The 60,948-nt window shown below is 40.7% G+C and overlaps 2 protein-coding genes across 6 annotated transcripts; both read left to right on the top strand.

The window, feature by feature from the left end:
- Positions 1-279: 279 nt before the first annotated feature.
- nod2 (nucleotide-binding oligomerization domain containing 2) lies at positions 280-5,231 on the top strand. 3 transcript variants are annotated; one of them, XM_073464535.1, is made up of 11 exons: positions 280-339; positions 574-1,109; positions 1,470-1,596; positions 1,897-3,664; positions 3,760-3,843; positions 3,926-4,009; positions 4,120-4,203; positions 4,288-4,371; positions 4,492-4,575; positions 4,713-4,796; positions 5,075-5,231. In XM_073464535.1, exons 2-11 carry the CDS (start codon positions 624-626, stop codon positions 5,145-5,147), a joined length of 2,958 nt encoding a protein of 985 aa, XP_073320636.1. In that variant the 5' UTR covers positions 280-339; positions 574-623; the 3' UTR covers positions 5,148-5,231. The 3 variants fall into 3 exon arrangements, with proteins under 3 accessions (XP_073320636.1, XP_073320638.1, XP_073320637.1); XM_073464537.1 differs by lacking the exon at positions 280-339 and having other exon boundaries at positions 547-770; positions 873-1,109; positions 5,075-5,177; XM_073464536.1 differs by lacking the exon at positions 280-339 and having other exon boundaries at positions 547-1,109; positions 5,075-5,177.
- Positions 5,232-6,154: 923 nt separating this feature from the next.
- Positions 6,155-27,898, top strand: cyld (cylindromatosis (turban tumor syndrome)). Of its 3 annotated transcripts, XM_073464721.1 has the most exons (17): positions 6,155-6,537; positions 7,496-8,033; positions 10,112-10,423; positions 12,326-12,431; positions 14,362-14,463; positions 14,926-15,042; positions 19,046-19,434; positions 19,575-19,740; positions 19,841-19,982; positions 20,524-20,646; positions 21,209-21,300; positions 21,656-21,722; positions 22,632-22,764; positions 23,700-23,808; positions 24,052-24,170; positions 24,555-24,771; positions 25,592-27,898. In XM_073464721.1, the coding sequence occupies exons 2-17, from the start codon at positions 7,542-7,544 to the stop codon at positions 25,774-25,776; spliced, it is 2,871 nt and encodes a 956-aa protein (XP_073320822.1). In that variant the 5' UTR covers positions 6,155-6,537; positions 7,496-7,541; the 3' UTR covers positions 25,777-27,898. The 3 variants fall into 3 exon arrangements, with proteins under 3 accessions (XP_073320822.1, XP_073320823.1, XP_073320824.1); XM_073464722.1 differs by lacking the exon at positions 14,926-15,042; XM_073464723.1 differs by lacking the exons at positions 14,362-14,463; positions 14,926-15,042.
- The last annotated feature ends 33,050 nt before the right edge of the window (positions 27,899-60,948 follow it).

Below are 60,948 nucleotides of genomic sequence, written 5' to 3'. Positions count from 1 at the left end.
TGGAAATGTCCTTGCATCTCTGTGACCAATGGACATTAGCATGTGGCAAACTATGAACCCCATTTGATAATTGTGGAAAAAACCTAGAAGTTTCATTAACTGTTGCTTTGTGATGCAAGCAGACACATCTGTCCTCTGGGTGTTGGAGTTTCACTTCATTTGCTGGCAAGGAACAGGCAATGCTTGGTTTTCCTTTTACAGGAGGGACTTGGTAGCAGAGCGTCTTTCGGTTTCAGTTGTGGAATGAGGAAGAAGCAAGTCCACAGCAATGCTGCGTCTCCCCAAATGACAGATGGAGGGAAGAGAACTCTCAACAACTCAACTGTTGTGGAGACTAATGTGAGTGATTATATTACAGTGCTGTTACTGTGCGTTACATGACTTTGTGTTAATCTTGTGTATTTGTATATTTGTTACGTGTTATTATATATTATTATTAGGGTGGTTACTGTGTATGAACACAAAAATGGTGTCTGATGTAATTTAAAAGAATCAGAGTGAAAGTTTGTCATTAGTAGTCACATAATGACATGTGGGTGTGTTTTCTGTGCCCGGTTGTCATACTGCAAGCAGCATTCGTACACGCTGGATGTCCCTGGTATAGACGGTGACATGCCAAAAGCATGTCTGTCCAGGAGCTTGTGCTGAAACAACGGACAGAGATACTACATGCACTGTGCAGCAGCGGCTCAGCTGAACATCTGGAACAAGTCCTGGACATACTGCTGGCCCAGGGGGAGCTCTCATGGGAGGAATACCAGAACATACAGGTACCAGGGAGGGCACTGTACACTAATGCCAGAGAGTTGCTCGACCTGGTTTATACAAAGGGTGTGGATACTTGTGGGCTCTTCCTCGCTGCTCTCAAACAGGTCCTTCCTGAAGCGAAGGGAGTTGGCCTCTCTTTGTCAGGATGCCTTTCAAACCTTGAAGGAAGAGAAGAATACCAGAGCACATCTAGTCAGACTCTTCTGACCCAAAGACCCAGCCTAGTCAGCGAGCTACAAGGCTGCACTGATGGCGCTCTGAAAGCTCTCCTCGCATCAGGACTCTTCACTACAGCAGACTGCGATGATGTGTGCCTACCAATACACACCCCCTCTCAGCAGGTAAAAAGGCCTGCATTTTATACACATCAATAAAATGTGGCTTGACAACTTCCTGTTATTAAAATTAGGTATATTATATTATATATTATCTAGCCTTTTCTCCCCAAGAGCTAGATAAGAAAATTTATACCACTCTCATATCTGTACAGCTAAAGGGTAACTCCACCAATTTTACACATTAAAGTGTATTTAGAGGTCTTGGAGAGCACGACTGCATATCTGAAAGGAGAAGTGTAAAGCAGGCCTAACTCTGTGCAAAGGTCAGCATTAAACTGGAGACTTTTTCTTTTCAGAAAGTTACAGCACTCCCAAAATAGTGAACTACACTAATGAATCTGTTTCCATTCATATATCAAACAGGCGAGGCGTTTGCTCGACCACGTCAGGTCAAAAGGAGAATCGGCAGCGAAGATTGTGCTGCAGTACATTCAGCAAAAACAGGAATCTGGATCCCTACTGACCCAGGAGACACCAACTCCTCCCAAAGGTACCGCAGGATTATAATCGTGTTAAAAACTACTACAGTATGTAATTTTAATATTTTAATAGGAGATTCTATGTGTAAGCTAAGCCTGCAGCAGACGCGTGTCCTTGTATGATCTTGTGGGATATCTGAAATATACAAATTGTATCCACTTCTGCGGTGGAGCAGCAAAAATAGCATGTGGTTAAAAAAATGACTCATTCAAAAGTGTGAACAGACCAACTGTCTGCACACCACATTATTAATATACTGAACATATACAGTGCTTTGATAAATTGTATTTTATCTCATATTCTATCACAGAGTTCGTAAAGTATCAGAAGAAGCTCAGCAGTTCTGTGTCCGCCCAGTCCTGCTTCCTCAGTACTTATGGAGGGACCAGCCACATGCGTCTGGATGACATCTACACTGAAGGTCAGCTGGAACTAGATCATTACAGTGCTGATGCTCATGAATCTTTGGGCCTGGAGGACATAGTCGGTACGGCAGGTACAGTGAACGAGGAGGCCGACACGGTGCTGGTGTCCGGGGAGGCAGGCAGTGGGAAGAGCACCTTGCTCCAGAGGCTGCACTTGCTTTGGGCTCGGGGGACAGCCCTGCAGGACTTCCTCCTTCTGTTTCCGTTCAGCTGTCGCAGGTTGAACTCAGAGCAGAGGGAGGTGTCTGTCCAAGAACTGCTGTTTCAGCACTGCTGCTGGCCAGACAGGGAGCAGGAAGAGATTTTCCAGTTCATCCTGGACCACCCGCATCTCATCCTCTTCACTTTCGATGGCTTGGATGAGCTCAAGCAGAGCTTTTCAGATGAACACAGGCTCTGCTGCCCCACCCAGCGTGCACCTGTTCACGTACTATTGTTCAACTTAATCCAGGGTTCCCTCATGAAGGGAGTGCTGAAAGTGGTGGCTAGTCGCCCAGAGGCAGTGGGTCCTCTGTTGAAGAAACACCTTCGCAAAGAGGTCTTCCTGAAAGGCTTTTCCCCGAGTGGCATTGACTGCTTTGTGAAGAAGCATCACAGTGACCCCACTGTGGCTGCTAAGGTTTTGGGGTCCCTACAGACAAACACTGCTTTACTTGGACTGTGTCACAGTCCAGTCCTCTGCTGGATTGTGTCACAGTGCCATAAGGAGCTGCTCGGCTTTGGAGAGGGCAGCCCCCAAACAATCACAGACGTGTACCTGATGATCTTACAGCACTTTCTCCGGCGCCAAAGCTCCCCGACGAGCACTGTGGGGTTAGGTTGGCTTCACGAGCACCTACAAACAGTCTTGCATCTCGGGCAGCTTGCCTTTGAGGGGATAGGAACCACCTGTTACATCTTCTCAGGTACAGACTTGGAGACATGTGGTGTAACTGAAAAGGATATCTGCATGGGCTTCCTCATTCAAAGCAAAGATATGTCCTCCACTCACAGTAAACACTATGAATTCCTTCATCTGACTATGCAATGTTTCTTTGCTGCTCTGTATATTGTTCTGTCAAACAACACTGACCGTTCAACTATCCCCAAGCTCTTTGAGCTGAAGGACATGAGGGAGACGGGTCTGAGCAGCACATGCTTCAGGTCCTGCTTGCCTTCCACTTACCAACAAGAGGGGGAAGCTACAGCAGCTGAAACACATAATCTGCAAATCACAGCCACCTTTGTGTCAGGGCTGCTGTCTCAGCGCCATCAAAGCCTGTGGCTCCACTGCTGCCCCAGTGCTGTGACGGAGAAGAGGGTCAGACAGGTGGTGAGATGCCTGTCAAAAGGCATGCAGAAACACTTCAAGTCCATCCCTCAACCTGTAGAGGGGGAGAAGAAGAGCATGCATGCAATGCCAGGCTTTGTCTGGCTTATCAAGTGCATCTACGAGATGCAAAATAGCCGGATTGCAAAAGATGCCATGAGTAAGCTGGAGGTGGACCACTTGAAACTGACCTACTGTAACATTGGACCTGTGGAGTGCACTGCAATAGCCTATGTGCTCCAGCATCTGAAGAATCCTGTAGGCCTGCAGCTGGACAACAACTCTGTGGGCGATGTTGGAGTGGAGCAGCTTCTTCCCTGCATGCACATTTGTAATTCCCTGCAGTGAGTATGAAAGGTTGCATTATTCCTCTCATCTATTCATTATCTTGAACTAAGCTTCCACATCCTTAAGTGCCTTGTATCTTTCTTTTTATCAGTCTTAGGAATAATAACATTACAGATGAGGGGATCCGCAAACTGATTGCTAAAGGAATCCAGTGTGACAACTTCCAGAAAATTGCGTAAGTATTGTCTAGACAATTAATCATTAACACTACCATTAAGGTACAAATGACGTTGAATAATCATTTTGTTTCCCTCTAGGCTCTTCAACAACAGGCTAACTGATGCATGCACACAGCACTTTTCTCATCTTCTGAAGACCAAGCAGAATTTCATTGCTCTAAGGTCAACAGTATTTCAGGCGCTCGACGGATGTGACACCAATAAGGAACTATAGAAATAATACTTTGTAGTGTACAATGCATGTCAAATGAACTTCTCGTTTTTTCTTTCAGGCTGGGCAATAATAATATAACAGCGGAAGGAGCAAAGCAGCTGGCAGAGGGCCTGAAATTCAACCATTCACTGCAGTATTTAGGGTAAAAGTCTTTGAGAAAATTGAAGAAGTCTTCTGCCAAATCTCACGCATCTTATTAATATTACTCCTTTTGTTGTATTCACAGGCTTTGGGGCAATAAGATAGGTGATGCAGGAGCAGAGGCTCTTGCCAGAGTCCTAGAGAGCAGCAATACTCTGGTGTGGCTCAGGTAATATTTGCTTCAAATATTGACTTAAGACAGCGTGGAAAATGTTCAGAAATGAAATTCCACTTATGTGAGGTTCCACAATGACCACAATTGTATGCGTATGTCGTTATGTAATGGCAGCCTGGTGGGCAACGGCGTAGGGAGCACAGGAGCATGCGCCCTCGCCAACATCATCAAGAACAGTACGTCACTGGAAGATATTTGGTAAGTGTTGGAGATCAGTCATACTCGTATTGAAAATGCACAAGACATTTGAATGCGCCGAAATGGCTGATTTGACATTTGAGCAGTCACTGTACAGTAGTGCTTAAATTACTCCACCCTCTCATTTCCTGTAAAAGGTTGACAGAGAACTGCATAACCAGAGCAGGGGTGGAATGTCTGATTCAAGCCCTCGAACACAACACTCATGTGAAATCAATATGGTATGTGATGAGCACTGAGCCATACATTCACAAATACAAAAGTTACCACTGTTTGTTTCTTATGTGGTTGGTGCATGTGATTGGTTGCGTGCATTCTGGATTTGGGTCAAGGCGCATGGCTGCACTTCTAGTTTCAGTGCCAAGAAAAACTGTGGTTGTTGAAGCCCGCATCCTACTTTAGCCAAACAAGAATGTTTTTATGGCTTTAAACTCGGTTTGTATTTCCAAACTGGCTGTGCACTGTCAGTGATAGATTTTGCCTTTCTCCATCACTACAGGTTGAAAAACAATGACCTCAGCCCAGAGGAAGTAGCGGAGATGACACAACGTGAATCCAGGCTGATCTTCTGAGTCTGTATTGCGTTGGCAGAGGAATGTATTGCTTTAGAAGTGTTTCTATTTATTATGAAAATATTTTTTATTAAAACTTGAAATTTAAAACGTGTCTGCTGAAGTGGTTCTTGGTTTTCTGCTTAACGGATGAACAAAATGCTATTTTTCAGCGTTTATTCAAATACACAAAATCGCCACCTTTTTTATCTCGGGTTTCTTTTTTAGTGTAGGTGGTGATAGGATCACATAACACCATACCACAAACACTATTACTACTACTATCGCTACTAATAAAGATCATACCAAGTGTTAAAAGAAACAGTCTTGACTGAAAACAGGTTGTCTATGTTTAATGGACAAAGTAAACTAAACATATTCTCTTTACTGATATACAGAGCTACTTTTACTGTTCTTGTATATTTAAATGCGTATGCTACTTTATAAATATTATATGCTTTATTGTTATACCTTTTATTTGATAGCTATAGTATTATTATATATATGACAATTTTAGAAGTGATTACATATTGATACTGTAAGTATATATTATATCCAACACTATTTTTCAGTGATAAACAGCTCTGACTCAGCTGATAAAACATTGGAATTTTTCATACAGTAGACTGCATAGTTAATAACAATCTAAAAATGCAATATCACACATTGACATGTGTAATATTCAATGTTATATTGTGTTATTTAACGATTAAATACTATATTGCACTGTAAACTGGCCCATTCTGCATGCAGCCTCACTTTTTCCATGATGTTTACAATAATCAAATTCTTGCTTTTAAATTTTGAATGCTTATCTGTTATCATAATTTAGTATTGCATCTCATATTATGAAAATACTGTGCAGTAAACACTCCTAACACCAGTGCTCGCAGTTTACCAGAGACAGCGTCGTCTGCCCTGAAAGCTACGCTTCAACCTAACTACGTGCTCTATGGGAAAACCCCATAGAGTGGGACTTGGTTACAAACGCGACGATGAGCCAATCAGCGCTCGAGAAGGAAACGAACGACCAATGCCTGTTGAGGAGAGCGATGGCGTCACACATTAAGTTTCGTCAGGTCGTCTCCTGTAAATAATATATCTAATAGCTGTAGCGGTGCCCTGTGTTATTTCACGTCTTTTCCCACTGAGAACAGATGTATATAGATGCTGATAACATACCGTAGAGGGTGGCAGTCCTCTGCCAGCCCGCTTGCTGTCGAGCAGCTCGCTAGGCTAACTTTAGCGCGATACTTAGCTCGTTAGGACGCTAGCATTAGCTAGCCATTTAGCTAATCAGAGGTTATAACGGCAGGATTGTAGCTTGTTTTCGGAGGCCTGTGTGTGATTTAAATGGACACGTGAAATGACAGTCGTCTGGAGCCTCTAACTGAACTGACGCGCATCAAAGGTAAGGCGTCAATATCGTTAGCACTGAACGTAAATGGCTATTTAGTGCATTTTAGCTGACGGTATGTTAGCCACTTCCCTCTCTCAAAGGGCCTTTGACTGACAGCGTTTTGCTTGGAGATGACACACAGCCGCCGTGGTTGTCAGGGACAGTGTTAATGAAAGCGAGTCATGATTTTGCTGTCAGTGATGCTGAACCTAGAATAAACAAAACTGTGATTAACGTTGTGGTTGTCACGCTAAATACATGTCAGATCAGGTCAGGGCACGTCAGGTTGATATCACTTTCAGTCTTCTACCTGTGTTGTTTCATGAGCCCCGTGCTAATATCAAGCCTTAATGTCTATATTATTATTACACTATTCACTGAAATCAACAATATACCGACCCAGCTCATGGTGTACGAAACATGCTTGAAACAAATGACGGATGTAGTGTGAATGTGTGAATGTGCTCATGACTGTATCCTGTGGTTGATCACCACATCTGAGGTCATCAGGGGAAATCCATTTGTCTGCTGTCTTACCCTGGGTGTCAGAATAAGTCAACTGTCTGCTCACCTCCTGTTTTTAGTGTATTCAATTCAGTAGATGAGTAATGCTACACGAGGTCCTGCTAAAAACAAGGGTACCTCATTGCACAGGAATGACTGAGCAGTTGAGAGAGAGAGAGAGAATACACAGCAGAGACCACGATGAGCTATTAGATTTCTCACAACAAACCACAACCAGCAAAAAAGGTCAGAGATCTGTCACTTATGGATCAGTGATCAGCAGATGAAGACTTAAAGTTACCCTGCAGATTGGAATCATTTTTTGTCTATTGGAAAATTGTGTTTGTGTTTTAATTTGTCAAATAATATATTTCAAACTAGCTTTCAATCATAATTTTAATGGTACGTGTCTCTTCCTCCTTTAATCCATTTGTTAACGGTGCTCATTTGTCACTTGTTCCTACAGAGGTCAAGCTCGCCTTGATGTTGGACCTCCTGCCTAGCATGCAGCCATGAGCTCTGCCCTCTGGAGCCAGGAGAAGCCCAGTGGGGGCTTCAGGGAGGACTGGCGCTTCTACATGGTGATAAAGGAGTGTACGGTGGAGAAGCCTCCCCAGAAGACCCTGAGGATCCCTCGTGGCAGTCTAGGCCAGGCCTGCCAAGAGCGCAACAGCCTGGGACGAACACTGCCCCCATGCAAGGGCAAGAAGAGTCTCCGCATCCTGGACCAGACCAACGTGGTTCTGAGCCTGGACGAGCGGGATGTCCTGGAGCTGGATGAGAAGCTGGCTGAGCTGCTGTTCCCCATTACCAACTGTGAGGAGCGTTACGCCCTGCTCTGCAACAAGTCACGGCTAGAGCGGGTCCGTGATATTGACTGTGGTTCGAAGGTGCGCGTCCAGCTGCGCTCAGGGGATGAACCTCTGCCTGGTGTGGTCCGCTTCAAGGGCTCGCTGCTCCCTGACAGAGCCCTCTCTGGAATCTGGTTTGGAGTGGAGCTGCTGGTGAGAACTGTTGTTGTCGTTTTTTGTTTTTTTATTTCTTTTTTATAAGAGGGTGTATGGAATCAGATGAGTCTCGATATGAATTGATGCGCACAGAAAGATTCACAAATGTGTTTTGTGATTTATAAACAAATTAATCTCATCACAAACATATTTTTCAATGCACACAAATATTAAGCGTCTATGTAAATGTAAAGTAATCCACACATAAAAACGAAGACAAGCAAACACATATTTGGATGCTGTTACATTCATCTCCAGACTGTTGAACCCAGACTTGTAATCTGCGTGTCATTTGTGAACTTTACAGCATTTGTGTGTGGGTGTTGTGAGACTCCCTGCTGCGGCTTGGTTCACATATGATATTTTCAAACGCGAATCATCTTTAGATTTGCAGATGTCTCTTTCCTTTTCAGACAATCGTATGAGTGTAAATTTGAGGGTGTTATTTCATGTGATCAGTCGGCGTTACATCTGCACTATGAGGAGGAGAGAACGGACATGAAACAGCTGCCAGGCGGCTGGTAGTGACGTGATTAAATATGCTTGACTTATGAATGCTTGTCAAGTAAGTGATGTGGCTTTTATCACCAGGGTTGGTGAACAGGTTTGCTATATAATGCTAATAGGCAACCTAGGATCATTAGCCTACTTTACACATATTTAATCATGCATAGGTTGGCCCCCAGGCAGCTGTGTGTTTTGGATTACATCTGTGTCTGTGTGGTTTGTGCAACTTCCTTTTGGTCATATCTTGAACAAAACAAGCAGCCAGGATGTTCTTCTTAAGAGCAGTCTGATACCAGGTGATTATGCTTGACCAAACAAACCCATAGTCCAGCAAACAAAAACAAACACTCCTTGCTTGTCTTTATTTATTAGGAACAGAAGTACAACCACTTCCACTACGCTTAGCTTTCATTAGTGAAAGTGCTCATGGCAGTTGCAGTGCAATGAAGCGTTTGTACTCTTGTTCCAAATAAATAAGACACAAAGAAGTATGGCATTTTGTGAACACCACCGCTCATTTGCTGGAGTGTGGGTTTTGCTATTTTAAGCTCAATGGACTTAAGAACTTACATACACAACAGAGAGGGAAAAATGTCATCAGTACCACAAGATTCATTCAACCAGATCCTCTCTGCACATCTAAATGTTGCTGGTTTAAGCTGTTTGTACAGAGCGGAAGGCTGTGTTTTGCCAAGCCAGAATGAAAAGCTAAATATTCACATTTGTGTGATATTTGCAATGAGAATGTTGCAAATATCTTGTTAATTGTGCAAAATGCAGGATTAACTGAAGTACTTGTTTACTTTCAGACTTTGTTGTTTGGCTTCAAGATTGTTGGGCCATATTTCACAAATTCTAGGTTTATGGTCATTTTTCTCAAACTTTCAAGATAGAGGCTGCCTTTATGTTGTTTTTAAAGTGGGCTGAAACAAAGCTGCAGTGTTTTTGACTGACGTGAGGGCGAGCAGATAATGACAGCATTTACATATTGTGTTAACTGTTCCTTTAATCGCCACACTAAATCTGTAATTTCATTTCATGCCACTCATTCTGTATTGTGTGTACAGCTCTGTAAGTAACAAAATACAAAGGGTTGCTTATGGCAGCACAATGTTGTTTTTATTCTGAATCTTCTTGAGTGGGCTGATGGAGCTCAAGCATTCAGACTGCAGCTCAATATAAAGGCTTCACAGTTTGCACATATGCTTCAGATAAAATTCTGATGTTATAACCTTCACCAAATACTGTGTCACTTTTGCGAATATATGCCAGCAAAATAGAAATTCAGCACTTTTTTAATATCTAAAAAAAGAAGCAAAAAGTGTCACACTGTTGTTTGTGAGAGCGTACAGTATCTGTACTAGACATTTTATGATGTAGTCATCATCGCAGAAAGTCAAGTCATATTCCTACTGCAGTAATCGATCATATACTCTCACAGCTCTGTAATGTTGACTTGCATTCACTGAAGAATGCTGAGCAAGCAGCCTCGCTACCTGCCCTACTTATTATGAAGATAAGTTGCTCATCCTTCTTGCTCCTGTTCTGTCTCGCTCTCCATCTCCCAGGAGGAGGGCCGGGGCCAGGGCTTCACAGAGGGCTCCTACCAGGGCCGCCAACTTTTCCGCTGCGAGGATGAGTGCGGTGTGTTCGTGGCACTGGACAAGCTTGAACTCTGGGAAGACGATGATGATGAGGCATTGGGTGAGCTGGAGGTGGACCATGTCAATTTGGTGGATGATGACCAGGACTTCCCTCCACTGGAGATCAACTCCAGGGTCCTGGTGCAGACCAGGGACGGACCAGAGAGAGGCACCATCATCTTTTGTGACCTGCTGCCGGGAAATGAGAGTCTGGGCTATTATGTGGGAGTTGACATGGTAAGTAAGGCTCTCTCTAAATGAGTATGTCTTGACAGGTGCAGGAACAAATAGTAATCATGATGCCCAAAATGGTGCCAATAATAAGATAAAGTTAACCTGGCTCTGTCCGAAGTTAAAAAAATCCGCCTACCAGCTCCTTTAAAGCTCAGTAACTAACCCATTTTTGTGTAAGCTGTACAAAAACCTTAAGTGTTTAATAGGAGTTACATATCGGACTATTTCTTATTACGGGTCAGTAACTTTCAGAAGTTTCTGGTGATTGCCTGGCAATTGCCTGCGATTTAATGTTTTTTACACATAGTTTTTGGGTTTTGTTCACTGATTAAACAAAAGAACTTTTCATTGAAATACAGGTCAATACTGGCCTGGAAAATTCAAGACACGTATGTATCATTTTATAACTTGATCATCCTAAATTTATTACATTTGCATCATACAGACCTGAACATTTATTGCGGTTTGACTAAGAGTACGTTTTGCTGAGATCAAAACAATGACACAAGCCTGACCAGTCAGGGTCAGTAGTTTATTACATCTATATTTATTTATGTTGTCAGCTTTTTATAAAATAAGGTGTCAAATGGCATATCAAATAAATTATTTTATCACTGCAGCATATGAGCTTGGGAATGACCGCTGGCTAACATGCTATGTTTATGGTTCGTTTTTACAAGTTTACTCCTGGACACAAGATATCTCCGACATCACTGTTAAATCCATTCTCAGCGTATGTGCGATGGACTCTTCAAGTTTCCAAAACTTTTTGTGATGTCACAAGTCATAAACCTAGGCCCGCCTCTTGCAATCAGATTTCTCAGTTAGTAAGGAGAAAATTTTCACTTTCAGCAGATGGATGAGAAAACCTGGCTTCTAGTGTCAAACTCTGCACATACATCTTTCTACAGTGAAGCGCCATCATTCAACCGTAGAGACAAGGAGAAAAACAGATTCTTGACCGCAGGGAGACTTTAAGTTCATCAGATGTTGTTACTTGGTGTGACATTTACATTCAGCTAAATGGCTGTTAATAATGAAGTGAGATGATGTTTCAGTCATGACTAAGGATGCTCTGCCGTCATCATTTAAATTGTCCTCGCCTCAGCAGAGGGCGGCAACGTGCGGAAAGTTACACATTTCATATTATCAGAGTTAATGTCTCAGGCTCTCTGTCATGACTTGCCTGTGTTCTCCTTCTCATCTCTTTTCATGACCGCTCCGCTGTATATTGACAGAACGTGTCTTGTTGCCTGGGATCACAGTAGCTGGTATCTATGGCTACTGTTGTCAGGCGGGAGTTGTATTGTAGTCATAGAGAGATTGAAACACATAACTGAGGCATTTGACTGCTGATCGTTAGCAGCAGCACTAACAGCAGCAGCAGCAGCCCACTCAGTGCATCTGAGCCACCCACACAAAGGCAAGGCAGTCACGCGGGGAGTGAGGTAAAGACTTAGTGCTGTATGACCCAACAGCGTGGCAAGGGGCCAGCAGGCAGCTGAGGAGAGCCCACTGCTCTGCCTCACTCTGCGTCCAGCCTCGCCCTGCCTTCTCTAGCTAGTGGCACCAGCCTCACGCTTATCTTAGATTATCCCGCTGGAACAGAATCCTGGATTCCAAACTAAAGAAGAAGAATGGTGTGGTAGTGCCTGCAGAGAAAGTAGAGCTCCCTGGTGGAAGGATTTGAGGTGGAAGATCTGTTGTTTTAAGTGAGAAGATGAGGATACAGAGGATACACAATACAGAGGATCAAGCTTAAGCATCATTTTTTAGTGATAAGACAATAAGACCTCTTTAATCACCAAGAAGAAACTAGAGGAAGAAGCACGTGTGGCACCAGTTATACAGGGATGACGAACGCCTGGGAGGGTTATATGGTTCTCATGTCTCCAACTCTTTCAGGACAATCCTATCGGGGACTGGGACGGTGTGTTTGACGGGAAGTTGCTGTGTAATTTTGCCAGTTTGGAGCACACTCGACTCGTCCCCATCTGTGACGTAATGCCAGGTGAGTCACCTAGTTATTTGTGTTTTTCCAAAAAACATCCAGCCGTCCCTTTCTTGGACCAGTTCTGAGCTCCCTATGAGCGTTCGTGTTTGTGTTTTGCTTGCAGCGGGAACAGAGAGCCTTTTGTGTACATGGCTCACTTGTTTTTGAAAGTCAAGTGAGATACTCGGGCTCTTTGTTCTCCACATTGGCATATTGATTTGTTTATGTATGCTGACTGCTGCTTCTCTGACTATTCAAACTTGCATCAAGGGAATCTTGAAGATTGGGATTCTTAATGTAGATTTGTCAGTTGTCTTTGAAACCCTTCATTTGCAGCCCTCAGACAGGCTACATGGAGTTTATGTTGTCACTAAGTAGTGAGGTTGTCAAAAGTATTGATACTTCTTTTTCAATACCACTTGTTTATTACAGAGCCCCCAGGAGTAGTGCTCGGCTTTGAAGCCAATTTGAAATGGCGGCCAAAACGTGTAATCACAATGTCATGGTGGGGCCAGACAAAACTTACTTTCTTGTGAAAGAAGCTGCCGTAAAACAGTGGATACATTTCTTTTTTTTCTGTGTCAAACCCCTGTGAAATTACTTGTTTCACTATCAGAAATCGATCCATTCATTCCAGTAACATTTGGAAAGTCCAGCCACACGATTAAATCATTTTATCCTCATTCAAGTCAGTGGAGAGCTAAACAGGAAGTTAGCTAGCTCAGCCGGTGGAAGTCTATGCGGAAGACCTGGGTAATCTTAAACCCGGACGTCAAACTTTTTTGGCTTAATGTGCAACTGCGCAGCTGTCATAGGAGTGAAAAGGGCTCTACCTCAGACGCTGTATCCAGTCCTCATTGTAGGCCCATGTTTAAAAGGATATAATATCCACATTCGATGGTATCGAAAGTACATCAGTGCCTAAAAAAACAGATCTACAATCAGAATTTCAACCCAAGGCTGCACAAATGTGTTGGTCTGTGCTCAGCAACTTTTTCTGAACCAACACCGTGTGCAGGTTTTTAATAAAAAAAAAACAAAAAACATCTTCCTGTTTTCTGTGCTGAGGAGTTTAGCTGGTGTCAAAAGAGGTATCCTGTACTGCTTTTTTTTTTTTTTTTTTTTTTTTACACTTTCTGTAGAAATTGGTATTGTGACAAAGTTGACTCCACAAACAGAATCAGTTTGTCGTTAGTTCCTGATTTGTCATACTTGTGATTCTAGTCAGTTAAAAAAACCCTGTGAAACATTTATGGTTAAAGATGAATGTGCAGTTAAAGGTGCACTGTGTATTTTTGGGAAATAAATTAAAACTCAGAAAGTTGCTACTTATTCATACGGTAATGCAAGAAAACTCACATATTTGTTTGATGAATATCTTTCCATAACTGAATAAAGAAGCTTTCCTCAGAGGGAAATAAGGTCCCAAGAACAGTGTTTGAAGCTGGAGAGTAAAACAGTATGGAACTGTGTTGTCCTCTGAGGACATGTTGTTTATTCAGTTTAGTAAGTCATGAAAATCCATCAATGAGGATTTGTTTTTTCTGATTATATTTTCTTTCCCAGAACAACACAGTGCACCTTTTTGAATGCAGTATATTTATCCTGGAAACCTCCTTAAACAACACATCTGTTGTGATTGGCTAAATGTGAAGTAGGTTATGACGTCACTGGCGTTATTGCTCATGGCAGACTACTTTTGCTAAAGTTTCATACATCGAAATTATATTTCCTAAAGCTCAGACAACTGATAAACTCAAGACTTTTTATTGGATATTTAAATGTATTTATCAAACTTAGGTGATTCATTAAAAAGCATGAAGAAAAATGGTAAAGGCTTACTGCATGCATTGCAAATGGGTTGTGGAAGACATGAGGAGCATGGTAGTTTACGTAGGACAATAGGGGTGTTGTGCCTCTAATGTGGATGTATTTCTGGGCTGTGCAGAATATTCCATGCAGGACCAAAGGCTGCAAAAGCACAGTTTTGCCCCCAGAGGCACCAACAGTGACAAGGCGTCCTCTGGCCAAAGCAAACCAAAGAGCAAAGGTACAGCACTGCCGCTATTTTACAAACCTAACAGACCTACCCACAGCTTGGTGTGATGATAATTCTTAAAGGGGCATTCCATCAAAATTGTCTGGTTGTGATTCTACAAATGAAATGAACAAACTTTTCCTGATGGGAGAAGTCTTTGTTTTAGAGAACTCACAAAAATGATTAAACTCGGTCAAGGATGTTATTTTCAAGTCAAGCACGATTTTGGTGAAAAGCCCCTTTTTTCAAAAAGCAAAGAATAACAGGACATGCTAAAGAACATTTTGCACAAAGTGTGATAACTTCCTGTTGCAGCTGCTTTGTTTTGATGTGAATGCAACGTGTCTCTTCTCTGATTTCTTTCTCTTTCTTTTTTGTGTTTCTTTTATGGACAAAACTGACTACACACACATGCACACACCCACACCTTGCTTATCGCTGTGTGTTTTTTTCATGTACTTGTGTTATTTACAGGATTAGGTCATCAGTGTGGCAGTAGAAGCAAGTCTGAATTTTACTATACTTTAAATGGCAGCTCTGTTGATCCCCCAGCCCAGTCCAAATCCAAAAGCACATGGTACATTGATGAAGGTAAAACACGGGTACTCGTGGGATGTCGACCATCTTACTGGCAAGCTCCTGTTTACAACAAGCTACATACTAAAACATTTCACGAAGGCACACTTTTACTGGTGCCGTATAGTTTCGATTTACTGACACTGGATCAGGATCAGGATCAGGGTTTCCATTCCCGCTGTACTAGAGGACATTTACACACTGGTACTGTGGGTTACTCTTAATGCAAGTGTCCTCCAAATGTAACATACAAGAGAGTGTAAATAGGTAAAGTTGTGTATGATAACCTTTTTCTCCCACCTGCTTAAGACATGTGGCACATACTCATTATTTTAAAGGTCCAGTGTGTGATTTAGTCACGTCTATCACTGAAGGTGCAGATTGCATCAAGCTGAACACCCTTTTCTCACCTTCCCCTCCTGTGGCTGCTAAAAGCGTGAAAGTTGTGAGAGTCCCTCTCTAGAGCCAGTGTTCGGTTTGTCTGTTCTGTTCTGGTCCACTGTAAAAACTAAGGACGTTAATGATTATTGATCAATCGATTAATTGCTGTAACAAATTTAACTCATTAAAAATGTCTTACTGACAATCAGAGAAGGCAAAAATACTTTGAAAAGTATCTTGTTAAAGATTAGAAATACTTCAAATATGTATTTTAAATATGTTAAAATGCAAAAAAAGTGGTATGAGAAAATGTATTTAATTAAATTACGAGTAATTTATCATTTAAAAAATACATAAGACATTCTGTACAAACTGATGTTATTACATTTTAGCCATTTAGTAACGCGCCACAATTAAAGTGAAGTCATAATTTTGTGTTGGTTAGTTTATTATTCGAGTAACATGGTGTTTACTATTAACTCTTGCTCTTTATTTTGCATCAAATACAGATCAAGTCAGTGGTTAAAACAGTTTAAAATGTCCTACATTTCTCATAATCTGACTAATGACTAACTTATCAATCAATTAAAGAAATTGCTTAAAATTTGCATCCCAAGTAGAAACATGGTGGACCCCGTCCCTCTGTAGATATGAAAAGCTCATCCTAAGGTCGTGGAAACACAAATGTTCTTAGTTTCAGGTGATTAGACACTAATGAAAACATGATTATGAGTATTTTGTTCCATTCCTGCGAGTAGATCCTCATAAATCTTACACACTGGACCTTTAAGGATCAAGTGAGTCTTTTAAATTATTACTACAATGACTTCAGGTTTCTCACAAGTCACAATGATGGGAGTTCCTTAATAAACTTATTCAGTTTTTGTATTTCTAATCTTAAACTGTAGTATAACGTATAATAATGAGGCTCAGTTTCTCATCATTCTGATTATTATGATATCTACTGTATATTATTTGTCCAGTATTTGACTTCAAGAGCAACTGAACAGAGTTGAGGTGCTGAAACAGTAGCAGTCAGCCGTCTTCACCACGCTGGCTAATATAAGAAATTCCACCAACACACCTGATCTGATCTGTGAACAAAAATAGTTTTCCAGCACTGTAGGTTTCAGAAGAGCTACATTTTAGATGTATACAGATAAGACGTGATGAACCAGGAAAGAAATAAAAACTTATATGGTCTTTTTTTTTTTTTTTTTTTTCACTTTTTTTAACAAGTGGGAGAAACAGAGTTCCATGTAACATTTAGTATATATATATGTGTAGGTTATGTACGGTTAATATTTTCTTGTGCGACATAAAAAGCCCCCTGTACCATCATTCTGCAAAGGGAGGACAACTTGATCAACAGATTTTTAAGTAAATGTTTGCCCCAAACATGTTTTTCAGAAGAACAACAATCAGTAGTTTGTTGCAGGAGCTTGCTATAAAGACCTTTCCACTAGTCTTGTCCTTCATCACTATTTCGGTGTGATATTCCACCTGCATGGAGTAATCGGTGTTCCCTGAAGGCTTTTAATAATGCTCAGTGCTGCAAATGACACCTAAACTGGCTGACTTGTCTTGTTTTTGGCTGCAGATGCAGTTAAAAGCTTCAAATTTTCTGTGTAACACAATTTGCAACACAAAAAGCATTAATAAAAACCTTTGTTTCTCATGTCAGGACTGACCGGCTCAGTCAGAACATTGTGTCATTGTTTCCGTATTTCTGTTGTGGGGAAAGAACTGTAATTTATTTTATTTTCTTTATCGTGGGAAATTGCATCACTCATGTCATCACCAACATGTCAGTTGTGAGGAATTTGTTTAGTTAAATGATAATGTCTCCAGGAGTTGAGAGGATGGAGGCTGATTATCACTGTGATGAGTGAATTTAACATGTACACAGCATTTTGGATAATAACTCATTATTCTGTTTATTGTTACATTCATGATCAGGAATCAGTGTGTATTTCCAAAGACATCACAAATCAACCAATAAATTAAACGCAAAACAAGATACACAAGTGATAATGTGTATTGTGGCAAATACTAGCATGAGCAAGCTGTCAATGACCACTCACAATCAAAACGAGGAGTGTGAGATGATCGTAGCGTTGCCACCTGCCAGAGCAAAACAGAATCACGAGTTGTTGCTGTGATATTTCAGTGCTAATGCAGAAATTAGAAGAGGTCAGCCATAAAAAGCCGACGTGCTGTTTTCACAACTGCTTACTCATCCTGTGAATGTGTAATCACTGTCATCTTCCTCGAGGGTCACTTTCCACATTTTGTTTTTTTTGTTTTTGCGGTTATGGTGCTTTCATTTCTGTCATGAAGAAGTCGCCACACTAGACTCCAAACTCCTCATGCTTCTGTCATCGAGGAGAGTATGGATATACAAACCTGAAGGCGAATGCATCTTCATTGAAGAATTCATGTTGTCTGTCATGATAGTTCAATCAGTAAAAATGTGAAATTGTGATGATGGCTGTGGTTGGCAAAATCAGGCGCTGCTCGGAGATGATAAATGTTGTGATGACTTTCTCAAGCCATCGATTAAACACTGTCGACGAGGTTGCTGTGCAGCTTCTGCCCCTGACAGGTTACGTATTATGTCTGTAATATCACACATTCATCTGAACAGCAGAGGAGAAGCAGAAACGCACTTCTCTGACTGTCATTTGTTTACATTCTCATGGCACAAAAATAAAAAAAACTTTGAAAGAGCAAAAAATAAAAAAGAGCAGCGCCTGATATTGAATCCAAGTGACATCCCAAACTTCCCCAGTCCATCAAAGAAGCCTGATTCCAACTGTGATATCTGTGAAAATTGTGAATTTGCATGAAGTTGTGTCATCGTAAAAGCATATTGCAGAACACCATCAGATTGGATGAAGAGTCTGCAGACATTACGTCTCAAACGGCATTTTCACACTTTTCCAAATACTTGAGTCAGTACATTGGTTCGCTCCCTCACATATAAGAAGGCTCATCATTAACAGTTTTTACACTTAAGAATCTCTCTGAGCTGTGGATCAACTTTTCCACAGTACACCCTCACACATCACAGATATCTCTTTTTTGTGTGTGTGTTTTCTTCACACTTAAATATCAAGAAGACATTTCATCTCAGCTGCAGACCAGTATCTCCAGCATGGCGGCAAACTGATAAATGGTAAAATACCTTTTAAATGCAGAAACTTAGCTTGCAGTTGTCCAGAAATATTACAACTCATTGAACATTTCTTATCTTCACTTTGAATGGCTGTAACACCTCAGAGGGAAAAATGTCAGAAAAAGACTGTTGGACTTCACCAAACATGCTAACCTTGTCAAGTGGAATGTGTCCTCATATTGATAAAATCTATCAAGTTGGCCCAAGTGTGAAAATGCCCCAAGATGCAGAGATTAAGATTTTAGTACATCAAATGAAATCTGACCATCTGAAAGTCTTGTTTTTGCTGACCTCCAGTGGTTGAAAAGGGCAGAAAAAGAGATTCTCAGCATGGTTTTTACATTACTCATTAAAGACTCTTAAAGACCGGCATCTCTACAATAGTAAAGACAGCCTACATAACATGATGGGTTTTTACTGTCGAAACGGACATTAAGTTTCTCTTTCTTGTTTCTGCAGTTGGGGAGGACCCCGCCAAGTCACTTACCGAAACGCCCCCTGACTTCAACCAGTCCTCCCCGCCCTCCAGAGCCCCGCCCTCTGCCTCGTTGTCAAGTGACAACAAGTTCCACTCTCTGCCCTTCAGCCTGAACCGCAAGACCGGGCCCATTGACAGCATGAGTCATGGGCCCCTCTCCCTCTCTGTCCAGTCGGTGATGGGAGAGCAGACCGAACCCCCGTCTCCTGCTGTCCCTCCCTCACCGCGACCTTCCACGCCTCCCCGAGGACAGCCAGGTCTGGAGGTGGGCTCTCTGGTGGAGGTGAAGGAGAACCCCCCTCTGTGTGGTGTCATCCGTTGGGTGGGGCTGCCTCCTGGCCTGCTGGAGCCGTTGGCTGGGCTGGAGCTGGTGAGACAACACGGCAATGTAAACCTGAAAGTTAGGATTAGATCTCAGTATCAGTAAGAGTAAGAGTCATTGTTTTACTGTACACACATGTGGTACCTGACATTAATTGGAAGATGTGATTTTGACTTTTTTTCCTCCAGGAGGAAGAGTGTCCTGGTTGCACTGACGGCACCTTCAAAGGTACGCGGTACTTCACCTGCCCACCCAAAAAAGCCCTGTTCGTGAAGCTCAAGTGCTGCCGGCCCGACTCCCGCTTCCCGTCTTTGCATCACTCCTCCAACCCCATCGAGCGCTGCAACTCCATCGGTGAGTCAGTCGGAGGAACGGGGGATGATTAAAGGCACCAAATTAACTATCGTCCCCCAAAAGCTTTGTGTTTACACTCGCACTGTGTGTGTTTATGCAGCATTCGGAGGTTACCTAAGTGAGGTAGTACACGAGAACACGCCGCCCCGCACAGAGAATGATGGCCTGGATGTCATGGTGGGAAAAAAGAAAGGCATCCAGGGCCACTACAACTCCTGCTACCTGGATTCTACCCTGTTCTGGTCAGTCCTCAGTAAATGCTTTATCAGCTACAGTTTACGCCGTTTTATATTAACATCACTGGACTCCAGGCCTATTGATCGACTGTATGGTGCTTCCTCATCCAGCAGTGCTGTGTTTGCCCACAGGCAGAACTTATTAGTAAACTGTTTTGACTTTGCCCACTGGCTCTAACAGGATTCCCACTGTGAGCAGGCTGCTGGATAGTGGATCTTTTGTTTCCGCCAACACTGCCAAAGGGCTATTGAACAAAGCAGTCAACCCAAACTACTTCAGCAAACTACGGGAGATCCCATGCTCCCAGTATCGACCAGTTTGGAGTTTTGAATTTTAGCTTTGAAATCGTTCAACTCCCAAATTAATTTCTATGGGAAATTGGAGGCTGAGGGCTTCACATTCAAAGTATTTTCATTAACTACGCAATTAATACAAATGTGATTTAACAAACTCAATTTTATCAATCACATGAAGGTTTACACTATTAACATTGTTGGATGATATCTGTTTTTTAATTTAATTTTGGTTGTGTGTTTCGCTCTGCAGTCTGTTCTCCTTCAGCTCTGTACTGGACACGGTTCTGTTGAGACCACGCTCAAAGACTGATGTGGAGTATTACAGAGAGACCCAAGAGCTTCTGCGCACAGAGATAGTAAACCCCCTGCGCATGTAAGTTACTGCACACATGCTGCGCGTTTGTGGCTTTGACTCATATCGTTTTTGACTCAGTATTCTCATGACCTTTTTAACAGGAAGCTAAAAGCTACTCCAAAAGAAACTAGACTAAAATGATACAATTTCTCTATGACTTTTAAATAATGATGTAAATTTACATAAGGGTCATTCCATCCATGTCATAGATTTTCTGGAAAATATTCATGCAAAAACTCCCATAGCTGTACTTCAAATACTATTTATAAGTCATGACTTTTTTTAAGTTTGTCCCTCAGAGCTAAATTTAATCATTTCTGTGACTGTGTATTCTTAGCTTCACCAATCACTTGATTGTTTTCCACCGGATCTGATTGAAATTAGTCCTGCACATCCAAAAACCCCCAAGGTTTTCAACATGTATTCATTTAATTAGTTGTTACAGAATGGTTACAATAATCAGATTGTTTACCCAAATGAAGAATCTTTCATAGCTACGTTAGTTTTAATTGAAGGATTAATATTGACAAATAGATGACTTTTTAGCTAGCTTGTAACGTGCTGGTCCTCTGTCCTGCAGACATGGGTATGTTTGTGCCACGAAAGTGATGAAGCTGAGGAGGATCCTGGAAAAAGTAGAAGCTGCCTCTGGTTTTACCTCTGAAGAAAAAGGTAGGAGGGGGGAGACGGATGACTTGTTTACTGGTCCTTCAACAATTTCTCATAATTTTCGCTGTGTGTGTGTGTGTGTGTGTGTGAGTGAGAGAGAGTTTGACTTCATCATGATAATCGTTTCAACTTCTTCGTACTGGTGTTGCTTTCTAGTCCAAGTCCCCCTCAAGAATCGGGATTTTGATGTGATTATTATTGAAAAGGCTGCTATACTGATAAAATAAAATCCCTCTATGAAGGTTTTAGAAACACAGTAATATATCGACTTGACAGTTTTACAGCGTCCTTTCTGGGTTGGCAGCATTTAAACAGGAATGTTACCTCATGTCTCATTCAAGCAAATCTTGTCCTGCAGATCCTGAAGAGTTCCTTAATATCCTTTTCCATCACATACTGAGGGTGGACCCACTACTCAAGCTAAGGTAAAAGTCACAAAATACACTTAATAAAAATTATTGTTATTACAGTTTGTTACATTATTATGAAATGGCTGAAATAGTTTAATGATACAGTTATCACTTTTCACACAAACCATGTGAGTGACGTGGCGTATTAAACAGCTTGACTGCTTAACCGCAGAATTAAACCAGAGCTTTTTCTAAAATCTGCAACGTGTAATTTTAGAGTCACATAAAGTTTCACTTCTGCTGCAGTGTTCACACTGGAGACTGAATGATGGACACTGTGGGCAAAAGTGGTTTAACTGTAGGAGTTTTTTGGTCACGCTGTGAAAAACTCCCCTCCGTACTCATCTTTGAAATCTGCGCAAGCTGTTTTACAGAAGAATATTTCCATAGTAATTCTGTTCACCCATGATCAGGATACAGATGTTACAGAAATGTGTTGAAGGCTAAGACAAACTACTTGTTGGCTGAAATGCTTTAAAAGGGAAAATACATATTACTAATGGTGTAGTAAGCTAAGCTATTTTTTGTTATTTGTACATATTTCATAGAAAAGTCTTTATAATCCAGAAAATCCACTTTTATCAACAATAATTTCATTGTTCATCCTTTACTTACATGATTAATTAAAGGCAATCAATGTCTATGTACAGTTCAGGGTTGGTACATGTATTGATGAATTAGCATTTTCATACTGAAGATCCTTAAGTACATACAGAAAGCCTGAAGTGTTTGATCAAAATCTTGTTTTCTCAGGAAGCATTCAAGCAGATCTGCTATTAGTTAAATAAATACTTCATGTGGGAAGTGCTGCAGAAAGAGCTTCAGATCACAGTTGTCTTGTCACCTTTTCCCCCTGAGAAAGAATGATGTGAATAAAGCTTAAAAAGATAAATTAACAAAGACTTTGTTGTTGTTGTTTTCCAGGTCAGCAGGACAGAAGGTCCAGGACTGTTACTTCTACCAGATCTTCATGGACAAGAAGGACAAGGTTGGAGTTCCCACCATCCAGCAGCTCCTGGAGTGGTCCTTCATCAACAGCGACCTAAAGTTTGCAGAAGTGAGTTTATTTATTTTTAACTTCAGCTTGAGTTGAGTAGAAAGATCGGTAATATTTTGGTTTGATTTGTCTGATAGTTTCTAGTTTGGTACAGTCTCATAAGTCTTTGAACCAAAAATTTGACACCACCAAAGTTTTTATTTTTATTTTTTTTTTACCTTGTTTGAGCTACAAATCAGATTTTACCAAGTAGTTTCAGTTGAACTTGAGTAAAAATAGTGTTCATTTTGACGAGATTAATAAAGTGTAAAGAAATTGAAATAAGGTGTGCAGTACGATGTTTTAAGGTCTTAACCATTTCAGAGAAACATAATACCAATATTTCATACTTTGTGCTGCTGTAAGCTAATATTTAGAGTGTAGTGAAGGTTTCTTCTTTGAAAATACTCCCGTGGTGCTGTTATTAGCAGCTCTAGTGTGTCACACTGTAGGAATGGCTCCCTCTTGTGTTTATTGTTGGTAATTGGAAAACTACATTTGTCATTTTTATTAAGGTACGTGTGTGTATGAGTTGTTTCTGAATCAATGTTGATTAAATTAGATCAAATTTAGGGTTGGGTCAGTGCTGATGAGGAGAACAATATGCCTTTTAATCTGTCATGGCCCATGCAGTGATAAGAGCTGTGATAAAGAGGGGAGAATAGTGAGAATGTTTGTCTGTGTCTATGTTCTGTCTCGTCTGTTTCCTGCCTTTTAATTAACCAAGATAAAATAAAGTTTTAAAGCTCGTCTGTAACCTGTATTTACTTTCAAGGATCGTTAAGATCTTGCGTTGGATATCAAGTCCGTGTGTCGACTCTCTCCAGGCAGCCTTTTGACCTCACGTTTCACTTCCTGTGCGCGCTGAGCTTTGACGATGTGTCCACGCTGTTTTGTGGATAACTACAAAACTTCTCTCTCTGCCTGTTTTTTCCTGACCCCCCCCTCCCACCCAGGCTCCCTCCTGCCTTATCATCCAGATGCCCCGCTTTGGCAAGGACTTCAAAATGTTCAACAAAATCTTCCCCTCACTAGAGTTAGACATCACAGACCTTCTTGAAGACAGTGAGTTGTAGATAATAATTTTTTCCAGTGTGTAAGTGTGACATGTTCTTGCCGATCAATGGTGATTCTGAGCTGTGTGGCGTTCGGTAATGAAATCCCACTGAGTTGTCACTGCTGCTCAGCTGAGATGAAGGAAGCCTTTTTTTCTTTTCTTGCCTTCAAACCGGCTCTTAACTTTTTTAAAGAACTACACTTCTGTGTGGTGTGTCAGATAGAATGAAATCATGTGTTTTTATTATCCAGCTCCGAGGGAATGTCGAATCTGCGGAGGCCTGGCTCTCTACGAGTGTCGAGACTGTTATGAGGACGGGGATATCACCGCCGGCAAGATTAAACAGTTCTGTGAAAAGTGCAATACACAGGTAAACAACAGCAGCAGGCATTATTACAACACCAGTTCAACAAATCTTAAGTTGTTAAGTGTGGGTCAGGACCGTCCATTTGGTGGCGCCAAATCCAAAGGAATCACACCGTGTGAGTGCAGAAGTTATGTTGCAGAAAAGAAGCTTCCACAGTAGATTGTAACACATTTCACTTGCCAATACTCAGAGCGTTGACTGAAGTATTTTTGGATTTTCATCTTAATTGCTTTCCTGACAGTATGAATCATCTGATCCACCTCAGAACTTTTATTTTCTCTGATCTGTAATCTATTTATCGTATGAAGCAAGTTGAACGTATTTCGTTTAACCTTAAAAACACCACACTCACAAACTGTCTGTGTGTAACTCATTGTTCCGGTTTAGGTTCACCTCCACCCGAGGAGGAAAACCCATCGGCACGGCAAACTGTCCGTCCCCAAGGAGCTTCAAGACGGTACGGGGCGGCAGGGCAGTTTCCCCCGCCAGAGGATGGAGCTGTTCGCCGTGCTGTGCATCGAAACCAGTCACTACGTGGCCTTTGTCAAGTACGGCAGCGCAGATTCCGCCTGGCTCTTCTTCGACAGCATGGCTGACCGTGACGGTAGGTGTCACGGCCTTTGGATGCTGCGTTTGTTATGACATCAGACTGATCCTTGAAATGAAGTTGTGATGAACAGGATGTACAGGAAACTGTTTCTGTAACACGGGTGAAAGAATTTCACAGGGCTCAGTGACACAGATACTATTAAAAGGGCCTCGCCCAGTGAAGAAGACACGAAAGAACCAAATAATCACATTCAGCCACTCTGAGTATCTGTTTAAATTTTGAACTAAAGTTATGGTTTCACACATAGTTTTCCATTGTACGGCTTAAGAATATATTTTAACTATTTATGCTTCCTGCAATATCAAACATGACTACCACAGCTAATGAGCACAGCTGTACATTTATCTCCAATCTGACCTGAGCAAATTATAAATTAATTTATACGATTATTTTTTAACAATTAATCGATTAATTATTGGATTGGTGAAATGTGGAAAGTGGAAAAGTGGAAAAAAAAAAAAAAAAATCTACATTATTACAGAGAAAAGCAGCAAATAATCAGTATTGGATGCTGTAGGTAGTGTTTGGGATTTTTGCTTAAAGATGACATATGCAGTTAGTCGTTCATCACAATAGTTTCTCATTCATTTCACGTAATTGATCGATTAATAGTTTTACCTTTTAATTGCTGTTTTATTTTATTAGTGCATAATTATTTTCGGGGCTGGAAAGAAGAAGTTCGATTATGTATTTGGCAGCTTCTGATCGTGCATTATTACAAACACTAGGAATACTTTGTGAATTCGATGTGACTGTGGTTTTGCTGTTACAAATGAGAACTTTGTTTATAATGATCGTGCACGTTGCTTTGCAGGAGGGCAGAACGGTTTCAACATCCCCCAGGTGTCGCCGTGTCCGGAGGTGGAGGCCTACCTGAAGATGACCCCAGAGGAGCTGCACGCCCTGGATCCCAAGAGCATCCAGGGCCAGGCCCGACGCCTGCTGTGCGACGCCTACATGTGCATGTACCAGAGCCCGACCATGAGCCTGTACAAGTAGAATCCTCTCCCTGACCCCTGACCCCTTCCACCCCTCAGCCGCACCACCTCCCCCTCTCCCAGGGCAGGAGATTCTCAGAAAGACCAAAAATGAAAAATAAACTCGAAAGAAGAAAGGCTGCCTGCCAGCAGGGGTGCTGTCCGGAGTTAACCCTCTCCGCCCCCCACCTCTCCTCAATGCCTGCCCGTCTCCGGAGGTCGAAGAGATGGAGGAGAGGGGGAGAAGCCTATTTGCACTGTGCATTAGTTGAAGTGTCGTGTTCTTCATGTAGTCCTATGTAGCTTCCCTGTGTCTCACAGCTGAACGTTGGTGGTGGATGACGAAGCAAAGGTAGGCCTTATGAAGGTTTACTCCCTGTTCAGGGAGGAAGAAGGGGGGGTGGGGGGTGCAACAAAAACAAGAGGAGCTCGTGGGAGGACCTCGGCCACCTCATTTACCTTAAGAAAAGAGGAGTCCTGCTATTCTTAATCACTGTAAAAGACGGGAGCTTTCCATAACGCCACATTAAGGAAGCAATGCAGTGCGCAAATCCTCATCCAACCTGTGTGTACTGTTCTAAAAATCTTGTGTAAACTCTCTTGGTAGCATAGATTTCTCAAGGTAGTAACATCAACGGTGTAGATGTCAACCCACTGTGCAGTTGCATTAAGACCAGAGTATTCTGCTCTTTGTGAACCGGTTTGCATATACTCCCATCTCCACGCTGTGTAAATGTCTTTTACAGTATATGTTTTGCAGAAACAGATGTAGCCATTGTAAAAGTCTCACATTTTACTGCATACTTGCTCAACCGATGCTGCACTTTTTTTTTTGCTCTATCCCCAAGTGGACCTATCAGGAAACATTTAGGTTTTGCTCTTTTTTTTCCACCCCCCCTCCCATTGGAAGTCACAGTGAGTGCTAATTTGTTGGTTGGGAGACATCAGAGTTCTGTGTTACAGAATACAAATTTGCTTCTCCTCTGTAGCTGTAAAGAAGGCTCTGCATTGCTAATGCAGAGTAGATGCCAGATAAAATGCATGAAGGGAGAGACTTGTACAATGGCTCCTGTTGTAGAGCTGGTTGGTGGAGCACTCCATGCATTCATAGGGTCAATGAGGTGAAATACTGGAAAAAAAAGTCTGGCTGTTTTCTTTAGAGTGTGAAGAATTTCACATGCAGTGTTTTTTATTTTGTTTTTTTTTTCTAAGTCTAATCTAAATTATATTTTATGTTTACGAAGCCTTTTCTCTGCCCGTCATGGCAAGTATTGACTCTCGCTGCCTTCCATGAAGATGTGACATGCAATGTTTCCAGCCATGCACCAGATAACAAAAACAATGGTGATCAAATGTTATTATTTATTATATTCTAATCATATTGGAAACTCATCTGTCGTCCCTTTTTTTTTTTTTTTTTTTCTGAAAATGAAACAGGGTTGATGATACTGGTTTGGGTGATCCTTGTTCCTCTTTCACTGTATATTGAAGTGAGTTATCGTAGTTTACGCTGTCTCATAGCAACTACTGAATGTTAATAGTGACATGTTGAACAGTGTAGAGTTAGAGGATGGGTGATGAATGAGGCCAAAGGCTGGTAACCTTGGGGCAACATATATATGTATTTAAAGAAAACATTAAATTAAAAAATATCCTCGATTCCATCGTGAACCAATCATACCGAGTGTGGGGCGAGATATGAAGGATTGGTTGATTTTTTTATATATATGACACAACATTGGATCAAATCAACAAACGGCACATGTTGACATCAGCATTATATATTTTTCCTAAATCACAACTTTAATCGTGGATTTGTTTGTGAGAATAAAAACGAGTGTGTAAAGGGCGTTGTATGAATTCGGTTCCAGCTGACGACTTCCATTTTGCTCTGTGGTGGTCTCCACTGTCCCAGGGATCCTGACAGGAGACCTTCCTGTGTGAACTTTTCTTCTGCACTGCTGAAGCTTGTCACTGACTGGAGCCTTGTTCTCTGTGAGAGAAGTCTCAGAGCGGAGGATGGGATTTTGATTTTTTTTTTTTTCTGTTGCATCTGTACAGTATAGACATATGTAACGGGTGGAATATTAATGTCAGTGATGTTCCTGTAAATGTTAACAAAATAAAGCCCATTTTGAAGGGTACACGGCATGTTCTGAGTGGTGTGATGACAAGTTCAGTGTAGGCGAGCGACAAGGATTGACGATCGGCTTCTGCAGATATGTTGGGAGGTAGTGGTATTGTGTTTTCAATCAATTCTTTAACTTAAACAGCACAGAGACACCAGTGACGGAAAGCTACCACGGAAAATAGGTAGTAAATGTCACTGTATTATGTATTCTGTGAGTGGTGTCACTCCTGAACAAAATGGTATAACCGGTTACTATGGAAGCCCTGAGGGGCAAGGGAGATTTTTTTTTTTTTTTCTGGTGCTCCTTTTTCTAAGTTCTAAAATATTTTTTTGTGAAAAAAATAAATTTTCGCAGATGAAAGTATTTTTTTTTTCATGTTGAGCCAAGTGAAAAACGTTTTTTTTCAGGAGTGAACATTTTCTCTTTCATGTGTCGAGCCAAGTGAAAATTTATTTTTTTCAAAAGTGAAAATTTATTTTTTTTCAAAAGTGAAAATTATTTTTTTTCAAAAGTGAAAATTAATTTTTTTCAAAAGTGAAATTTTTTTTTTTCACAAGTGAAATTTTTTTTTTTCACAAGTGAAAATTTTTTTTTTTCACAAGTGAAAATTTTTTTTTACTCAACACATGAAAAACTAAATTTTCACTTGTGAAAAAAATTAATTTTCATTGTGAAAAAAATAAATTTTCACTTGGCTCACCACATGAAAGAGAAAATTTTCACTCGTGGAAAAAAAAAAATTCACTTGGCTCGACATGAAAAGAAAAATATTTTCACCTGCGAAATTTTTTTTTTTTTCAGTGTGTATGAAACCCAGTGAAAAATATATTTTTCCAGAGGAGCTAAGGCTCAAGTGAAATTTCTTAGTTGCCCCTCAGGGCAGGTGAAGAAAAATATTTTTTGAGAGGAATTTAAACCAAATTTTTTTAACAGTTTGTTTTTGTAATACTCATTTTGACCACAAGAGGCTGCATTGTGGCGACTGGGGAAACTGGCGACACAGATGGTCAATTAAAGCCAGATTGCAGAAATTAAACATGAGACATTATTTTACACATTATGATGCATCTCACATTTAATTTCACTTCATATCAAACGTTAAATATAGATCCACGTTTTCATAAACGTTCAAACCAGCAGTGTTCACGTACTTGCAATTTCGTATTTGCGCTTATAGTGAAGTGTGCGCACACCGCACACTGGAGACAGCGCAGTCTCCGCACACACATTCTACCTTCTCCAGTCAGCTCATCTGGATCATCCTCACAACCTGCGAATATGGATTGTATGATTTATGAAAGCTTGTAAATAAAGTCAGTGACAGCTCTCACAGAATCGTTACACTCCATATCCTCATTGTGAGTCCTAATCATGATGCAGGCCGAGTTCACCGTAACTACACTCAAATGGTATCCCAGGCTGAGGGATACTACTGATTGTCGCGCATAATTTGGGCACGTGAAGCAGTCGGTCTGATCGCTGTAAACAAATAAATACTGCACTGACGCTCGTGCATAATGTTGACGGATGCATGGATTTTCACTGTCCCCGCACTGCTGAAGGACGTGAATTGCAGAATTAATAAAGAATGTTTTCCAACCTCCATCTCAGACATATACAACTCATTTTCTGTCATTTCTTGCCAGAAATATACATTCTTCATGTGACCGTGATTCACTTTTCACTGTAGGCACCCATTGATGAGATGAGCTGATAATACCCAGAATTCCACCCGTGACACTAAGGGCAGCTTAGCGCCATGTTTGACATATTCCCCGCCAAAAGAAACACGACAGTCATGTTACATAACTTGTTAACATATAATAGATGCATGTTGTGTTTGGAGTGCAGAGAGAAATGAAAACTCTGAAACCTGAACGAACATGGATGCTTTTCATCTTATTGGCACACGTCTGCCTCTTGTGGTCAAAATGAGTATTACAGAAAGAAACACTTGAGCCTTAGCTCCACGGGAAAAAAATATTTCATGAGTGAAAATGTATTTTTTACTCCTTTCAACACATGAAAAAAATTGATTTTCACTCGTGAAAAAAAACATTTTTTCACTCGGTTTGACACATGAATAAAAAAATATTTTCACCCGAGGAAAAAAAAAAAAAATTCACTCGGCTTGACACATGAATAAAAAAATATTTTTACCTGAGAAAAAAAAAAAAAATTTCACTCGGCTTGACACATGAATAAAAAAATATTTTCACCCGAGGAAAAAAAAAAAAAATTCACTCGGCTTGACACATGAAAAAAAAAAATTTCACCTGAGAAAAAAAATTAAAATTCACTCGGCTTGACACATGAATAAAAAAAATTTTCACCTGAGAAAAAAAAAATTCACTGTTTCACACATGAAAAAAATATTTTAGAACTTAGAAAAAGGAGCACCAGAAAAAAAAAATTCTCCCTTGCCCCTCAGGGCTTCCGTAGTTACACATTTGTGATAACAAAAAAATGTCAATTTTAATTCTGATGCAACTTAGAGTGGCAACTTCTTTGTGAAGCTTCAATACTAAATTTCCACAGTCAACATTATTCACATCAGCAAGTAACTTCTGAGGAACACTTAACAATCAGCAGCACACAAAAGAAAAGACTCGTCCATGAGAACATTTTTTTAAATTGTACTTTTAACTAGCAACTTAATACCAGTTAATAGTGATGTAGAACTGTGATCCTTTGGAGGGACCCCACCCCTGAATTGGGAACCTCTGGGCGACTTAACCGAATCGAAAGTGGTTAAAACTAGCAACAATAATAATATATAATAATGTATCAGGGTCATTTTTTAATGTAAAATGCAAGTTTACTTTTGATACATGAACTTCATCAATGTGGATTTTCACTTGTAATAGAGTCTTTTATACATTGTGGTATTGGTACATTTACTCAAGCAAAGGATAAGAGGACTTGTTCCACCTCGGGTCAGGACATCCTAACATCACTGTGGTCGCATATTTAACCAGAGACTGCAGTGAAACAGGTTTTCAGCCTTTTATTAAGTTACTCTTAAAACCATGAGGGCACACTAACCTGCCAGCACATCTAGTGACTACATTCAGTAAGACGATACAAACAGCTGTTTTCACATATTAGGTCTGGTCAGGCTTTGAAATTAATTGGTACATTTTATCTTTATTTTCATGTTAAGTCTTACTGTTGTGACTGTAAATACATCGTGTGGGTCTAAAAACCGGGAGCTTACTGCAGCTGAAGTGGCAACTGAGAGAGACTTGAGGGAAAGAACTGATGACCTCCCGAAGTAGCTTTTCCAACTGCATATTGAGTTTTCTCTCCTGAGATAACTTCACAGTAATCATACAGTTTTCTGCTGCAAGTTTTTCTGAAGGCTGTTAAGTCTAAAACAGGAAGTTGTTGTGGGTGAAAACTTTGCTCAAAAACTGTAAGAAACAACTAAAAATACAGAAACGACTACTTAATCTTTCTCCAATGTAATATTTTATGTATATTTATGCATATTTTATATGTTTATTTTCATTATAATTTGCTGGTTATAGTGCAGCACCTGTCAGATTTCATGTTTTCTTGTGAGGCTGCGTTTTCGTGTCTTTGCCTTGAAGTGAAATTCTCACACATGTAAAATATTAAAGGGGCAATATGGACAGGAGTAATAATAAATAAACCAACATTATCAACAGAATGTGAAGAAACAAACAGTGCTGATGTTATGTGAAAAACATCAATCTTTTTCCCGCTGGGAATCGTCTCCGTGCCGTATCGCCTGTCCTCACACTGCTGTCCATCGGTCTCGGGGGCCGTGTCCAGTCCCAGTCTGGTGTCCAGCCGTGTTCACTGGAAGTCCACTTAGCCCCGATGGAGCTGAACACCATCGCGTGCTGTAACTTACTCCAGTTTGTGGTTATGCTGCCCCCTGTAGTTTTGGAGCTAACCTTAAAGCACCTTAAAGAAAATTAACATTGTATTGTAATAAGTGTAATTATATTGTTGTTATAACAAATAACAGCACATAGTGGAGTTGCAGGTCTGGCCTTAGAGTGGCAGAGCAGCATGTAAAAAGTGTCTCTACATTTCCATGAACACGTCATCATTGTTTTTCTTTTAAGTCACTTATTATTACATGTTTCTTCAGGGGGAGCCTGTGAGGCTACAGCAGTGAATCCATGTTAAACCAGGCTTTTGGGTGTATTTTCCAGTGTTTAAGATGAGTGTTATTCACCCCTAGGACGATCTGATCCTTTACTGATAGGATTACTATGATCGAGCCCAATTTAGGCCTCAGACACAGATCATCCACTGACTTGTAAACACACAACAACAATATGATCACAGGTTGTTTCGCTTACATGTGAGGATAAGGAAAGATTACAGTAAGTATAGTCTGTTATGCCCACTTGGTTGGCTTTGGTCTTCTATCTGGCCTATATGTTCAGATTAAGTGTACATCCAGTGACCCAATTCCCCAGACAATCACTGATAAAATGATACCCAGGGATAAATCAGCATGTATTATACATGCATCTCCCCCACAGGAACCCTATTCCACACCTTACCCCCGTTTAGTTTTTAGTCAAACTTGAAACCAGCTTAGCAAGCTGACTTCAGAAGTGCCAGATAAGTATTTGTCAACAGAACAGCTGGCACACAATGCCCTCTTGTAGCTTTATGCCACAGCATATGCCAGCCGCTCGTAGCGTGTGGTAATTTAGCCGGGGCTGGTTCTACGGGAACAGATGGGCTCAAGTATTGTTATTCTCGCTCCAGCTCAGGGCCCCTGGGGGGAATCACTAAATAAAATCAAAGCAGATGGACCTCTCTGGGCTAGGCTGTGTTTATGATAAACAGCCAGTACAACCAGTGTCCATCTAACACCTTAACCCCACCCCCCCTCCACCGCACAAACTAACAGGAAACAAGATTACAGTAGTTTAACCTCACCTGCAGTGGTTTTCAGCTCCCTGTGCACCAAAAACAGCAGGCAAACCCAAACAGACAGATGACAGGAAGTACATTATGACTTATCTATATTCTGTGGAGAGTTTCAATCATTTCTATCCCCCCCACAACAAGTCCTCTCTTACCTCCTCTGACCTTAAACTGTAAAATTCTCTCAAAACAGAAACTCTTATTTGAGAAATGTCTGACGTCCCTGTTCTCTCTCGCTGACACAGGACTGTTTTGTTCTTTTATAACCTTGTCAAGATTTGGATTGCTCTAGTTCTCACATCCACGCTGTGGACACAGGCCTTGGTGGCAGTAAACAACACCATCTCTTAAGGTAATATGGTGCCCCCCCCCCTCTCCACTCTGTCGTTCTGCAGTACATGGGAATGCTCCTCACTTAGCACTGAGCTCCAGATCTGCTTTCATTCCCATGGGAAAAGACGGCATTAAACAAAGGAATCCTATCAGCGCAGGAGGAAGGTAAATGTTTAAGGCCATTAAGACAACAGGAAAGCAGTGATTTCCGGCACTACAGATGAAAAAGAGTGGAGCATGAACGGTTTTAAGCCAATCAGTCCTAACTCAATATACCACTTAGGTGTTGTTTTAACTCCATCATGATAACCAGTTTTATTTAGTGTCTTCAAAGGTCAGTTTCTGATGAAGTCAAAGTAGTGTAATCAACCCTAAATGTTTATAGCCAGAAGTATTAACCGGGCAGTTACTCAGTCACTGTTGGGCTATCTTAAAATCTGTGTTTTGAGTTTTTCTTCAGGCCTCACCACACGGTAATTTTTCATCATTACCCACATCGGCTTTTCTTGCCGCGGACACATGCCCCTCCAAAATTACACTCAGTCAGACGTTTAGCCTATCAAACTATTCAATTCATCAGCAGGGGGACACAAGTGCCTCTGGCCTCGATGCTGTCAGGACACAAAATTAGCATTTCCACCTCCTGCCAGAATCTTCTCTAGCTTTTAGTGAGTTCTGCAATAGCCTTAAAATACTCTTGTACTGAATTTATTCTATTTTTTCATAATTAATAAAACTGGCAATAAACGTAATAAAAGTTTTTTGCTTCACTTTATCATTATGAAGTTAATGTTGACTGCACAATGTAATAGATGGCGATCGGTTCCCTATAAATCTGGCTTTCACGTTGCTAATTTATCTGCCACTGGGCACAAAATATCCCGCAAAGATGAAAGCTCAGTGGTGATGCAGTCAGGCTGGCAGCTTGGCACCATTTCTATCTGCTTTCACGTCTCTATTATAGACTAATTGAATGAATTATCTCACTTTCTGTTCTGTGTTGTTGGTAGTCGCGTCTCTAAAGAAATACACAAAAACAATCTAGTTGTCTCTGTTACTGCAGCGCCAGTCATACCACTTGGAAACACTAGAAATGATATATATTTTTTTCTTTTTCAAAGAAAATAACCCAAATCTCAACACTTTCTGGTGTCTTTGGGTCCCGTAAAATGAATATTAATGCCAAAAGTTTGCTGACATTCTTGTTTCACCAGTGGCCATTATTCTGCTGCTACTGAACTGCCTTGTAATCTTAACATTTGTACTCATCTAAGTAACACATCAGTCCTTCTCCCACATTTTCAGAAAGGACCCTGGCCGCTCGGATGAAGCATTAATTGCCTCTAAAGCAACAGCTACCAGATGTTGTTGCTCCTAAGAGCCAGGTGTGGATAAATTGCATATGCAGAATGTGTGTAAAATATTTAAAGTCGTATCTTTCACTTAAGGTGTGAAGTGTTTTTATTGCCCATCACTGCTTTGAGTATGTTGAGAGGAAAGGCCGGCGGCCCCCCTGGGCCTGCCATGCTGGAGCTCAGCACCTGTGGTGTCAAGACTACGGATGGCTGAGGCTGAGAGTGAGACTTGGCATGGTGGTGTGTCGTGGTGGGGTGGATGCGTGGGTGGGTGTGTGGGTGCGGGGTGGTGGTGGTGGGTGGGGGGTCCATCCACCTGTTCGCCCTCTAATTCCCTCCTGGCTGCCACCTTTAACACTGCATTATTTACAGGTGCTCTTTGGATGGAGACACAAGCTGCTGTCTGCTTTAAATATGGATGGTTGTGTGGCGTGTGTCTGTGTGTGTGAGAGAGAGAGATGGTGATTGTCCATCCATCCACATCACAACATTTTCCACCAACAAAAAACGTACTTACTGGATAAACTTGAATGCGCTGAGTTTGCTGTAGTAAACTCAGCAGTCAAATAATCAAATAATCAAGCATGAGTGGCACATTTGTTAGCTTACTCTAGTTTTGTTTAACACCAGCTAGCATGCCATCCACTGACTACAATATAAGAAACTATCTTTGAGGAGGATAAACTGTAGGGGTTTGATTTTTATTTAACTTTTGTTATTTAAATGTTTATTTTCTTGTTATTCTTTCACAAACATGGTTGAGTTGGTTCCAAGTGACAGTAATTTCGGTCGGCGATGCAGGTATTTTCACAGCCGGGGAGTTGAGCTTTTTTGGCTTCAAAACACCACTGAGCGAGCAGCTTTCATAGGACTGAACGGTGCTCCACCTCCAACACTGTGTCCAGTAATAAACGTCCTTATTAGATCAACATCCCAAATTCCTTCTTTATTTACATGCCACCACCGGATGTTGATAACGCGTCATCACTTCGTGCAGCGAAATGTAACGTGTTCACCCGGGTCTTACATTTAACCCCCCTTACCCATTTAGATCAAAGTCGAGCCGAGGTGATAAAAACTGCCAACACACACATAATTAATATATATATATATATATATATATATATGTATATATATATATATATATATATATATATATGTATATATATATATATATATATATATATATATATATATATATATATATATATATATACATATACATATATATATATATATATTTAATTTGTTTGCATTAATTTAATTTTTTTTAAATTAAAATTTTTTCATGTTTTTTGTAAAAAAAAATATTTTTTTAAAAAAACGTAATTTGCATTCATTTCATCCGTCTTTTGTATTTTTGTAGACATTTTTTGTTTTCGTTTTTGTGGGCGCTCATGTCGCCCCGCCACAAATGCCGCGGCTGCCCATATTGCCCATATGAGGAACCTCCCCTGATAACATGTCATAACTTCACGCGGCAAAATGTAGCGTTTCACCCGGGTCTTACATTTAGATCAAAACTGAGCCGAGGTGATAAAAAACACACAGTGGCAGTCCTAGCTTGCATGATGCCCTGGGTGAACCTCACCTTCAGCGCCCCCCTGCCAACACACACAGAAAAAAGAAAAAAAAAAAATAATTTAAATTTATTTGCATTCATTTCATCCGTTTTTGTAAAAAAAAATAATTAAAAATTAAAAACTTAGTTTGCCTTCATTTCATCCATTTTTTGTAAATTTTTTTTTATTTTTTAAAATTTGTTTGCATTCATTTGATCCGTTTTTAAAATTTTTGTAGACATTTTTTTTTGTTTTTGCGGGTGCTCATGTCGCCCCTCCAAAAATGCCGTGGCTGCCCATATGAGGAACCGCCCCTGATAATGCGTCAAAAAAAAAATTATATTTTTTTTATTTGTTTACATTCATTTACATTTTAAAAAAAAAAAAAAAATTGTTTACATTCATTTCATGTTTTTTGTAAAAAAAAATTTTTTTTTTTAAAAATGTAGTTTGCATTCATTTCATCCGTCTTTTGTATTTTTGTAGACATTTTTTGTTTTCGTTTTTGTGGGCGCTCATGTCGCCCCTCCACAAATGCCGCAGCTGCCCAATTGCCCATATGAGGAACCGCCCCTGATAACATGTCATAACTTCACGCGGCAAAATGTAGCGTTTCACCCGGGTCTTACATTTAGATCAAAACTGAGCCGAGGTGATAAAAAACACACAGTGGCAGTCCTAGCTTGCATGATGCCCTGGGTGAACCTCACCTTCAGCGCCCCCCTGCCAACACACACATAAAAAAAAAAAAAAAATTAAATTTATTTGCATTCATTTCATCCGTTTTTGTAAAAAAAAAATAATTAAAAATTAAAAACTTAGTTTGCCTCCATTTCATCCATTTTTTGTAAAATTTTTTTTTATTTTTTAAAATTTGTTTGCATTCATTTGATCCGTTTTTAAAATTTTTGTAGACATTTTTTTTTGTTTTTGCGGGTGCTCATGTCGCCCCTCCACAAATGCCGTGGCTGCCCATATGAGGAACCGCCCCTGATAGCGCGTCAAAAAAAATAATTTTTTTTTTTATTTGTTTGCATTCATTTACATTTTTTTTAAAAAAAAAATTGTTTGCATTCATGTCATCCGTTTTTTGTAAAAAAAAAAAAAAGTTGTTTGCATTCATTTCATGTTTTTTGTAAAAAAATGTTTTAAAAAAAAAACGTAGTTTGCATTCATTTCATCCGTCTTTGTATTTTTGTAGACATTTTTTGTTTTCGTTTTTGTGGGCGCTCATGTCGCCCCGCCACAAATGCCGCAGCTGCCCAATTGCCCATATGAGGAACCGCCCCTGATAACATGTCATAACTTCACGCGGCAAAATGTAGCGTGTTCACCCGGGTCTTACATTTAGATCAAAACTGAGCCGAGGTGATAAAAAACACACAGTGGCAGTCCTAGCTTGCATGATGCCCTGGGTGAACCTCACCTTCAGCGCCCCCCTGCCAACACACACATAAAAAAGAAAAAAAAAAAAAAATTAAATTTATTTGCATTCATTTCATCCGTTTTTGTAAAAAAAAAAAAAAAAAAAAATTAAAAACTTAGTTTGCCTTCATTTCATCCATTTTTTGTAATTTTTTTTTTATTTTTTAAAATTTGTTTGCATTCATTTGATCCGTTTTTAAAATTTTTGTAGACATTTTTTTTTGTTTTTGCGGGCGCTCATGTCGCCCCTCCACAAATGCCGCGGCTGCCCATATGAGGAACCGCCCCTGATAACACGTCAAAAAAAATAAATATATTTTTTAATTTGTTTGCATTCATTTACATTTTTTTTTTTATTTGTTTGCATTCATGTCATCCGTTTTTTGTAAAAAAAAAAAAAAAAAAATTGTTTGCATTCATTTCATGTTTTTTGTAAAATTTTTTTTATTTTTTTTAAAACGTAGTTTGCATTCATTTCATCCATCTTTTGTATTTTTGTAGACATTTTTTGTTTTCGTTTTTGTGGGCGCTCATGTCGCCCCTCCACAAATGCCGCAGCTGCCCAATTGCCCATATGAGGAACCGCCTCTGATAACGCGTCATCACTTCGCACGGCGAAATGTAGCGTGTTCACCCGGGTCTTACATTCAGATCAGAGCCAAGGCGATAAAAACCCGCAGTGGCAGTCCTAGCTTGCATGATGCCCTGGGTGAACCTCACCTTCAGCGCCCCCCTGCCAACACACACATAAAAAAGAAAAAAAAATTGTTTTCATTCATTTCATCCGTTTTTGTATAAAAAAAAAAAAAAAAAAAAGTTTTCTAAAAAATGTGTTTGCATTCATTTCATGGCAGTCCTAGCTTGCATGACGCCCTGGGTGAACCTCACCTTCAGCGCCCCTCTGCCAACACACATAAAAAAGAATTATTATTTTTTTAAAATTTGTTTGCATTCATTTAATTATTTTTTTTTAAATGTTTGCATTCATTCCATCCATTTCTTGTAAAAAAATATTAAAATTTTTTTTTTTGTTTGCATTCATTTCATCCATTTTTTGTATTTTTGTAGACATTTTTTTGTTTTGTTTTTGCGGGCGCTCATGTCGCCCCTCCACAAATGCCGTGGCTGCCCATATGAGGAACCGCCCCTGATAACGCGTCAAAAAAAAAGAATATATATTTTTTTATTTGTTTGCATTCATTTCATCCGTTTTTTGTATTTTTATAGACATTTTTTTGTTTTGTTTTTGTTTTTGCGGGCGCTCATGTCGCCCCTCCACAAATGCTGTCAATATTGCCCATATGAAGAACCACCCCTGAAAACCCGTGTCTACTGCAGAGTAAATTGACCCGGGTGTAATTGCCAAGTTTACCCGTTAATTTTGCAGTGACAGTAATCGATGTTTTTTATAACAACGTGTATCAAATGACAATGTGAGAACAATGGGACATTGTATAAGGTGTTGCTCATAGCGATGAACCTCGAGAGAATTCACCAGAGTGCATCTCCCTCAGCTTTACGTGGCTTTAGTTAGCTTATTTTTGGCTAATGATTTAGCTGCCCGGCTGCAACCTTATCGGTTTGGTTCACTCTCACTGCTCGAATAGCGTTTAGCTTTTTTCAGAAAAAAGCTCTAAAAACAAGCTACCTGGTGAACATAGTGAAGCTTTTAGCAGCTAAATAAGCAGATATTTTTCTGAGTTGGTAGAGACCAAAAACAGAGCTAAAAGAGAGTGAATAATGGATACTGTTGTTTGATGTGTAAACAATAACTTTGCTCAGTTATTGGAGGTTTGAAATAAATTACAAGGATGTATTATTTGCAGGTCATCGCTGTCCAATGTAAACGATGTGTCCCCAGGTGACAGAATGATGTGAAGTGATCATCTATAGTAAAGGATAGATAAAAAAAAAAAAAAAAAAAAAAAAGACCAAACAACTCTGCAGGCTGTGCACAGCAGAGGGAGCAGTGCCAAGTGGTTCTGTGACCATCTACCAATGGGACCATCAGTCACCCCCCCACCACTCCTTAGTGTCCTTAGTGCTCTAAGGCCCAAGAGGGAACATAATCAGTACTTACTGTACTTAATTTCCACTATAGCTAAAGTTAAGTGATGCACAAAAATACTGATTCCGGATAAGAACATTACTGGATACAGTGTGTGCCGTTATAAGAGCAACACATATAGAGACTGGACAGACACCAAATATTGTGCTCTTTCCTGAACCACATCCTATTATCCACTGTAATGAGAACAAAATGACTGAGGGTAAAGTTCAGTATGTCCTGTTCTCCTCATCAATGACCTTTTACAAGCTCCCCTCACAAACTAAGCAACATTGGTCAGATTTGACAGATATGTTCAAAAGGACTCGCAGTTATCTGAAGCAAAATCATCATGTGATCATCAAAGGCTAATTAAATGATCAGTCTGAGGGGAACCTATGATTATTACATTAGTAAACTTTTTTCTTTAGTTTTTAGTTTACTTTTGGAGGTAAATCTAAGACAGGATACTTTTAGACTTTATAGAAAGAAAAACAGACGGAAAACAAAACCAAACAAATGAAATGTGTATTTAAATACAATGTTTAAACATCTTAATTCATAGCTGTAAATTCATCATAAGATAAAAATAAAATGGTTAATACAAACAAATGAAACAAAACATTGGACTTTTCCTTCTAGGACCATGTATATCATTAATATTTTTTTTTTACCAGGAGTACCACTTGGTACTGAATCTCTCTGTTGCTCCAAAATGACTCTCTGCTGCCTGCTGGATGGACGTGGTGCACCCTGTACAGATAAATGCATAAACACTCCTTGTACCCAAACAAAGGCATCAAGCAGGCATTTCATTAGACCATTGTGTGATATGGCAGGCCGCTGCTGTGAATGTATTTATTAGTTTGCGATACATGCCTTTTCCTGTTGTTCCCGGGGCAGTGGATAATGCTGGTTTTGTTCGCGGCCCAGTGTGAACGGCGCCTCGGCTGCCAGCTGTCAGGGCTGATACCGTCTCATTTGGATTCCCAGCCTGCTTGCTGAATGGCTAATTAGATTTGCCATTTTCAATCCACTGATTGCTATACATGGTAGGACAAAGGAGCTGACAGCATGTAGCATTCAAGTCCAACTGTAACAATTAATAACTATGGTAATTAACATGTGTGTTGGGCACCATTGATTATGACATTACCTGCAGGACGGATGGCCTGGTCCCTGCCATTTCATTAAGGAGCACAGATATAGACTGTTATTAATAAACTGCTCTCTGCAGCTGAGGGGGGCTTATTAATTACACAAACTAGCGGGTGCATAGGGTAATCAAGTTAAAGCGGTTTCGTTCACAATAATTGATCTAATTTTTACTGACCACTCTTGTTGGATCGTGTCACACGCCCCCGTGTGAAGAGAAATCACCTCATTAACAAAAGTTTAATCCTAATCATAGTTCTTGGTCTGCCCGGCTTTAAGGTCATATCTGAATGTCAGAACCATTTGAAATTGATTGGTGGTAAATTGAATCAATGTCATGTTTAGAGAAAACAATAACAACTAATGGATGGGGCAAGCAGGCCCAAAGCAAATAGGTTTATTGGAGGTGTGCACGTGCATGTGCGTTTGTGTGCGCAGAGAGAGGTCGAGCTTGGTCTGACACTTTCATAATTCATTATGTCTATAGTAAGAGAAATGTCAGGAGCTGGGTAATTAGCAGCAGCTGCAGGGACCTGTTGGTTGGTGGTGGTGGTGGTGGAGGGTGGAGGGTGGAGGGTGGAGGGGGGGCTGCTTACTGGAGAATAGACAGAGATGGAGCAGAAACAACGACAGTGAGACTAACTGAACTCTGGCAATGAACCGAGAACTTACAGTTTTACTTTTGTGTTTCACAGTTTGATTTAAAAAAAAATGGTACAAACAGTGCTTGATGTCCAAGTAGCTTAAATGCAGAGGACAGTGTATTTAATTCTGTGTTTCATAATACATAAAGGCAAATATTATGTATACAGAAGCTCAACTCAAATGTTGGCAATGTACGTTTGTGCAAAAGTTGAAACTTTAGGTTTGATATTTAAACTTTAAAGCTGCTGTAAGTGATATATATTAGCTCTCTATTCCAACAGTAATCACTGTAATAGAGTGATGGTCAGTAACACGTCTCTCCTCCCCCTGCTCATACAGCAAAAGAGAAAAGACATTTTCTGGTATCCCTGCCAACTTTATCCAATCAGGACAGAGAACTCCATAAAGAGGCGGTCCTGTCTGCTTGTGAACGCAGTGTAAACACAGGCGTAACAGACAGGAACTTAGCTAAAACGATGACACTGACGACACTTACAGCAGCTTTTTTCACTCAGTTTTCAATTTTTATGTCCTGGTTTGGTTTAGGCACAAAAACCACTTGGTTAGAGTTAGGAAAAGATCATGTTTCGAACAGTGGTCCCTTGCTTAGCAGCAGTCTCGCCAAGCTGTCGGGCCAACCACAGGCCCCCTTTCCTCCATGAAAGTTAGCTCATACACATGTAGTCTGAACGTGATATGACATATATTCTGGTTTGCAGAAGCGTAAAATGCCAAGATTTTACTCTGGCGACTGGGCTGCTAATGCACAAATTTGTAGCTACATAAGCCATTATACAGTAAACCTCCGGAAACTAAAGTATCTGATAGGCAGAAATATTCACTAACAGCTGAGTAATAATAGGAACCAGATTACAAAAAAACCCCCACTAAATCTATGAAACAAGTGTCAGAGCCATGCATGTGACATTTGTCTAATTGTTTTTGACCCAACTCAAGTAGCAGACATTTGACATTTGGCACCAGTTGCGGTCGACTTGGCCACAACACAACCCAGAAGTCCCTTTCTTTTAATTGGCTTTTCTGTTTCAGGTGACGGGCGAGCTGCCAGCAGAAACAAATCCTCTTGATCCTTACAAAGCTGCAAAACATGAAGGGAAACGGCCGGTCTCAGTTTTTTCTGATGGGGCCCACGGTGCAGTTTATAATAAAAAAATCTGCATCTCCAAACCCCCACAACACGTCGCCTCTACCTCTCTGCACATCAACAAATACACATCAGATTTTCTATTTCCCCTCCACCTGGCAAAACAGCAGCCACTTTCATCATCCGGTGCGTGTGAAATTTCACACTCATTTTTCACAACACATCTTTTAATATGCACTGCTCCCCTTTTCCCTTCCTCTCCCCTCCCGCATATGAAATCCTTCCATTCTTGGCTGCCAACAACAAAAGATGCAGCCAATCATCTCCAAGCGATGGCAGTTACAATTTTCTGTGAACAATTTGCTCCCTTAAGAGGAAAATTGCTTTCAATATAAGCTCCCTTTGAAAGACAACAACAATAAAAAGATACAACTGTAATGCCGTTGCCTCTGTCAGCACTTGGCTGGGACAGCTTCAGTAGGAACGTATGACTGGGGGATGAGGTGCTTACAAGTCAGCCTTGTAATATCAGCATCTGTGTGAGACAGTCCTGGCAAATGAATCCCACTTTGAACATAACAGCTTGGCATCACATGAAAATTACTGCCATGAGCAGGAGTTGTCAGATATGCTCTTGCCATTGTGATGGTGAATTGTCATTTATTATATGTTGTGCCTGGCTCTGTCAGCTCCTGTTGACTGTGTGTATTGATTTGCAGGAGCAGAGGGGTACAGAGGTCACTTTGATCAACACTCTGCAACACACGGGAATCACACCGAGCTGACATTCCATTACCTGAGACAAAAGGGACACAAAACAAAGAATATGTTAAGGAACGCTGGACTTCAATACGGCAATATGACTATAATTAACAGAGAAATGGATGGCTCATGTTGAAATGGCTAGAGGCCGTATGCTCCCGGAGGCTATTGTGCACCGGAGACAAGTGCACTGTCTCCTCGATATTACATGCTTGATCTTTTGACTCTACCACTCTCCGTGCGGCCTTTGTTGTATTTCCTGAGCTTCTTCAAATCAAATATGGTCCTTTCAGGTGCTTTAAAATCACCTGGCAGACCGAGCAAGGCAGTGATTGCACCCATATAGGTACAGACAAAAAAAAACTGTTTTCATTTACTTGTATTTCACTTTGAGCAATACCTTGGAAATCTTTGGTTTTTACCAACGTTGTTGGCTTCCCTAGAAGCACCACAGTATGATGTGTGAGGTGAAGGACAAATGGAGGGAAAAGTCCAGTACAGATAATAAAAACAGTTAGATGGTTAATTATATGTATCATAAACTAAAGCTTAGGAATATCGAGCCTTCTTTGCTGTTTTGAGATCCACACAAAAAGCTTTCTTCTGTGTGTACTTTAATAAAAACCCATAAAATCAGTTTTTATACATTTCCGTACAGATTTTTGGACGGAAATCCGTGGTCGGTGTGAACGAGCTTTAAATGTTATGTCGTGATTTCAGTGTGATTGTAGCTGTAACACTGCAGTTTTTCCACTGTCCTTGGTTTGACTTTGTCCAAGTTTAAAATGCATTTCTCCAATACACAGAGACAAAACAGCATTATTTTTTACTTATTTATTAATCAAAATTATGATCAAATTTAATACATACACAAAATAAAATGAATATTCCACAAAGAACTAAGATATATCCTTTACTGGCATACTAGTTTATATTATGTGCATCTTGCACAGATAACATCCCTTATAGAGTAAACCATTGTTCTTTTACTTGCTCTAGAGATGTTCAGGCGTCTGCACATTAATAACATGTGTGTCCTTAATAAAACTATTCGAAACCCATCGTACTATTAAGAAAATTGCTTCTTTGTTAATCTGAAATCCTAATAAAAAGGCCATCTTGAGGCACGGGCTACTGATCTGACAGCAGCAATATGCTTTTATTTATTAGCAAGCTGTTGGCAATAATTAGGCGCACGACCATGAGCGTAGGTGTTTACTTTGACTGCATAGTTGCAGGTGAAACGAGTGTCTCAGTGCTGTGCTTTGAGCGAGAGCCTGGTTGACTGGCGTTATTGCGTGGGCCAGCCCTGCTGCTGTCTGTCGTGCCTGTCAAAGTCATGAGAGGATCACTTTATCATCGTTTGTCTGCCGTGTCTGACGCTATTGAGTAGGAGGGAGCCCTTAGGGAAATGGGGGGCTGGCTGCTGTATTTGCTGTATGCTCCGTTTTTTACTTAGTTGCTAGCTTGGCTTTATCAGGATTGTTGTTCCAGCCTGTCAAATTGCTTGGTAAGGTTTGTTATACGGCTCCAAAAACCAGCAGGCTGGCCTCATGTGGTATTATTCAGTATGACGGCTTGTCAAGGCCTCAGTGGCACTTAAACAAAGCTGCTCTGTGAGGCCTGGCTGCATTTACACACCATCACAAAGATCAAAGATATGATCAGAGAGCATTTATTGGTCAGAGACTGTGTGTATTATTGGATTTTGCACACATATTACAGAAACAGTAACTTTATATTCTGTCTGGATGATTAGGCAATTACTTCCAAATATTGGGAGAGCAGATGTTTTAAAAATTGATGTATAACATGAAGAGTCTACGGATATGCTAATGGCTGTGGGAGGGAGTCCTTTGGCACTGTAGCGCTGTGAGCTAAATGCTAATGTCAGCATGCTAACATGTACACATTTATGAGGCTAACATGTGTACTAGCATATAATAGGTGCGTTCGTAAAACCAATCCAACTCTTGGAAGTAAAATAAGAGCATGGCTGTTCAAAGAAGTTGAGCGTGCTCTTTCCGTATCAATTAACAAACGAGTCATTTGTAGCTTAAGTTGAAATCAACAAAGTTACCCAGTAACGCCATATTTACCCAAAAGTTTTACCGTTTCATCCGTAGTATATGCCTACTAAATGGTGATCAGTCAGTAGTTGTTCAGACATTTCACTCAAAACTACAAACATTAACCTAGGGCTGGGCAATACATATGATATCGTTATTGTGATACAAGACTATATAAGGCTGCATAACAGTAAGGTGATCTAATTTTCTGAACTTACCAGACTGTTCTACTTGTTCTAATAGTTGCTTTTACCCACTTAGTCATTAAAGCCACATTACTGATGATTGTTTACCAGAAATCTCATGTGTTAGTATTTTGTGAAAGTACCAACACACATTCCTAAAAAATTGTTGCAAGATCAAAGTAGGGCCTATTCAGTCAAAAGTATTGTGATATTTCATTTTGTCCCTCAGTCCAGTTTACGAAGTGGCTTTGAGAACATTTCGAAACAATGAGGTAACTATCGACTATTGCAATATGGCCTAAAAATATCCTGATATTATTTTAAGGCCATACCAGTAAGAAAAGTCAAGTGGTCACCAAAGTTTGTAGGATACATTTTCTGTGAACCATGAACATCTGTACAAAATTTGATGCCAATCCTCTTTGTACAGGTTGAGATATTCAGTCTGAACCAAGGTGGGTGGACTGGCCAACTGGTAGCATGGCTAAAAATACCCAAGTCTGTAATAATAGTTCCCTCTTCCTCAATCACCATATTTGAAAATATCTGCAGGCTCAACAGAAAGACCCAGCAGTGACTCAGTCGCCATGGAGAGAGAGGCTCAGTGCATACGGTACTAGCAGATGGACAAACAGCCTTGAATCCATCTCAGCTTCTAACACTCAATAACAAGGCCAGAGCCAGTCTCTCCCCATCACCAGCAGATGATATTAGCGGCGCACACCATATGAAAACATGACACAACATTGGGAGCTCATTAGCGCAACATGATGATTGCAGAGAAGCAAATTACATGGGCTTTGAGCCTGAGCACAGGAAATCACACTATTATTCCAACGCATTACACTCAAGTGAAACTGATGTAGCTTCCTGTGAAACTGAATAGTCATGCTGCGGCCCAGTGGAATGAGGTTAATGAGTTCTGACTGGTATTAACATTAACGGACCATGTCGGCTGAAACAGGCCGGTTTGCATGACTCAGGCAAACTTCAGCCTGTTTATGAAAGATTATCACGAGTGGCTCGGTGGGTATTATGTACTAAACAGGCTGTGTGTTAGATGGACGATATGGATGATTCAGTGTCAGTTAACACATGTGCCACTGCCAGGAAGCCAACATGCCAGCTGGCTCTGCGGATACTTTGTAATCATTCATCTACAAGTTTGAAACAAGTGCAGTGTTTTCTAATGAACAGCAAGGAAAATAAGTTCTTCTCTAATGCAAGGAGAAGGCAGACTGTCAACAAAAAGATACCAAGCTGAATCACTGGACAGTATCTAGTATAAAGGGAATTAGCATTAGCATAAAAAAAAGGCCTCTGTGTGGGTCATAGCAGGGCAAGCGTGCACCTAATATGATAAAGCTCAGTGATACAGCGTCCTCTTAAGGGTGCAGCAGTTATCATCAGAAGTTTGAGTGGAGAAGCGTCTGCGTACATCCATCCTGGCAGAGACACCGCATGTATTACACACTGCTCCGGGGCAATCCACAATGCAAAATTGATTAATATTTGCTTTCAAAATGACACAGCTTGATGCATGGGGGCTCTCCACATGTAAATGAACACTTTAAAGGAGATGAATAGCCTCAGCGGAGGATTGTAAAGTTCAAGCAGCAGATTTGCATATTTATATTACAAGTTACTGATAATAAGCAGGGCAGGAGGAAGTAAATGCAATCCGTTTGTCAATGTACAATTCCTGCATTACAAAACTAGGTCTTATTAGCTTCTGTGAACTGATATGTTCAATTACTTGCCACGAGAGCTGTGCTGAAGATGTATTGTACTGCGTTTTGACTTTATAATACAATTTAGATAAAGACAGAGAGACAATTGATGATTCATTTAGGATGCCACAGCAGACACGGCGAGAGAAAATGAATCTCATCTCAGCAACATTATGTTATTTCTCACAAAAGGTGTCTAAAAAAAAAGTATGAATTGAATTTCACAATATACTAATATCTAAAACAAATCATGATGGTGCTTTAGCTTATTTCTTTGTTGTAGTTTAGATTTTGCCCTCATGCAAAATCATTACAGCAGCCCAACCTGACCAGCTATGACTGTATTTATGTTAAAAGGCTTTTCCCTGCAGTCATCACTTTCTTTTGGAGTGCCACAGCGCGCCTTCAGCATGGATTTCCTGTTCCTGAAGAGAGATACAAAGACTGGACACCACTAGAAAGACAAGCTGCCATTATGTTCTGTGAGGTGAAAAAAATAGGGAGGTTCTGGTGTCCAGTAGTGTCCAGGATGATGTCACTTTCTCCCTTCAGCAAAGCATAATACCAGTGTTTCCAGTGCTCTGTTGTCTCTGCTGGTGCTTCGCTGCACTTTGTGAGAGTGTTGCTACAGGCTGCAGCCAAGAACATCACTGACTGTTGGCTGGGTTGGTTCAGATTCAGACAAAGTTATATAATTCATGTTCATCTCAATTAACAACTACTACTATGATTACAACCATCAGAGTAACAGTAATAGTACTGTACATCTAGTACTACAAAATCGCAAAATCCAAATCATCCATTTAGTGGCCATCAATTGTCCTGTGACATTTAAGTGAGGAAAAATCTCAAATCCTGCTTGTTCATTTAAAAACAAAAATAACCAACACATCCTCATGCCTAAACGACTGCATAGGTCAATTGCCAACATGACCGTTGCAGCGTACAAGTGATAGGAGTAGAAGAAAACTACTTGGTTAGGTTTAGTCACTAAAACGACTTGATTAGGTTAGGGCTAGTGGTGTTTGGTCTAGCTGTTAGTTGGACTGAAATGAAATCTTGCTCAGACACTCTTGGTCCTCAGAGGAAGAATCCAACTAAACATCACCATGAGGTTGTTCTTTTTGTTTTTCAGTGAAATATAATTTTAAACAACTTTTCATTGGACTGTCATTCTCTTCAACTCCATCTACCAAATGTGTTGGTTTCATCAAGCTTCAAGCCTCACAAAGCTGCTAACGTGGCAGAAGACTCTTGTAAATGGCATAAATAGCTGCTAGGAGGATTTTCTCACTCATCAGCCACCACTGAAGTGCCATTAGGCAAAGCACTGAGCCCCAGTGGTTCCAGTTAATGTGCTCAATTGATATAAAATGTTAGGCATCTAGAGTCCTCATCTTCATAACAAGTTATCAGCTAACTTTTATGCTCTAATAGGAATTCAAAAACCTGTTAGTGACTCAGAGCTCAGTGGTCCTTCATGCAGATATAAAGTACTATAATAGCTGCTATCAGATACCAGATAGACTTCAATAGCTGGTGTGATATGAGGGATGGGAGAGAACATATGTTGCATGAAGCCACTGGATGAGAAAGATGATACTGCCAAAACAAAACACAATATATGAGTAATCTAATATGTGCCATATGTTGACCATACATATAGGACCTCCTCTCTTTGCCGAAGTGAAAAATGAAATCAAATATCACAAACGAGAAGAGCCCATTAAATTAAGATGATAGAGCCTAACCCTAGTGTAACACACACCATCCTTTGAATGGGACATTTTTGTGTTTGGCTGACACTCAATATCTCAAGTTGTTGTTCCCCCCCCTCTCTTTTTCATCAGGTGAATTGCCTCTGCTGAGCTCCTTAACAAGTCATTATAGTGCGGTGCTTGTAGAGGTCCGAGCCAGGACTCCAGGTGTTAAAACGCACTTGGCCGTGTTAGCCGGCCAGACCAGCAGGAGAGTCAGCCAGCCAGACTGCTCCTCCTTCACCTCCTCCACCTCTTCACACTGTTAGAGGGCAACTGCCTCAGAGAGACACATTCAAACACATGCACAAAACAATGCACAGTTCATTTACTATTTGCTAATGTACCATCAGGCGAGGACATTGATTTATCACATTAATTCCCTCTCTATGACCAAATTAATGTGAAATCTAAACTAGCTCCTTAGAAAAGTATGTGTAATAATACAAGAGCACAAACACAGCTATGAGTTCTTAAATGTGAGGCCTCCACTTACTGAGAGGGCTTATTATAATATTAAAGGTGCACTATGTAGTTTTGGGGAAGACATTTTAATCAGAAAAAGAAAGATCTTCATTGACAGATTTTGTTTTATGCCTAAATAAACAAACTTTCTTCATTTTTAATGACTGAATAAACTGAATGAACAAACTAAAAGGACAACACAATTTCATACTGTTTCACTTTGTTGATATTTGGCGGACCCTGCCACCTTTCTAGCTGTTCTGGCGACTGATTGTATTATCCTCTGAGAACAGCTTGTTTATTCAGTTATGGAAAAACTAAATATTTCTGAGTTTGTATTATTACCTCATTAATATTGTAAATGTTAAAACTCTGAGTTTGAATTTCTTCTTCCAAAACTACATAGGCCCCCCTTTAAATGTGTTCCCGACTAAACCGCTCTGCAGATATTTAGTCAAGTGCTCCACTGTGCAGCCCACACACTCTCTCATCTAATAAGAATGTTAGTTTTGCTAATTAATTGGACATAAAAATTCTAACGGGAGACAGATGCAGATTTAATTTAATTTGGTAGAATTGCTGCGACTATTGGACGAATGAAACATTGTTGTTACATTTATGAAGCTGATGTTGAGGACAGGCTAGCTGTACAGACCTTCTGCTGTGGCCTGAGCCGTAAATCTCCATCATTTTAACAAGAAGAGACAGCAACCAATTTGTGAGATTTATGTTTTTATTCCCTCTCAAATATGAATGAAGAACGGACATATCTGTGAAGCAACGATGATAACGCTAAATCTAATCAGAGTGGAAAATGAATTTTAACGGGCTTGTCGTTACACTTTAATTCTCCTAAGGAGCTACCCCTTCTGTCACGTTAATTCAATTCCCGATCACGATGATCTCCGCAGAAACTTCTGAACCATAAAGACCGGCTTTGAGGGCAAGCGTCGCATGTTTGAGAGGGAGAGATATGTCCTGTAATTGAATAATAAACTATGTCTAAATTGCATTATAGACATCCAGGGTGATTGAATTAGGGGAAAAATGCAAGTGAACCACATAATAATAACACATAAAGAAATGGATTGAGAACAGTGTGCCGCTCATTGATGGGACAGGAAGGGTCTGTGCTGCAGTTCCCTGAATGTGCCACTTTGAGCCCGCCTTGTCTACAATAGAGGTTTCATAGCCAGGCCGAATGAGTATGGACAAGCTCCCTCACACATGCATGCAAACATAAGCCACACTTGAAGTAAAAAAAACAGAGAATATTAAGTGTCAACTTCAGGTTCTGCATGTTAAAGTTCCTTCACAGCCTCCGATTCCAGTTTAAGCTAATATTATCACAGCACAATATGTAATAAATGTATTCTTGTGAATCAGAAAATGCTAAAGCAGATGAAAGACCTCATTATCTAAATACATCTCTAATGACGAGGAAAAGACAGAGGAAGTGTTGTTTCCAAAAGAAAAGAAAAACCACAAAACCATAAAACAATGTTAATGTATTGAGGTGGAAGAAAATGTGAGGTGTCCAATCCAATCATTACACTTGGGAAGCTCATATAAATGTGGTGGAAATAAATCAATGAGGGAATGCACCAACTTAGATTTCAGCGGAGCTATTAATTTACTCGAGTCGAGCAAAGTAAAGTGTGAGGGTATTTTCACACCTACTGCAGGAGAGGTGGAAATGTTGCCATGCAGCCTTCAGAGCTTACCTGTAGTGCTTTTAATCCATCTAGACTGTTTTGGTGTGAGTTGCCCAGTTTTGGAGATATCACTGAGATGTCTACCTTCTATTTAATATAATGGAACTAGATGGCACTGGTATTTAAAGTGTCAAGAAAAGACTTTGTTGTGAGCAGTAACATGTAGGAACTATTTTCTTTCTACTGAACTACTCCAACCATATCACCGCACAGGAAGAAGCGTGCAGCTACTAATGGCATGACAGCTCGGGACGCACACATTAATGGTGTCCTCGGCTGAGCTTTGTCATTAGCTCGCTTACTTAGCTTAGTTAGCTAGCCACTCGTCCTTGAGTAGATGCACGCTTCTGCGCAGTAATACAGTTGGTGGGTATAGTTTGGTAGAAAGAAAGTAGTTCCTGAAAAAACTTTTCAAGGTCTGGATTATCTTGAGTAACCAGGTCATGACTTCTAGAAAAAGACATTTGTGTCATGTTTTTCAAATGTATTTTCCACTTTTAAGAACCTCAAGCCATTTAGGTCACATTATATTTGAGAGAAGGCAGACATCATTACGTCCAGTATCTTCAAAACTCAGCAACTCACACCAAAACAATCCAGATGGATAAATAGCACTACAGGTAAGAGGCAAAATATGTAGTTTTGATTTAGTAGTTTTGTCTCTTTTTATATTTAAAAGCTGAGAATGTTATATTTCTGAAATTATCCTGATGAAATGGTCTTATACATGCACCAACTCATTACTTACCTACACACACAGGTATCGTTTACAACCACGTGCACCTTCACCCCCTTCACCACAGACACACCATTTTTCCCACTGGAGGAATTAAGCGCGACGAACCGAAAGAGTGAATACCTCAGCTCGGCTCACCCGGCATGCCTTGTCGTGCATGGCGTAATCTGATAATATCAATCATAATTGTGTTAGATGTAATCCATCTGACTTTCAGTTTGTCGGGGTCAGGGTAGGAAGCAAGGCCCCACTTGCCATCAATTATCAGACATAAGAGAGTGGTGGATGGAGCTCTCCTCTATAAATAATATGGTGGGGCCACGGCGCTGCCGATCGATGCTGTACAGTTCCACTGTCATGGCTTTAATGGCAGCTGGCTTTCTTGGCTGTGCGGATCAATAGCGTGTCTCCTCAGGGCTCAGTCTGGGTCCAGGTCACGCCTGGTGACGGGGACGTAAATGACACCTCTGTTGTGATTGGAAAAATGCAAGCCTTTTGGGTTATTTAGTCCCACTTCTGGGTGCTCGGCCGTTTTCCCAGCGCCTGCAAGAAACACCTGTTGAGATGAGTCGGATCATCTCTGATTATCTGCTTCTAGTTTTAACACCAGAACATTCAGAAACAAGGCACTTTTTAATCCTTTCAAAATAAAATCCAGTTTTATGTGCATTTGTGTTCCACTAACAAAGAGCACCTTCAGTCACTGATGAATTGAAATCTCTTTTACTCTTTCTATTTGACTGACAAAGGGCAGGCAAACACCACAGGTACTGAGTAAAGTACAGTACAAGGTCACAAGAAAGAAATGCTGCATATTTATCTATATTTTTTCAGACAAAAACCCTCACCACAGATTTTTTATTCCCTGTGTTCCCAGGGTGTGTAAACAAGGAGTGAGCCCTTTAAATTCCAAACAGGCTGGTTTGAAGTGATGTCTAATTGAAAAACATGAAGAGGCACAGCTGCTCAGTCTGAATGTCAATGGAAGCACGAATGACAGACAGCACAGCAGGCAACCAGGCCAAGATTGCTTGGCCAAGACTTACGAGACACATAAACAAACACACACAAACCGAGTTAACATGGAGACACAGACACAAAGCCAAAGTAGGTGGTATCAACTGCGGGGGAAAAAAAGGGAGCAACAGACAAATAAAACCAAGAAGATGGGGGAGATGGGCCAAAGTGTTCTGTCTTCAAAGGAAAAACCAGGAGAGAGGTTAAAAAACCTTACCCTTGAAAGCGAGATGTTTATCATAAGGACATAATGTTGGTTGCGTGTAAAATCCTGAAACGATTAATCAATTTCCGCTGCACACACACAGACTTCTGAAGTGTTTCTCCTTGAAAGAAAAACAGGAATATATCATCAGCATGAGGCTAAAATATGATATTTAGCAGGAGGAAAACATGTTCTCAAATGTCAGTGTCACATGTAAAATGCTGCAACAACATCGGCAGGGTGGACAGATAGACAGGAGATAGGAGTGTCACAGAAAGGCCACGGAGCCGACACAAATCTGCGTCCTTGTCCGTTTTTATGGGGGAAGTGGCCTCACTGTAAGAGATAAACTGCAATGTAATTAACAGTGATATGGGTCAGTGGGCACCCGAGGCCTCTTTTGCCAACTTTGCCTTTGTGCTGTTCAACTAATCTTCCAAAATACGGACATTTTCTGTTTCATTTTGGCAAAAAAAACAAAACAAAACAAAAAAAAACACCCTAGTGTGAATGAATCAACCTGTGGAGAATCACTCAGGGTGGGGAGGAGTGCGTCTGACTTTGATGTTAACACCACTTTTCTCTGTTCAAGTGTCCCACATACCTTTTGTTCTCCAGCAGTTAAAATGCTTTGACAAAATAGTATTATAGAGCTGCTTCACACTCACTACAGCTCCTGGATCAGTTTCATTACAGAGGAGCTGCACTGTTGAAGACAGGACAAAGTCATCAGATGCTTAAAGTTCAGCTTGTACTCTGTCAATGGTCCATGTTGTGTAGACGTGACGTGTGGTAAGACTTCCTCGACTGATTGCTTTTTCAGTGATATAATACTTGGAACAAAATACAAGGTTGACACTGTTCACAGTCGGCGGCCTGCATCAAAGAGAAACATGCTGTAAATAGCTCTCAGGGCCTTGGCCACACTAGAAGCAAGACTCAGGTACAATTTCCCGGCTCAGGTACAATTCTAATGCACGCTTTTCCAAAAGCTTATTTCACTGAGAACATGAAGAAACTTGTGTAAAGTTTAAATCGGTGCTCCAGAGCCTGTGTTCATTGTCCGTAGACCTCTTTCCCAGAGAAGTAATTGAGTGTGGAGGGTCGCTGATCATGGAAGAGAGTGTGTTTCTGCTCTGTTGCTGCCATCGGCCACTCAGGGCCCGCACTGCCCCTGGAACTAATGGAGCTTCCTCTGGGCCGCTTTTCCCCTCAGATGGGCACAGCTGGGGGAGATCCGCCACCCAGAGCTGGGGTTACACCCCCCCCTCCGCACCCAGCTGCCACCTCCTCCCCCCTGCTCCTGCCTCCTAGTCCTGCTGAGCCACTGCTGGGCCTGAGCCTCCAGTCTGCTGCACAGCGCTCACTCTTAACAGGAGGGGAGGTGAGTGTGGGAGTTCCAGACGTGGGTGGACCACCGTGATGAGCACTCGTATCTGCCCTCAGAGAAGGGCGGATGCATTGCCTTGCCCGTTCCTACATAGCGGGTCCCCCCACAGAGGCCAAGAGACAGGCATGCTTAAATAACACGGCCATCTAACGAGGGCAATGAAGCCGGCTATTTGTGCTGGACCAGGGGGTGGTCGGCCTTTTGATACGCCTCTGTGGAGCAGCCCTATGGGCTCGCTCAGCCCTCCACCTCTCTGACATTTTACATGGCCTCGGAGAGAAGGCCGGGAACAAGGACCTATGTCATAAAACGTTACAACAGTGCTGTGAAGCAGACGCACAGGACTGTTTGATGTTTTCACCCTGCATTCTTTGTCAACCAAATAAACATTTCCATTTCACTCTGTACTGGGACTTCTTTTACTTTACCTCACCAACCTCTAAAATTAGTGGTATGTTATAAGAAAATTATACTTAAAAAAAATGCAAATAATATTCACATACAACTGCTTTAAACCCGTCACACAACTAAAGGGCAAAGTTAGTTTATCATACATCTGCAGCGACCATCTTTCTCTACCACTACCACGAAGGACTCCCCTCCCACTCGGTGTGTGACGGATGGTGCGTGTGTGTGAGCAGGTTATAAAAAAGTGTACTTCCACACCGTGGAACTTGTAAAACATAGCGAGGGCTACACCCTCTGCAGCCACACAGCAGGATCCAATTAGGACTCTTATCTACTAATTATGTCCCTTACACATCTGCATTCCAGAATTTAAAAAAAGCCTGCTGTCCTCTCTCTGTAACAAGCTCTCGAATTAATGAGATTGCTCTGTAATTGAACCTCTTCATGGGTCCCTTGGCAGGGAAAATACGCTAACTTAAATTTGTATTAACAGAGCATCAATCATAGCTGATCAAACGATAAACAGTGCTGATGATCACAGGGCTTGCACCTTTATGGAAATGTGCTGTCCACCTTGGAGCAGAAGCTTCTGCAGTGAGGAGGACAGAGGTGATGAGGGGGGGAGAGGATCACCGTTCCGGGGTGGGCCACTGTGGGGCGCTGTGCTCCAGATCACAAACTGTAATCAGACAAGAGCTCACATGAATACACAAACACATCCAGTATGTACATGTTTTTGTGTGGTGGTGGTGGTGACACACACACTCACACAAACAAGCTCATATAGCTATGGTGATAAGTTGAGCCAGTTTTCCTTTGGATATGGTGCTTCCAGACTGAGCCTGAATACATCTGATTGTTATTTGACAGCATACTACACACACTAATGGTGTTGTTTCTTTCTTTTATTGCCTTAATATGCATGTAAAACATAAAAAGTTGCTTTGTGCCAGGGGAATAATATAAGACAAGGACTTTTTGGTACACTGTGGATCAATTTCTTCTTCTTCTTTTTATTTTTCAGTAATTCTGCTTAACTTCACACTGCAACTTAAATATCTCTCATGTTCTTATATTAGGATATAATGATTACATTTAAAAAACCAAACAACTACTTTATAGTCTATTTATGCCCGATGAAGTTGTATTTAGCACTAACGTTCACATGCTAATACACGTTTGTGCATGAATTTGAACTCCAGTTAAACAAAGTCATGAACGAAAGTGTCAGTATGACGAAAAACAGTTCATTCAGAGAGTTCATTCAGTTTCCATGAACATTTATTCCATGAATGTAGATTAAATCAAACAGGTCTTATGTAACTTGACCTCCATGTGCCATGCAGATAGGACTGTCCACATGTAAACTAGATACAACAACATGAGGTCGCATTAGACTTTGAATATTCCAGTCAATACTCAAGTGACAACAAATATAAAAATAATTTGTTATAATTTATATGGAAAAGTCTGTTATTGTCCATAGATTTACAGATATGTTTACACATATATACTATTGACTGTTTCCACAGTGACTTTAAATGAGTGAAACAGCAGAACAAGTTTTAAAGGAGAAAGATCTTCATTGACTGTTTTTTATGCCTAAACTCTTTGTTTTCATAACTGAATGAACAAACAAGGAAAACACCATTTCACACTGTTTTACTTTGTTTATATGTGGCGGACCCTGCCACCTTTCTAGCTTCAAACAGTGTTCTGGGGACTTTATTTTCTTCTGAGAACAGCTTGTTTATTCAGTTATGGAAAAAATACATACTTCTGAGTTTGTATTATTACCTCATTATTATTGTAAATGTTAAAAATCTGAGTTTGAATTTAATTTATTGATTTCTGTGTCATTCTAACCATAAAACTATTGTGACGCTTACAAAGACGCTGTTGCTTTCCCAGGCAAACTGGCAATTTCAAGATTTTTTTTTTTTTTGAGTACACCTTCATGCACTCAAGTGTTCTCACAGTTTAACACGTGCTTGAGACTTAAGAGAGGGAGACATGCTTACAGAGTGGAGGTTAGCACAGGTATGTAGAGTGGAGTCCCGGCTGTTAGCGCTGGAAAAACACCATGACAAGCAGATGGAACAAATTCATCACTTTGCACGAAATTTACCAGTACAATTTCCTTAAAACACTGCAAGTATATTGCTACTTTGCTTTGTTTTTAAGTGGAAAATTGTTAATATGCAGTACACAACATGTTTTTTTTTGCTTCCTTCTAATTTGAAAAGCGGTGTTTGTTATAATTTTCTTTAAACTGCTGCTGTTTTCCTGGCAATTAATAATTGTTAATAGATGTGATCCCTGACCTGGACCTTGTGTCACCGATAGTCGACCGTGTCTCACATTATGCCTGGACAAGGAGGACAACGACTCTGGAGGTGAATGGAGGAGGCGGAGGCTTTCTGGCGAGGCTGAGCTCACTTTATTAGAATTGATTCCCGTTTTTATGTATTTTGTCACAGCTAATGCTATCGATCAGAGCCTCCGCCAGCCATGCCCCCTTTAAAACTTACACAAATTCTGTTTTTGTGTGTGCCATTTAGCCTCAAAAGTGCCTGACGTGCTTTTAGAGGCATTAATCATCCTTGGAAGAGGATTGTGCTCCTCTTGCAAACAGAGCATGGAGGAAGTTTAACGAAGGCTTTGATGGACGACGTCTGCTTTGGTTATTTTAGAAATGGTGTGAAGATTTAAATTATGAGCTTTCCAAAGGAAAGTTGTGCAATTCATTTCAGACTGCCATACAAAACATTGCTCATAACATAAGGATTTTTTACTTTGTGACTTCTGTAAAATATCAGTTTAATTGTCTCGTCATCTGTGGTTATTTTGGCACACAGGCGGCTAAGATACTGAGCTTACTCTGAGAGAAAAAGGAGGAATGAAAGGAAAGCATTTAAGATCCCTGGCTAGCATTGGTGTCAGCTCTCCTCTCCTCCCCTTGGCCGAGCATGTTGACAGTGCAGCGCGGTTCACATGTCCCCTCCATCTCAAACAGGATCCCCACTGAGGAGAAGAATAGCTATTAGCATGCTAAAGGTAGCACTAATGCGAAACCATCTTTGAACCCCCTCTGAACCAATCTGCCCATTACTAGCCTTGGTAATAGGCAGACTGGGCTCAGTGTTTGTGCAGGATAATCGAGCATGTGGGGTTTAGTGAGCAGAGTTTGGAGGCTAACTTGTGTTAAACTGAGGGTCAGAGAGTCAGTCAGCAGGAGGTGAACTGGAGCCTCACATGTAGCCATATTAAGGGTACTTATTTACTAAAAGAAGGACATATTTACTGCTAATGTTTAGACAACATGCAATGATTTTAAACGTTCCATGTCATGATGTTTATGAGCTTTAAGACACATTATGATGTTGAGAAAGTGATACATTTTCTGAGATGTCAAATTTTATACATTTAAAAGTGTGGCTACATTTGAAAATTGCGCTTTTGTGTCACAAGTGGATTGTTGTCTAAACCTTCAGTGTCCACACTAAAAGATTAAAGGGCAACGCCACCAATTTCCCACATTAAAGTATGTTTAAAGGCATTGGGGAGCACTACTGCATGTGTGAAAAAGTAGAATAAAGCCGTTTGTTGCTCCGGAGGAAGCTGCACGTAACCTGATAAACCGCCTCCAGTGATGTCACTCAGTGGTTAAGATGCATTGTGGGTAATGTAGGCACCAGGTTTTGACAAGGAAGAAGAATACGTGGAATAAAAAACGGGATACCTATGGTTCTGCTACATCAATTTTGATCATTTGGGTTTTTAAACTGTCCACAATGAGTCCAACAGTGTTATAGGAGTGCCGTGTTAAAAACATTGCCCTTACATTATCCACAATGCAACTTAGGCAATGAGTCACTGGAGGCAATTCAACAGATCACATGCAGCGTCCTCTGGAACCACAACAGGCTGTATATTACTTTTTTTCAGAAAATATAGTGGTAATCCCCAAGACCTGTAAACACACTTTAATGTGAAAACAGTTGGTGGAGTTACCCTTTAAAGGTAAACAGTTATTCTTCATCTTCTTGTTTAGTTTAATGGATGATGTAGGAGATGAAGATTAAGATGAAGAAGTGAGGCGTTGTGTTGAAAGGATGAATAGTTATATGATGTATTTGGTCTGAGCTAGGGCTGAGAGAGTAGTAGTTTTACATAGTATGAAGAATTATTTTCATTGTTGATGAGTCTGTTGGTCATTTTATCAACTTATTGATTAATAAAAAACCCTTCTAGTTACATCATGGGTTATGGTGCTCTGTCATAATCTGTGTCCTCTTGTGCACACAGAGCAGCAACCAACCCAGTATCAACCTGCAGAGGTGAGGAGATAAAAACAAACTCTCTGTACACAGAAAGTACTGACAGCTGCTGATTCAGAGTACAGACAAACACCGACTGATGAAAGTTTTGATGTGTCAGCAGCCGCTGAACTTGTTGCAGCTTCAAATATTCTCCATCATATGGATCATATTGTTATATTATCCTGCTCCACTGTTTCAGATTTAACTAGAAGAATTTATGATACATCTTTGAGTTGTTCATTCTTAATATTAATATACATTAGTGCATGTGTGATCATGTGCATGCACATACCTAGGGAAACCCCACTCTGAAAATTGACCCCATGCACATAGTTAAATGTACTGTATTGTTCTTTATTGCGGATCACAATAAAAAACACAATAAGTTGATTGTGATGAACTTCCATTAAAGGGATATTTGTTAAACAAGATAATCGTGAAAAAAGTGCCTTACACAACAGGAAGCAGACATTTAAGACTCCACTATGAGTAGATTGACGATCACGTCAGCCTTTTTTGAAAACCTCAGGTTTTCATACAACAACATGATCCTTACATTCTGAATAAATTCTACTCCCTGTGATGGAAAATGTTATTTCAGAGTGAAAATAAGCCCAAAACTGAGTAAAAAAAAAAAAAAAAAGATGTTTTTTTTAGATTCGTGTGCTTTGGAGTTGACATGGTCTAAGTGTCCCGTGTGACATCAGAGCTGCGGATCAGACTGTGTGTGCTGAGACGGGCTTGAGCGTTCCTCATCAGCTTATGGTAATGTTGTGAACAGTGTGACTGCTCCAATAGAAAGCCAGCTGACAGCCAGTGACATGGCCTGCCCGTCACCTGACACCTGCCAATAGAGGGGGAGGGCCACACACACACACACACACACTAACACATATATAAACACACGCACACATACACACACCTGATAATCATTGAATTATACACAGCGCGCCTCTTTCACTAACCTCTCCTCTCCCGGGACCCAGCTGTTCATGAAATACCTCCCAGTAAGACAGTGGGGATGGAGGATGGAGGAGAGGGGCAGCTGGGGGAGGCTGGAGGGAGGGGTGGAGAGGAGGAGGAGGAGGAGGTGGAGAAAAGGCATAGAAGAAAAAAAAAAAAAAAAAAAACCTCACGCCTCACTGGCTCCCAATACCATGCACATTTTTAAGAGAGCCAAAGTGAAAAGATACAATTTCACTCAATGAGGCGGGCTGCAAAGGCAGGCACAAAGGAGACAAGATAGTGCAATCTAGAGGTCACTGACACTGCCTCTGCTGTAATTACTACACTTCCTTTAATACTTCTGCAATGCAACTGCTCTCCCACCCCCAACACACACACACACACACACACACACACACACACACACACACACACACCTCTCCCAGACGAACATGAGCATATACGAGAACAAGTGTTCACTGTTACAGCTGTATTGTGTGAGCTCTCTGAGGATTTTATTGTGCTGATCTTGTTGATATTAGATGACAAAGAGCAGGTTTGTGACCCCTTCACCCCAAACCTCTGGATCATGCTAGGAAACATTTCTTATCATCATTTCTCACTCCGCTGACTGTCAATAGGGGAATAAGATACATCATAATACCGGCTCTTTGGATTCTGGTTGCATTAAACCCCGAGGTCACAGTGTTGATCAAGAGTATCACAGCTGAAATAGGTAAACTGAACCTGAACACGCACTAACACAAATGGACATAAAAGCTATTGCAGACCTATGGGTTTGGTCTGGTCTC

The sequence above is a fragment of the Pagrus major genome, chromosome 4 (assembly GCF_040436345.1).
Source record: "Pagrus major chromosome 4, Pma_NU_1.0".
In the NCBI taxonomy this organism is placed as follows: domain Eukaryota; kingdom Metazoa; phylum Chordata; class Actinopteri; order Spariformes; family Sparidae; genus Pagrus; species Pagrus major.
Note: the sequence above shows the minus strand (reverse complement) of the source record. Positions and strands in the feature narration are given on the sequence as shown.

Excerpts from the sequence above, each read along its gene's own strand:
- cyld (XM_073464721.1), top strand. The coding sequence starts at position 7,542 with ATGAGCTCTGCCCTCTGGAGCCAGGAGAAGCCCAGTGGGGGCTTCAGG. Across the intron at positions 20,647-21,208 it reads ATAGTAAACCCCCTGCGCAT|ACATGGGTATGTTTGTGCCA; the intron begins GTAAGTTACTGC and ends TCTGTCCTGCAG. Across the intron at positions 24,171-24,554 it reads GTGAAAAGTGCAATACACAG|GTTCACCTCCACCCGAGGAG; the intron begins GTAAACAACAGC and ends GTTCCGGTTTAG.
- nod2 (XM_073464535.1), top strand. The coding sequence starts at position 624 with ATGTCTGTCCAGGAGCTTGTGCTGAAACAACGGACAGAGATACTACAT. Across the intron at positions 3,844-3,925 it reads GACAACTTCCAGAAAATTGC|GCTCTTCAACAACAGGCTAA; the intron begins GTAAGTATTGTC and ends GTTTCCCTCTAG. Across the intron at positions 4,204-4,287 it reads CATTCACTGCAGTATTTAGG|GCTTTGGGGCAATAAGATAG; the intron begins GTAAAAGTCTTT and ends TTGTATTCACAG.